This window comes from Lissotriton helveticus, chromosome 4_1 (genome assembly GCF_964261635.1).
Source record: "Lissotriton helveticus chromosome 4_1, aLisHel1.1, whole genome shotgun sequence".
Classification (NCBI taxonomy): domain Eukaryota; kingdom Metazoa; phylum Chordata; class Amphibia; order Caudata; family Salamandridae; genus Lissotriton; species Lissotriton helveticus.
Window position 1 is genome coordinate 25346391 of NC_136063.1, and position 72089 is coordinate 25418479.

Here is a 72089-nt window from a genome sequence, read left to right on the forward strand (position 1 = left end):
TGTACACAGCGCCCCCTGCTCAGGCACATTCATATGTAACCAGACATTTACAGACTCACACAGGTAGATGACCAGGTGTACACATCGTCCCCTACACAGGTACATTCAGATGTACCCAGATATGCACAATCTGACACAGGTAGATGACCAGGTGTACACAGCGTCTCCTACACAGGTACATTCAGATGTAACCAGGCTTGCACAGCCTCACAAAGGTAGATTTGGAAATGACTCGGTGTACACAGCGCTGCCTACACAGATACACCCATATGTAACCAGACATGCACAATCTCACGCAGGTAGATTTGGAAATGACCAGGTGTACACAGCGCCTCTACACAGGTACATTCAGATGTAACCAGACATGCACAGTCTCACACAGGTAGATTTGGAAATGTCCAGGTGTACACAGCGCCCCTACACAGGTACATTCAGATGTAACCAGACATGCATAGTCTCACACAGGTAGATTTGGAAATGACCAGGTGTACACAGCGCCCTCTACACAGGTACATTCAGATGAAATCAGACATGCACAGTCTCACGCAGATAGATTTGGAAATGACCAGGTGTACACAGCGCCCGTTACACAGGTACATTAAGATGTAACCAGACATAAACAGACTCACTCAGGTAGATGACCAGGGGTACACAGCGCCCCCTACACAGGTACATTCAGATGTAACCAGACATGCACAATCTCACACAGCTAGATGACCAGGTGTTCACAGTGCCCCATACACAGGTACATTCAGATGTAATCAGACATGCACAGACTAACACAGGTAGATGACCAGGTGTACACAGCGCCCTCTTCACTGGTACATTCAGATGTAACCAGACATGCACAGTCTCACAAAGGTAGATTTGGAAATGACCAGGTATACACAGCGCCCCCTGCACAGGTACATTCAGATGTAACCAGATATGTACAATCTCACACAGGTAGATGACCAGGTGTACACAGCGCCCCCTACACAGGTACATTCAGGTGTAACCAGGCATGCACAGACTCACACAGGTAGATGACCAGGTGTACACAGCGACCCCTACACAGGTACATTCAGATGTAACCAGACATGCACAGACTCACACAGGTAGTTGACCAGGTGTACACAGCGCCCCCTACACAGGTACATTCAGATGTAACCAGACATGCACAGACTCACACAGGTAGATGACCAGGTCTACAAAGCACCCCCTACACAGGTACATTCAAAGTAACCAGACATGCACAGACTCACACAGGTAGATGACCAGGTGTTCAGCGCGCCCCATACACAGGTACATTCAGATGTAACCAGACATGCACAATCTCACACAGGTAGATGACCAGGTGTACAAAGCGCCCCCTACACAGGTACATTCAGATGTAACCAGACATGCACAGACTCACATAGGTAGATGACCAGGTGTACACAGCGCCCCCTACACAGGTACATTCAGATGTAACCAGACATGCACAGACTCACACAGGTAGATGACCAGGTGTACACAGCGCCCCCTACACAGGTACATTCAGATGTAACCAGACATGCACAATCTCACAACAAGTAGATGACCAGGTGTACACAACGCCCCATACACAGGTACATTCAGATGTAACCAGACATGCACAATTTCACACAGGTAGATGACCAGGTGTACACAGCGCCCCCTACACAGGTACATTAAGATGCAACCAGACATAAACAGTCTCACACAGGTAGATGACCAGGTGTACACAGCGCCCCCTACACAGGTACATTCAGATGTAACCAGACATGCACAGACTCACACAGCTAGATGACCAGGTGTACACAGCGCCCCTGCACAGGTACATTCATATGTAACCAGACATTTACAGACTCACACAGGTAGATGACCAGGTGTACACAGCGTCCCCTACACAGGTACATTCAGATGTAACCAGACATGCACAGACTCACACAGGTAGATGACCAGGTGTACACAGCGCCCCCTACACAGGTACATTCAGATGTAACCAGACATGCACAGACTCACACAGGTAGATGACCAGGTGTACACAGCGCCCCCTACACAGGTACATTCAGATGTAACCAGACATGCACAATCTCACACAGGTAGATGACCAGGTGTACACAACGCCCCATACACAGGTACATTCAGATGTAACCAGACATGCACAATCTCACACAGGTAGATGACCAGGTGTACACAGCGCCCCCTACACAGGTACATTAAGATGTAACCAGACATAAACAGTCTCACACAGGTAGATGACCAGGTGTACACAGCGCCCCCTACACAGGTACATTCAGATGTAACCAGACATGCACAATCTCACACAGCTAGATGACCAGGTGTTCAAAGTGCCCCATACACAGGTACATTCAGATGTAATCAGACATAAACAGTCTCACACAGGTAGATGACCAGGTGTACACAGCGCCCCCTACACAGGTACATTCAGATGTAACCAGACATGCACAGATTCAAACAGCTAGATGACCAGGTGTACACAGCGCCCCTGCACAGGTACATTCATATGTAACCAGACATTTACAGACTCACACAGGTAGATGACCAGGTGTACACAGCGTCCCCTACACAGGTACATTCAGATGTACCCAGATATGCGCAATCTGACACAGGTAGATGACCAGGTGTACACAGCGCCCCCCACATAGGTACATTCAGATGTAACCAGACATGCACAATCTCACACAGGTAGATGACCAGGTGTACAAAGCGCCCCCTACACAGGTACATTCAGATGTAACCAGACATGCACAGACTCACACAGGTAGATGACCAGGTGTACACAGCGCCCCCTACACAGGTACATTCAGATGTAACCAGACATGCACAGACTCACACAGGTAGATGACCAGGTGTACACAGCGCCCCCTACACAGGTACATTCAGATGTAACCAGACATGCACAATCTCACAACAGGTAGATGACCAGGTGTACACAACGCCCCATACACAGGTACATTCAGATGTAACCAGAAATGCACAATTTCACACAGGTAGATGACCAGGTGTACACAGCGCCCCCTACACAGGTACATTAAGATGCAACCAGACATAAACAGTCTCACACAGGTAGATGACCAGGTGTACACAGCGCCCCCTACACAGGTACATTCAGATGTAACCAGACATGCACAGACTCACACAGCTAGATGACCAGGTGTACACAGCGCCCCTGCACAGGTACATTCATATGTAACCAGATATTTACAGACTCACACAGGTAGATGACCAGGTGTACACAGCGTCCCCTACACAGGTACATTCAGATGTAACCAGACATGCACAGACTCACACAGGTAGATGACCAGGTGTACACAGCGCCCCCTACACAGGTACATTCAGATGTAACCAGACATGCACAGACTCACACAGGTAGATGACCAGGTGTACACAGCGCCCCCTACACAGGTACATTCAGATGTAACCAGACATGCACAATCTCACACAGGTAGATGACCAGGTGTACACAACGCCCCATACACAGGTACATTCAGATGTAACCAGACATGCACAATCTCACACAGGTAGATGACCAGGTGTACACAGCGCCCCCTACACAGGTACATTAAGATGTAACCAGACATAAACAGTCTCACACAGGTAGATGACCAGGTGTACACAGCGCCCCCTACACAGGTACATTCAGATGTAACCAGACATGCACAATCTCACACAGCTAGATGACCAGGTGTTCACAGTGCCCCATACACAGGTACATTCAGATGTAATCAGACATAAACAGTCTCACACAGGTAGATGACCAGGTGTACACAGCGCCCCCTACACAGGTACATTCAGATGTAACCAGACAAGCACAGATTCACACAGCTAGATAACCAGGTGTACACAGCGCCCCTGCACAGGTACATTCATATGTAACCAGACATTTACAGACTCACACAGGTAGATGACCAGGTGTACACAGCGTCCCCTACACAGGTACATTCAGATGTACCCAGATATGTGCAATCTGACACAGGTAGATGACCAGGTGTACACAGCGCCCCCCACATAGGTACATTCAGATGTAACTAGACATAAACAGTCTGACACAGGTAGATGACCAGGTGTACACAGCGTCCCCTACACAGGTACATTCAGATGTAACCAGGCTTGCACAGCCTCACAAAGGTAGATTTGGAAATGACTAGGTGTGCACACCACTCCCTATACAGGTACATTCAGATGCAACCAGACATAAACAGTCTCACACAGGTAGATGACCAGGTGTACACAGCGCCCCTACACAGGTACATTCAGATGTAACCAGACATGTACAGTCTCCCACAGGTAGATTTGAAAATGACCAAGTGTACACAGCGTCTCCTACACAGGTACATTCAGATGTAACCAGACATGTACAGTCTCCCACAGGTAGATTTGAAAATGACCAGGTGTACACAGTGTCTCCTACACAGGTACATTCAGATGTAACCAGACATGCACAGCCTCACACAGGTAGATTTGGAAATGATTAGGTGTACACAGCGCCCCTACACAGGTACATTCAGATGTGACCAGACATGTACAGTCTCCCACAGGTAGATTTGGAAATGACTAGGTGTGCACACCACCCCCTATACAGGTACATTCAGATGTAACTGGACATGCACAGTCTCACGCAGGTATGACTAGGTGTACACAGCGCCCACTGCACAGGTACATTCAGATGTAACCAGACATGCATAGCCTCACACAGGTAGGTTTGGAAATGACCAGGTGTACACAGCTCCTCCTACACAGGTACATTCAGATGTAACCAGACATGTACAGTCTCCCACAGGTAGATTTGAAAATGACCAGGTGTACACAGTGTCTCCTACACAGGTACATTCAGATGTAACCAGACATGCACAGCCTCACACAGGTAGATTTGGAAATGATTAGGTGTACACAGCGCCCCTACACAGGTACATTCAGATGTGACCAGACATGTACAGTCTCCCACAGGTAGATTTGGAAATGACTAGGTGTGCACACCACCCCCTATACAGGTACATTCAGATGTAACCGGACATGCACAGTCTCACGCAGGTAGATTTGGAAATGACCAGGTGTACACAGCGCCCCCTACACAGGTACATTCAGATGTAACCAGACATGCACAGTCTCCCACAGGTAGATTTGGAAATGACCAGGTATACACAGTGCATCTATACAGGTACATTCAGATGTAACCAGACATGCACAGACTCACACAGGTAGATTTAGTAATGATGAGGTGTACACAGCTCCCCTACAGAGGTACATTCAGATGTAACCAGACATGCACAGTCTCCCACAGGTAGATTTGGAAATGACTAGGTGTGCACAGTGCCCTCTACACAGGTACATTCAGATGTAACCAGACATGCACAATCTCACGCAGGTAGATTTGGAAATGACCAGGTGTACACAGCGCCCCCTACACAGGTGCATTCAGATGTAACCAGACATGCACAGTCTCACGCAGGTAGATTTGGAAATGACTCGGTGTACACAGCGCTGCCTACACAGATACACTCATATGTAACCAGACATGCACAATCTCACCCTGGTAGATTTGGAAATGACCAGGTGTACACAGTGCATCTATACAGGTACATTCAGATGTAACCAGACAAGCACAGTCTCACACAGGTAGATTTGGAAATGACCGGGTGTACACAGCGCCCCCTACACAGGTACATTCAGATGTAACCAGACATGCACAGTCTCACACAGGTAGATTTGGAAATGACCAGGTGTACACAGCTCCCTTTACACAGGTACATTCAGATGTAACCAGGCATGCACAGACTCACACAGGTAGTTTTGGAAATGACTAGGTGTACACAGCTCCCTCTACACAGGTACATTTAGATGTAACCAGACATGCACAGTCTCACGCAGGTAGATTTGGAAATGACCAGGTGTACACAGCTCCCTCTACACAGTTACATTCAGATGTAACCAAACATGCACAGCCTCACACAGGCAGATTTGGAAATGACCAGGTGTACACAGCGCCCCCTACACAGGTACATTCAGATGTAACCAGACATGCACAGCCTCACACAGGCAGATTTGGAAATGACCGGGTGTACACAGCGACCCTACACAGCTACATTCAGATGTAACCAGACATGCACAGCCTCACACATGTAGGTTTAGAAATGACCAGGTATACACAGCGCCCCCTACACAGGTACATTCAGATGTAACCAGACATGCACAGTCTCACACAGGTAGGTTTAGAAATGACCAGGTGTACACAGCTCCCCTACACAGGTACATTCAGATGTGAGCAGACATGCACAGTCTCACACATTTAGATTTGGAAATGACTAGGTGTACACAGCTCCCTCTACACAGGTACATTCAGATGTAACCAGATATGCACAGTCTCACATAGGTAGGTTTAGAAATGACCAGGTATACACAGCGCCCCCTACACAGGTACATTCAGATGTAACCAGACATGCACAGTCTCACACAGGTAGGTTTAGAAATGACCAGGTGTACACAGCTCCCCTACACAGGTACATTCAGATGTGAGCAGACATGCACAGTCTCACACAGGTAGGTTTAGAAATGACCAGGTGTACACAGCGCCCTCTACACAGATACATTCAGATGTAACCAGACATGCACAGTCTCACACAGGTAGATTTGGAAATGACGAGGTGTACACAGACCCCCTACACAGGTACATTCAGATGTAACCAGACATGCACAGTCTCACACAGGCAGATTTGGAAATGACGAGGTGTACACAGCGCCCCTACACAGGTACATTCAGATGTAACCAGACATGCACAGTCTCACGCAGGTAGATTTGGAAATGACCGGGTGTACACAGCGCCCTCTACACAGGTACATTCAGATGTAACCAGACATGCACAGTCTCACGGAGGTAGATTTGGAAATGACCAGGTGTACACAGCGCCCCCTACACAGGTACATTCAGATGTAACCAGACATGCACAGCCTCACACAGGCAGATTTGGAAATGACCGGGTGTACACAGCGTCCCTACACAGGTACATTCAGATGTAACCAGACATGCACAGCCTCACACAGGTAGGTTTAGAAATGACCAGGTATACACAGCGCCCCCTACACAGGTACATTCAGATGTAACCAGACATGCACAGTCTCACACAGGTAGGTTTAGAAATGACCAGGTGTACACAGCTCCCCTACACAGGTACATTCAGATGTGAGCAGACATGCACAGTCTCACGCAGGTAGATTTGGAAACGACCGGGTGTACACAGCTCCCTCTACACAGGTACATTCAGATGTAACCAGATATGCACAGTCTCACACAGGTAGGTTTAGAAATGACCAGGTATACACAGCGCCCCCTACACAGGTACATTCAGATGTAACCAGACATGCACAGTCTCACACAGGTAGGTTTAGAAATGACCAGGTGTACACAGCTCCCCTACACAGGTACATTCAGATGTGAGCAGACATGCACAGTCTCACACATTTCGATTTGGAAATGACTAGGTGTACACAGCTCCCTCTACACAGGTACATTCAGATGTAACCAGATATGCACGCACAGTCTCACACAGGTAGGTTTAGAAATGACAAGGTATACACAGCGCCCCCTACACAGGTACATTCAGATGTAACCAGACATGCACAGTCTCACACAGGTAGGTTTAGAAATGACCAGGTGTACACAGCTCCCCTACACAGGTACATTCAGATGTGAGCAGACATGCACAGTCTCACACAGGTAGGTTTAGAAATGACCAGGTGTACACAGTGCCCTCTACACAGATACATTCAGATGTAACCAGACATGCACAGTCTCACACAGGTAGATTTGGAAATGACGAGGAGTACACAGCGCACCTACACAGGTACATTCAGATGTAACCAGACATGCACAGTCTCACACAGGCAGATTTGGAAATGACGAAGTGTACACAGCGCCCCTACACAGGTACATTCAGATGTAACCAGACATGCACAGTCTCACGCAGGTATATTTGGAAATGACCGGGTGTACACAGCGCCCTCTACACAGGTACATTCAGATGTAACCAGACATGCACAGTCTCACGGAGGTAGATTTGGAAATGACCAGGTGTACACAGCGCCCCTACACAGGTACATTCAGATGTAACCAGACATGCACAGTCTCACACAGGTAGATTTGGAAATGACGAGGTGTACACAGCGCCCCTACACAGGTACATTCAGATGTAACCAGACATGCACAGCCTCATACAGGTAGATTTGGAAATGACCAGGTGTACACAGCGCCACTACACAGGTACATTCAGATGTAACCAGACTTGCACAGTCTCACACAGGTAGATTTGGAAATGACAAGGTGTACACAGCGCCCCTACACAGGTACATTCAGATGTAATCAGACATGCACAGTCTCACGCAGGTAGATTTGGAAATGACCAGGTGTTCACAGCGCCCCTACACAGGTACATTCAGATGTAACCAGACATGCACAGTCCCTTGCAGGTAGATTTGGAAATGACCGGGTGTACACAGCGCCCTCTACACAGGTACATTCAGATGTAACCAGACATGCACAGTCTCACGCAGGTAGATTTGGAAATGACTCGGTGTACACAGCGCTGCCTACACAGATACACTCATATGTAACCAGACATGCACAGTCTCACGCAGGTAGATTTGGAAATGACTCGGTGTACACAGCGCTGCCTACACAGATACACTCATATGTAACCAGACATGCACAATCTCACACAGGTAGATTTGGAAATGACTAGGTGTACACAGCGCATCTATACAGGTACATTCAGATGTAACCAGATATGCAGAGTCTCACGCAGGTAGATTTGGAAATGACCAGGTGTACACAGCGCCCCTACACAGGTACATTCAGATGTAACCAGACATGCACAGACTCACACAGGTAGATTTGGAAATGACCAGGTGTACACAGCGCCCCTACACAGGTATATTCAGATGTAACCAGACATGCACAGCCTCACACATGTAGATTTGGAAATGACCAGGTGTACACAGCGCCCCTACACAGGTACATTCAGATGTAACCAGACATGCACAGCCTCACACAGGTAGATTTGGAAATGACCAGGTGTACACAGCGCCCCTACACAGGTACATTCAGATGTAACCAGACATGCAAAGTCTCACGCAGGTAGATTTGGAAATGACTAGGTGTACACAGCTCCCTCCACACAGGTACATTCAGATGTAACCAGACATGCACAGCCTCACACAGGTAGATTTGGAAATGACCAGGTGTACACAGCGCCCCTACACAGGTACATTCAGATGTAACCAGACATGCAAAGTCTCACGCAGGTAGATTTGGAAATGACTAGGTGTACACAGCTCCCTCCACACAGGTACATTCAGATGTAACCAGACATGCACAGTCTCACACAGGTAGATTTGGAAATGACGAAGTGTACACAGCGCCCCTACACAGGTACATTCAGATGTAACCAGACATGCACAGTCTCACGCAGGTATATTTGGAAATGACCGGGTGTACACAGCGCCCTCTACACAGGTACATTCAGATGTAACCAGACATGCACAGTCTCACGGAGGTAGATTTGGAAATGACCAGGTGTACACAGCGCCCCTACACAGGTACATTCAGATGTAACCAGACATGCACAGTCTCACACAGGTAGATTTGGAAATGACGAGGTGTACACAGCGCCCCTACACAGGTACATTCAGATGTAACCAGACATGCACAGCCTCATACAGGTAGATTTGGAAATGACCAGGTGTACACAGCGCCACTACACAGGTACATTCAGATGTAACCAGACTTGCACAGTCTCACACAGGTAGATTTGGAAATGACGAGGTGTACACAGCGCCCCTACACAGGTACATTCAGATGTAATCAGACATGCACAGTCTCACGCAGGTAGATTTGGAAATGACCAGGTGTTCACAGCGCCCCTACACAGGTACATTCAGATGTAACCAGACATGCACAGTCCCTTGCAGGTAGATTTGGAAATGACCGGGTGTACACAGCGCCCTCTACACAGGTACATTCAGATGTAACCAGACATGCACAGTCCCTTGCAGGTAGATTTAGAAATGACCGGGTGTACACAGCGCCCTCTACACAGGTATATTCAGATGTACCCAGACATGCACAGTCTCACGCAGGTAGATTTGGAAATGACTCGGTGTACACAGCGCTGCCTACACAGATACACTCATATGTAACCAGACATGCACAGTCTCATGCAGGTAGATTTGGAAATGACTCGGTGTACACAGCGCTGCCTACACAGATACACTCATATGTAACCAGACATGCACAATCTCACACAGGTAGATTTGGAAATGACTAGGTGTACACAGCGCATCTATACAGGTACATTCAGATGTAACCAGATATGCAGAGTCTCACGCAGGTAGATTTGGAAATGACCAGGTGTACACAGCGCCCCTACACAGGTACATTCAGATGTAACCAGACATGCACAGACTCACACAGGTAGATTTGGAAATGACCAGGTGTACACAGCGCCCCTACACAGGTATATTCAGATGTAACCAGACATGCACAGCCTCACACATGTAGATTTGGAAATGACCAGGTGTACACAGCGCCCCTACACAGGTACATTCAGATGTAACCAGACATGCACAGCTTCACACAGGTAGGTTTAGAAATGACCAGGTGTACACAGCTCCCCTACACAGGTACATTCAGATGTGAGCAGACATGCACAGTCTCACACAGGTAGGTTTAGAAATGACCAGGTGTACACAGCGCCCTCTACACAGATACATTCAGATGTAACCAGACATGCACAGTCTCACACAGGTAGATTTGGAAATGACGAGGTGTACACAGACCCCCTACACAGATACATTCAGATGTAACCAGACATGCACAGTCTCACACAGGCAGATTTGGAAATGACGAGGTGTACACAGCGCCCCTACACAGGTACATTCACATGTAACCAGACATGCACAGTCTCACGCAGGTAGATTTGGAAATGACCGGGTGTACACAGCGCCCTCTACACTTGTACATTCAGATGTAACCAGACATGCACAGTCTCACGGAGGTAGATTTGGAAATCACCAGGTGTACACAGCGCCCCCTACACAGGTACATTCAGATGTAACCAGACATGCACAGCCTCACACAGGCAGATTTGGAAATGACCGGGTGTACACAGCGTCCCTACACAGGTACATTCAGATGTAACCAGACATGCACAGCCTCACACAGGTAGGTTTAGAAATGACCAGGTATACACAGCGCCCCCTACACAGGTACATTCAGATGTAACCAGACATGCACAGTCTCACACAGGTAGGTTTAGAAATGACCAGGTGTACACAGCTCCCCTACACAGGTACATTCAGATGTGAGCAGACATGCACAGTCTCACGCAGGTAGATTTGGAAACGACCGGGTGTACACAGCTCCCTCTACACAGGTACATTCAGATGTAACCAGATATGCACAGTCTCACACAGGTAGGTTTAGAAATGACCAGGTATACACAGCGCCCCCTACACAGGTACATTCAGATGTAACCAGACATGCACAGTCTCACACAGGTAGGTTTAGAAATGACCAGGTGTACACAGCTCCCCTACACAGGTACATTCAGATGTGAGCAGACATGCACAGTCTCACACATTTCGATTTGGAAATGACTAGGTGTACACAGCTCCCTCTACACAGGTACATTCAGATGTAACCAGATATGCACGCACAGTCTCACACAGGTAGGTTTAGAAATGACAAGGTATACACAGCGCCCCCTACACAGGTACATTCAGATGTAACCAGACATGCACAGTCTCACACAGGTAGGTTTAGAAATGACCAGGTGTACACAGCTCCCCTACACAGGTACATTCAGATGTGAGCAGACATGCACAGTCTCACACAGGTAGGTTTAGAAATGACCAGGTGTACACAGTGCCCTCTACACAGATACATTCAGATGTAACCAGACATGCACAGTCTCACACAGGTAGATTTGGAAATGACGAGGAGTACACAGCGCACCTACACAGGTACATTCAGATGTAACCAGACATGCACAGTCTCACACAGGCAGATTTGGAAATGACGAAGTGTACACAGCGCCCCTACACAGGTACATTCAGATGTAACCAGACATGCACAGTCTCACGCAGGTATATTTGGAAATGACCGGGTGTACACAGCGCCCTCTACACAGGTACATTCAGATGTAACCAGACATGCACAGTCTCACGGAGGTAGATTTGGAAATGACCAGGTGTACACAGCGCCCCCTACACAGGTACATTCAGATGTAACCAGACATGCACAGCCTCACACAGGCAGATTTGGAAATGACCGGGTGTACACAGCGTCCCTACACAGGTACATTCAGATGTAACCAGACATGCACAGCCTCACACAGGTAGGTTTAGAAATGACCAGGTATACACAGCGCCCCCTACACAGGTACATTCAGATGTAACCAGACATGCACAGTCTCACACAGGTAGGTTTAGAAATGACCAGGTGTACACAGCTCCCCTACACAGGTACATTCAGATGTGAGCAGACATGCACAGTCTCACGCAGGTAGATTTGGAAACGACCGGGTGTACACAGCTCCCTCTACACAGGTACATTCAGATGTAACCAGATATGCACAGTCTCACACAGGTAGGTTTAGAAATGACCAGGTATACACAGCGCCCCCTACACAGGTACATTCAGATGTAACCAGACATGCACAGTCTCACACAGGTAGGTTTAGAAATGACCAGGTGTACACAGCTCCCCTACACAGGTACATTCAGATGTGAGCAGACATGCACAGTCTCACACATTTCGATTTGGAAATGACTAGGTGTACACAGCTCCCTCTACACAGGTACATTCAGATGTAACCAGATATGCACGCACAGTCTCACACAGGTAGGTTTAGAAATGACAAGGTATACACAGCGCCCCCTACACAGGTACATTCAGATGTAACCAGACATGCACAGTCTCACACAGGTAGGTTTAGAAATGACCAGGTGTACACAGCTCCCCTACACAGGTACATTCAGATGTGAGCAGACATGCACAGTCTCACACAGGTAGGTTTAGAAATGACCAGGTGTACACAGTGCCCTCTACACAGATACATTCAGATGTAACCAGACATGCACAGTCTCACACAGGTAGATTTGGAAATGACGAGGAGTACACAGCGCACCTACACAGGTACATTCAGATGTAACCAGACATGCACAGTCTCACACAGGCAGATTTGGAAATGACAAAGTGTACACAGCGCCCCTACACAGGTACATTCAGATGTAACCAGACATGCACAGTCTCACGCAGGTGTATTTGGAAATGACCGGGTGTACACAGCGCCCTCTACACAGGTACATTCAGATGTAACCAGACATGCACAGTCTCACGGAGGTAGATTTGGAAATGACCAGGTGTACACAGCGCCCCTACACAGGTACATTCAGATGTAACCAGACATGCACAGTCTCACACAGGTAGATTTGGAAATGACGAGGTGTACACAGTGCCCCTACACAGGTACATTCAGATGTAACCAGACATGCACAGCCTCATACAGGTAGATTTGGAAATGACCAGGTGTACACAGCGCCACTACACAGGTACATTCAGATGTAACCAGACTTGCACAGTCTCACACAGGTAGATTTGGAAATGACGAGGTGTACACAGCGCCCCTACACAGGTACATTCAGATGTAATCAGACATGCACAGTCTCACGCAGGTAGATTTGGAAATGACCAGGTGTTCACAGCGCCCCTACACAGGTACATTCAGATGTAACCAGACATGCACAGTCCCTTGCAGGTAGATTTGGAAATGACCGGGTGTACACAGCGCCCTCTACACAGGTACATTCAGATGTAACCAGACATGCACAGTCTCACGCAGGTAGATTTGGAAATGACTCGGTGTACACAGCGCTGCCTACACAGATACACTCATATGTAACCAGACATGCACAGTCTCACGCAGGTAGATTTGGAAATGACTCGGTGTACACAGCGCTGCCTACACAGATACACTCATATGTAACCAGACATGCACAATCTCACACAGGTAGATTTGGAAATGACTAGGTGTACACAGCGCATCTATACAGGTACATTCAGATGTAACCAGATATGCAGAGTCTCACGCAGGTAGATTTGGAAATGACCAGGTGTACACAGCGCCCCTACACAGGTACATTCAGATGTAACCAGACATGCACAGACTCACACAGGTAGATTTGGAAATGACCAGGTGTACACAGCGCCCCTACACAGGTATATTCAGATGTAACCAGACATGCACAGCCTCACACATGTAGATTTGGAAATGACCAGGTGTACACAGCGCCCCTACACAGGTACATTCAGATGTAACCAGACATGCACAGCCTCACACAGGTAGATTTGGAAATGACCAGGTGTACACAGCGCCCCTACACAGGTACATTCAGATGTAACCAGACATGCAAAGTCTCACGCAGGTAGATTTGGAAATGACTAGGTGTACACAGCTCCCTCCACACAGGTACATTCAGATGTAACCAGACATGCACATCCTCACACAGGTAGATTTGGAAATGACCAGGTGTACACAGCGCCCCTACACAGGTACATTCAGATGTAACCAGACATGCACAGTCTGACACAGGTAGATGACCAGGTGTACACAGTGCCCCCCACATAGGTACATTCAGATGTAACTAGTCATAAACAGTCTGACACAGGTAGATGACCAGGTGTACACAGTGCCCCCTACACAGGTACATTCAGATGTAACCAGACATGCACAGTCACACGCAGGTAGATTTGGAAACGAAGAGGTGTGCACAGCGCCCCTACACAGGTGCATTCAGATGTAACCAGACATGCACAGACTCACACAGGTAGATTTGGAAATGACCAGGTGTACACAGCACCTCTACACAGGTACATTCAGATGTAACCAGACATGTACAGTCTCCCACAGGTAGATTTGAAAATGACCAGGTGTACACAGCGTCTCCTACACAGGTACATTCAGATGTAACCAGACATGCACAGTCTCACACAGGTAGATTTGAAAATGACCAGGTGTACACAGTGTCTCCTACACAGGTACATTCAGATGTAACCAGACATGCACAGCCTCACACAGGTAGATTTGGAAATGATTAGGTGTACACAGCGCCCCTACACAGGTACATTCAGATGTGACCAGACATGTACAGTCTCCCACAGGTAGATTTGGAAATGACTAGGTGTGCACACCACCCCCTATACAGGTACATTCAGATGTAACCAGACATGCACAGTCTCACGCAGGTATGACTAGGTGTACACAGCGTCCACTACACAGGTACATTCAGATGTAACCAGACATGCATAGCCTCACACAGGTAGATTTGGAAATAACCAGGTGTACACAGCGCATCTATACAGGTACATTCAGATGTAACCAGACATGCACAGTCTCCCACAGGTAGATTTGGAAATGACCAGGTGTACACAGTGCATCTATACAGGTACATTCAGATGTAACCAGACATGCACAGTCTCCCACAGGTAGATTTGGAAATGACCAGGTGTACACAGTGCATCTATACAGGTACATTCAGATGTAACCAGACATGCACAGTCTCACGCAGGTAGATTTGGAAATGGCCAGGTGTACACAGCACCCTTACACAGGTACATTCAGATGTGACCAGACATGCACAGTCTCACACAGGTAGATTTGAAAATGACGAGGTGTACACAGCGCCCCCTACACAGGTACATTCAGATGTAACCAGACAAGCACAGTCTCACGCAGGTAGATTTGGAAATGACCGGGTGTACACAGCGCCCCCTACACAGGTACATTCAGATGTAACCAGACATGCACAGTCTCACGCAGGTAGATTTGGAAATGACCAGGTGTACACAGCGCCCCTACACAGGTGCATTCAGATGTAACCAGACATGCACAGTCTCACGCAGGTAGATTTGGAAATGACCAGGTGTACACAGCGCCCTCTACACAGGTACATTCAGATGTAACCAGACATGCACAGTCTCACGCAGGTAGATTTGGAACGGTCCAGGTGTACACAGCGTCCCTACACAGGTACATTCAGATGTAACCAGACATGCACAGCCTCACACAGGTAGGTTTAGAAATGACCAGGTATACACAGCGCCCCCTACACAGGTACATTCAGATGTAACCAGACATGCACAGTCTCACACAGGTAGATTGGCAAATGACGAGGTGTACACAGCGTCCCTACACAGGTACATTCAGATGTAACCAGACATGCACAGTCTCACACAGGTAGATTTGGAAATGACCAGGTGTACACAGCGTCCCTACACAGGTACATTCAGATGTAACCAGACATGCACAGTCTCACACAGGTAGATTTGGAAATGACCAGGTGTACACAGCGCCCCTACACAGGTATATTCAGATGTAACCAGACATGCACAGCCTCACACATGTAGATTTGGAAATGACCAGGTGTACACAGCGCCCCTACACAGGTACATTCAGATGTAACCAGACATGCACAGCCTCACACAGGTAGATTTGGAAATGACCAGGTGTACACAGCGCCCCTACACAGGTACATTCAGATGTAACCAGACATGCAAAGTCTCACGCAGGTAGATTTGGAAATGACTAGGTGTACACAGCTCCCTCCACACAGGTACATTCAGATGTAACCAGACATGCACAGCCTCACACAGGTAGATTTGGAAATGACCAGGTGTACACAGCGCCCCTACACAGGTACATTCAGATGTAACCAGACATGCACAGTCTGACACAGGTAGATGACCAGGTGTACATAGTGCCCCCCACATAGGTACATTCAGATGTAACTAGTCATAAACAGTCTGACACAGGTAGATGACCAGGTGTACACAGTGCCCCCTACACAGGTACATTCAGATGTAACCAGACATGCACAGTCACACGCAGGTAGATTTGGAAACGAAGAGGTGTGCACAGCGCCCCTACACAGGTGCATTCAGATGTAACCAGACATGCACAGACTCACACAGGTAGATTTGGAAATGACCAGGTGTACACAGCACCCCTACACAGGTACATTCAGATGTAACCAGACATGTACAGTCTCCCACAGGTAGATTTGAAAATGACCAGGTGTACACAGCGTCTCCTACACAGGTACATTCAGATGTAACCAGACATGCACAGTCTCACACAGGTAGATTTGAAAATGACCAGGTGTACACAGTGTCTCCTACACAGGTACATTCAGATGTAACCAGACATGCACAGCCTCACACAGGTAGATTTGGAAATGATTAGGTGTACACAGCGCCCCTACACAGGTACATTCAGATGTGACCAGACATGTACAGTCTCCCACAGGTAGATTTGGAAATGACTAGGTGTGCACACCACCCCCTATACAGGTACATTCAGATGTAACCAGACATGCACAGTCTCACGCAGGTATGACTAGGTGTACACAGCGTCCACTACACAGGTACATTCAGATGTAACCAGACATGCATAGCCTCACACAGGTAGATTTGGAAATGACCAGGTGTACACAGCGCATCTATACAGGTACATTCAGATGTAACCAGACATGCACAGTCTCCCACAGGTAGATTTGGAAATGACCAGGTGTACACAGTGCATCTATACAGGTACATTCAGATGTAACCAGACATGCACAGTCTCACGCAGGTAGATTTGGAAATGGCCAGGTGTACACAGCACCCTTACACAGGTACATTCAGATGTGACCAGACATGCACAGTCTCACACAGGTAGATTTGGAAATGACGAGGTGTACACAGCGCCCCCTACACAGGTACATTCAGATGTAACCAGACAAGCACAGTCTCACGCAGGTAGATTTGGTAATGACCGGGTGTACACAGCGCCCCCTACACAGGTACATTCAGATGTAACCAGACATGCACAGTCTCACGCAGGTAGATTTGGAAATGACCAGGTGTACACAGCGCCCCTACACAGGTGCATTCAGATGTAACCAGACATGCACAGTCTCACGCAGGTAGATTTGGAAATGACCAGGTGTACACAGCGCCCTCTACACAGGTACATTCAGATGTAACCAGACATGCACAGTCTCACGCAGGTAGATTTGGAACGGTCCAGGTGTACACAGCGTCCCTACACAGGTACATTCAGATGTAACCAGACATGCACAGCCTCACACAGGTAGGTTTAGAAATGACCAGGTATACACAGCGCCCCCTACACAGGTACATTCAGATGTAACCAGACATGCACAGTCTCACACAGGTAGATTGGCAAATGACGAGGTGTACACAGCGTCCCTACACAGGTACATTCAGATGTAACCAGACATGCACAGTCTCACACAGGTAGATTTGGAAATGACCAGGTGTACACAGCGCCCCTACACAGGTACATTCAGATGTAACCAGACATGCACAGTCTCACACAGGTAGATTTGGAAATGACCAGGTGTACACAGCGCCCCTACACAGGTACATTCAGATGTAACCAGACATGCACAGTCTCACGCAGGTAGATTTGGAAATGACCGGGTGTACACAGCGCCCCTACACAGGTACATTCAGATGTAACCAGACATGCACATCCTCAAGCAGGTAGATTTGGAAATGACTAGGTGTACAGAGCGCCCCCTACACAGGTACATTCAGATGTAACCAGACATGCACAGACTCACACAGGTAGATTGGCAAATGACTAGGTGTACACAGCGCCCCTACACAGGTACATTCAGATGTAACCAGACATGCACAGTCTCACACAGGTAGATTTGGAAATGACCAGGTGTACACAGCTCCCCTACACAGGTACATTCAGATGTAACCAGACATGCACAGACTCACACAGGTAGATTGGCAAATGACTAGGTGTACACAGCGCCCCTACACAGGTACATTCAGATGTAACCAGACATGCACAGTCTCACACAGGTAGATTTGGAAATGACCGGGTGTACACAGCGCCCCTACACAGGTACATTCAGATGTAACCAGACATGCACAGCCTCATACAGGTAGATTTGGAAATGACCAGGTGTACACAGGTACATTCAGATGTAACCAGACATGCACAGTCTCACACAGGTAGATTTGGAAATGACCAGGTGTACACAGCGCCCCCTACACAGGTACATTCAGATGTAACCAGACATGCACAATCTCACAACAGGTAGATGACCAGGTGTACACAACGCCCCATACACAGGTACATTCAGATGTAACCAGACATGCACAATTTCACACAGGTAGATGACCAGGTGTACACAGCGCCCCCTACACAGGTACATTAAGATGCAACCAGACATAAACAGTCTCACACAGGTAGATGACCAGGTGTACACAGCGCCCCCTACACAGGTACATTCAGATGTAACCAGACATGCACAGACTCACACAGCTAGATGACCAGGTGTACACAGCGCCCCTGCACAGGTACATTCATATGTAACCAGACATTTACAGACTCACACAGGTAGATGACCAGGTGTACACAGCGTCCCCTACACAGGTACATTCAGATGTAACCAGACATGCACAGACTCACACAGGTAGATGACCAGGTGTACACAGCGCCCCCTACACAGGTACATTCAGATGTAACCAGACATGCACAGACTCACACAGGTAGATGACCAGGTGTACACAGCGCCCCCTACACAGGTACATTCAGATGTAACCAGACATGCACAATCTCACACAGGTAGATGACCAGGTGTACACAACGCCCCATACACAGGTACATTCAGATGTAACCAGACATGCACAATCTCACACAGGTAGATGACCAGGTGTACACAGCGCCCCCTACACAGGTACATTAAGATGTAACCAGACATAAACAGTCTCACACAGGTAGATGACCAGGTGTACACAGCGCCCCCTACACAGGTACATTCAGATGTAACCAGACATGCACAATCTCACACAGCTAGATGACCAGGTGTTCAAAGTGCCCCATACACAGGTACATTCAGATGTAATCAGACATAAACAGTCTCACACAGGTAGATGACCAGGTGTACACAGCGCCCCCTACACAGGTACATTCAGATGTAACCAGACATGCACAGATTCAAACAGCTAGATGACCAGGTGTACACAGCGCCCCTGCACAGGTACATTCATATGTAACCAGACATTTACAGACTCACACAGGTAGATGACCAGGTGTACACAGCGTCCCCTACACAGGTACATTCAGATGTACCCAGATATGCGCAATCTGACACAGGTAGATGACCAGGTGTACACAGCGCCCCCCACATAGGTACATTCAGATGTAACCAGACATGCACAATCTCACACAGGTAGATGACCAGGTGTACAAAGCGCCCCCTACACAGGTACATTCAGATGTAACCAGACATGCACAGACTCACACAGGTAGATGACCAGGTGTACACAGCGCCCCCTACACAGGTACATTCAGATGTAACCAGACATGCACAGACTCACACAGGTAGATGACCAGGTGTACACAGCGCCCCCTACACAGGTACATTCAGATGTAACCAGACATGCACAATCTCACAACAGGTAGATGACCAGGTGTACACAACGCCCCATACACAGGTACATTCAGATGTAACCAGACATGCACAATTTCACACAGGTAGATGACCAGGTGTACACAGCGCCCCCTACACAGGTACATTAAGATGCAACCAGACATAAACAGTCTCACACAGGTAGATGACCAGGTGTACACAGCGCCCCCTACACAGGTACATTCAGATGTAACCAGACATGCACAGACTCACACAGCTAGATGACCAGGTGTACACAGCGCCCCTGCACAGGTACATTCATATGTAACCAGATATTTACAGACTCACACAGGTAGATGACCAGGTGTACACAGCGTCCCCTACACAGGTACATTCAGATGTAACCAGACATGCACAGACTCACACAGGTAGATGACCAGGTGTACACAGCGCCCCCTACACAGGTACATTCAGATGTAACCAGACATGCACAGACTCACACAGGTAGATGACCAGGTGTACACAGCGCCCCCTACACAGGTACATTCAGATGTAACCAGACATGCACAATCTCACACAGGTAGATGACCAGGTGTACACAACGCCCCATACACAGGTACATTCAGATGTAACCAGACATGCACAATCTCACACAGGTAGATGACCAGGTGTACACAGCGCCCCCTACACAGGTACATTAAGATGTAACCAGACATAAACAGTCTCACACAGGTAGATGACCAGGTGTACACAGCGCCCACTACACAGGTACATTCAGATGTAACCAGACATGCACAATCTCACACAGCTAGATGACCAGGTGTTCACAGTGCCCCATACACAGGTACATTCAGATGTAATCAGACATAAACAGTCTCACACAGGTAGATGACCAGGTGTACACAGCGCCCCCTACACAGGTACATTCAGATGTAACCAGACAAGCACAGATTCACACAGCTAGATGACCAGGTGTACACAGCGCCCCTGCACAGGTACATTCATATGTAACCAGACATTTACAGACTCACACAGGTAGATGACCAGGTGTACACAGCGTCCCCTACACAGGTACATTCAGATGTACCCAGATATGTGCAATCTGACACAGGTAGATGACCAGGTGTACACAGCGCCCCCCACATAGGTACATTCAGATGTAACTAGACATAAACAGTCTGACACAGGTAGATGACCAGGTGTACACAGCGTCCCCTACACAGGTACATTCAGATGTAACCAGGCTTGCACAGCCTCACAAAGGTAGATTTGGAAATGACTAGGTGTGCACACCACTCCCTATACAGGTACATTCAGATGCAACCAGACATAAACAGTCTCACACAGGTAGATGACCAGGTGTACACAGCGCCCCTACACAGGTACATTCAGATGTAACCAGACATGTACAGTCTCCCACAGGTAGATTTGAAAATGACCAAGTGTACACAGCGTCTCCTACACAGGTACATTCAGATGTAACCAGACATGTACAGTCTCCCACAGGTAGATTTGAAAATGACCAGGTGTACACAGTGTCTCCTACACAGGTACATTCAGATGTAACCAGACATGCACAGCCTCACACAGGTAGATTTGGAAATGATTAGGTGTACACAGCGCCCCTACACAGGTACATTCAGATGTGACCAGACATGTACAGTCTCCCACAGGTAGATTTGGAAATGACTAGGTGTGCACACCACCCCCTATACAGGTACATTCAGATGTAACTGGACATGCACAGTCTCACGCAGGTATGACTAGGTGTACACAGCGCCCACTGCACAGGTACATTCAGATGTAACCAGACATGCATAGCCTCACACAGGTAGGTTTGGAAATGACCAGGTGTACACAGCTCCTCCTACACAGGTACATTCAGATGTAACCAGACATGTACAGTCTCCCACAGGTAGATTTGAAAATGACCAGGTGTACACAGTGTCTCCTACACAGGTACATTCAGATGTAACCAGACATGCACAGCCTCACACAGGTAGATTTGGAAATGATTAGGTGTACACAGCGCCCCTACACAGGTACATTCAGATGTGACCAGACATGTACAGTCTCCCACAGGTAGATTTGGAAATGACTAGGTGTGCACACCACCCCCTATACAGGTACATTCAGATGTAACCGGACATGCACAGTCTCACGCAGGTAGATTTGGAAATGACCAGGTGTACACAGCGCCCCCTACACAGGTACATTCAGATGTAACCAGACATGCACAGTCTCCCACAGGTAGATTTGGAAATGACCAGGTATACACAGTGCATCTATACAGGTACATTCAGATGTAACCAGACATGCACAGACTCACACAGGTAGATTTAGTAATGATGAGGTGTACACAGCTCCCCTACAGAGGTACATTCAGATGTAACCAGACATGCACAGTCTCCCACAGGTAGATTTGGAAATGACTAGGTGTGCACAGTGCCCTCTACACAGGTACATTCAGATGTAACCAGACATGCACAATCTCACGCAGGTAGATTTGGAAATGACCAGGTGTACACAGCGCCCCCTACACAGGTGCATTCAGATGTAACCAGACATGCACAGTCTCACGCAGGTAGATTTGGAAATGACTCGGTGTACACAGCGCTGCCTACACAGATACACTCATATGTAACCAGACATGCACAATCTCACCCTGGTAGATTTGGAAATGACCAGGTGTACACAGTGCATCTATACAGGTACATTCAGATGTAACCAGACAAGCACAGTCTCACACAGGTAGATTTGGAAATGACCGGGTGTACACAGCGCCCCCTACACAGGTACATTCAGATGTAACCAGACATGCACAGTCTCACACAGGTAGATTTGGAAATGACCAGGTGTACACAGCTCCCTTTACACAGGTACATTCAGATGTAACCAGGCATGCACAGACTCACACAGGTAGTTTTGGAAATGACTAGGTGTACACAGCTCCCTCTACACAGGTACATTTAGATGTAACCAGACATGCACAGTCTCACGCAGGTAGATTTGGAAATGACCAGGTGTACACAGCTCCCTCTACACAGTTACATTCAGATGTAACCAAACATGCACAGCCTCACACAGGCAGATTTGGAAATGACCAGGTGTACACAGCGCCCCCTACACAGGTACATTCAGATGTAACCAGACATGCACAGCCTCACACAGGCAGATTTGGAAATGACCGGGTGTACACAGCGACCCTACACAGCTACATTCAGATGTAACCAGACATGCACAGCCTCACACAGGTAGGTTTAGAAATGACCAGGTATACACAGCGCCCCCTACACAGGTACATTCAGATGTAACCAGACATGCACAGTCTCACACAGGTAGGTTTAGAAATGACCAGGTGTACACAGCTCCCCTATACAGGTACATTCAGATGTGAGCAGACATGCACAGTCTCACACATTTAGATTTGGAAATGACTAGGTGTACACAGCTCCCTCTACACAGGTACATTCAGATGTAACCAGATATGCACAGTCTCACATAGGTAGGTTTAGAAATGACCAGGTATACACAGCGCCCCCTACACAGGTACATTCAGATGTAACCAGACATGCACAGTCTCACACAGGTAGGTTTAGAAATGACCAGGTGTACACAGCTCCCCTACACAGGTACATTCAGATGTGAGCAGACATGCACAGTCTCACACAGGTAGGTTTAGAAATGACCAGGTGTACACAGCGCCCTCTACACAGATACATTCAGATGTAACCAGACATGCACAGTCTCACACAGGTAGATTTGGAAATGACGAGGTGTACACAGACCCCCTACACAGGTACATTCAGATGTAACCAGACATGCAAAGTCTCACACAGGCAGATTTGGAAATGACGAGGTGTACACAGCGCCCCTACACAGGTACATTCAGATGTAACCAGACATGCACAGTCTCACGCAGGTAGATTTGGAAATGACCGGGTGTACACAGCGCCCTCTACACAGGTACATTCAGATGTAACCAGACATGCACAGTCTCACGGAGGTAGATTTGGAAATGACCAGGTGTACACAGCGCCCCCTACACAGGTACATTCAGATGTAACCAGACATGCACAGCCTCACACAGGCAGATTTGGAAATGACCGGGTGTACACAGCGTCCCTACACAGGTACATTCAGATGTAACCAGACATGCACAGCCTCACACAGGTAGGTTTAGAAATGACCAGGTATACACAGCGCCCCCTACACAGGTACATTCAGATGTAACCAGACATGCACAGTCTCACACAGGTAGGTTTAGAAATGACCAGGTGTACACAGCTCCCCTACACAGGTACATTCAGATGTGAGCAGACATGCACAGTCTCACGCAGGTAGATTTGGAAACGACCGGGTGTACACAGCTCCCTCTACACAGGTACATTCAGATGTAACCAGATATGCACAGTCTCACACAGGTAGGTTTAGAAATGACCAGGTATACACAGCGCCCCCTACACAGGTACATTCAGATGTAACCAGACATGCACAGTCTCACACAGGTAGGTTTAGAAATGACCAGGTGTACACAGCTCCCCTACACAGGTACATTCAGATGTGAGCAGACATGCACAGTCTCACACATTTCGATTTGGAAATGACTAGGTGTACACAGCTCCCTCTACACAGGTACATTCAGATGTAACCAGATATGCACGCACAGTCTCACACAGGTAGGTTTAGAAATGACAAGGTATACACAGCGCCCCCTACACAGGTACATTCAGATGTAACCAGACATGCACAGTCTCACACAGGTAGGTTTAGAAATGACCAGGTGTACACAGCTCCCCTACACAGGTACATTCAGATGTGAGCAGACATGCACAGTCTCACACAGGTAGGTTTAGAAATGACCAGGTGTACACAGTGCCCTCTACACAGATACATTCAGATGTAACCAGACATGCACAGTCTCACACAGGTAGATTTGGAAATGACGAGGAGTACACAGCGCACATACACAGGTACATTCAGATGTAACCAGACATGCACAGTCTCACACAGGCAGATTTGGAAATGACGAAGTGTACACAGCGCCCCTACACAGGTACATTCAGATGTAACCAGACATGCACAGTCTCACGCAGGTATATTTGGAAATGACCGGGTGTACACAGCGCCCTCTACACAGGTAGATTCAGATGTAACCAGACATGCACAGTCTCACGGAGGTAGATTTGGAAATGACCAGGTGTACACAGCGCCCCTACACAGGTACATTCAGATGTAACCAGACATGCACAGTCTCACACAGGTAGATTTTGAAATGACGAGGTGTACACAGCGCCCCTACACAGGTACATTCAGATGTAACCAGACATGCACAGCCTCATACAGGTAGATTTGGAAATGACCAGGTGTACACAGCGCCACTACACAGGTACATTCAGATGTAACCAGACTTGCACAGTCTCACACAGGTAGATTTGGAAATGACGAGGTGTACACAGCGCCCCTACACAGGTACATTCAGATGTAACCAGACATGCACAGTCCCTTGCAGGTAGATTTGGAAATGACCGGGTGTACACAGCGCCCTCTACACAGGTACATTCAGATGTAACCAGACATGCACAGTCTCACGCAGGTAGATTTGGAAATGACTCGGTGTACACAGCGCTGCCTACACAGATACACTCATATGTAACCAGACATGCACAGTCTCACGCAGGTAGATTTGGAAATGACTCGGTGTACACAGCGCTGCCTACACAGATACACTCATATGTAACCAGACATGCACAATCTCACACAGGTAGATTTGGAAATGACTAGGTGTACACAGCGCATCTATACAGGTACATTCAGATGTAACCAGATATGCAGAGTCTCACGCAGGTAGATTTGGAAATGACCAGGTGTACACAGCGCCCCTACACAGGTACATTCAGATGTAACCAGACATGCACAGACTCACACAGGTAGATTTGGAAATGACCAGGTGTACACAGCGCCCCTACACAGGTATATTCAGATGTAACCAGACATGCACAGCCTCACACATGTAGATTTGGAAATGACCAGGTGTACACAGCGCCCCTACACAGGTACATTCAGATGTAACCAGACATGCACAGTCTGACACAGGTAGATGACCAGGTGTACACAGTGCCCCCCACATAGGTACATTCAGATGTAACTAGTCATAAACAGTCTGACACAGGTAGATGACCAGGTGTACACAGTGCCCCCTACACAGGTACATTCAGATGTAACCAGACATGCACAGTCACACGCAGGTAGATTTGGAAACGAAGAGGTGTGCACAGCGCCCCTACACAGGTGCATTCAGATGTAACCAGACATGCACAGACTCACACAGGTAGATTTGGAAATGACCAGGTGTACACAGCACCCCTACACAGGTACATTCAGATGTAACCAGACATGTACAGTCTCCCACAGGTAGATTTGAAAATGACCAGGTGTACACAGCGTCTCCTACACAGGTACATTCAGATGTAACCAGACATGCACAGTCTCACACAGGTAGATTTGAAAATGACCAGGTGTACACAGTGTCTCCTACACAGGTACATTCAGATGTAACCAGACATGCACAGCCTCACACAGGTAGATTTGGAAATGATTAGGTGTACACAGCGCCCCTACACAGGTACATTCAGATGTGACCAGACATGTACAGTCTCCCACAGGTAGATTTGGAAATGACTAGGTGTGCACACCACCCCCTATACAGGTACATTCAGATGTAACCAGACATGCACAGTCTCACGCAGGTATGACTAGGTGTACACAGCGTCCACTACACAGGTACATTCAGATGTAACCAGACATGCATAGCCTCACACAGGTAGATTTGGAAATGACCAGGTGTACACAGCGCATCTATATAGGTACATTCAGATGTAACCAGACATGCACAGTCTCCCACAGGTAGATTTGGAAATGACCAGGTGTACACAGTGCATCTATACAGGTACATTCAGATGTAACCAGACATGCACAGTCTCCCACAGGTAGATTTGGAAATGACCAGGTGTACACAGTGCATCTATACAGGTACATTCAGATGTAACCAGACATGCACAGTCTCACGCAGGTAGATTTGGAAATGGCCAGGTGTACACAGCACCCTTACACAGGTACATTCAGATGTGACCAGACATGCACAGTCTCACACAGGTAGATTTGAAAATGACGAGGTGTACACAGCGCCCCCTACACAGGTACATTCAGATGTAACCAGACAAGCACAGTCTCACGCAGGTAGATTTGGAAATGACCGGGTGTACACAGCGCCCCCTACACAGGTACATTCAGATGTAACCAGACATGCACAGTCTCACGCAGGTAGATTTGGAAATGACCAGGTGTACACAGCGCCCCTACACAGGTGCATTCAGATGTAACCAGACATGCACAGTCTCACGCAGGTAGATTTGGAAATGACCAGGTGTACACAGCGCCCTCTACACAGGTACATTCAGATGTAACCAGACATGCACAGTCTCACGCAGGTAGATTTGGAACGGTCCAGGTGTACACAGCGTCCCTACACAGGTACATTCAGATGTAACCAGACATGCACAGCCTCACACAGGTAGGTTTAGAAATGACCAGGTATACACAGCGCCCCCTACACAGGTACATTCAGATGTAACCAGACATGCACAGTCTCACACAGGTAGATTGGCAAATGACGAGGTGTACACAGCGTCCCTACACAGGTACATTCAGATGTAACCAGACATGCACAGTCTCACACAGGTAGATTTGGAAATGACCAGGTGTACACAGCGTCCCTACACAGGTACATTCAGATGTAACCAGACATGCACAGTCTCACACAGGTAGATTTGGAAATGACCAGGTGTACACAGCGCCCCTACACAGGTATATTCAGATGTAACCAGACATGCACAGCCTCACACATGTAGATTTGGAAATGACCAGGTGTACACAGCGCCCCAACACAGGTACATTCAGATGTAACCAGACATGCACAGCCTCACACAGGTAGATTTGGAAATGACCAGGTGTACACAGCGCCCCTACACAGGTACATTCAGATGTAACCAGACATGCAAAGTCTCACGCAGGTAGATTTGGAAATGACTAGGTGTACACAGCTCCCTCCACACAGGTACATTCAGATGTAACCAGACATGCACAGCCTCACACAGGTAGATTTGGAAATGACCAGGTGTACACAGCGCCCCTACACAGGTACATTCAGATGTAACCAGACATGCACAGTCTGACACAGGTAGATGACCAGGTGTACATAGTGCCCCCCACATAGGTACATTCAGATGTAACTAGTCATAAACAGTCTGACACAGGTAGATGACCAGGTGTACACAGTGCCCCCTACACAGGTACATTCAGATGTAACCAGACATGCACAGTCACACGCAGGTAGATTTGGAAACGAAGAGGTGTGCACAGCGCCCCTACACAGGTGCATTCAGATGTAACCAGACATGCACAGACTCACACAGGTAGATTTGGAAATGACCAGGTGTACACAGCACCCCTACACAGGTACATTCAGATGTAACCAGACATGTACAGTCTCCCACAGGTAGATTTGAAAATGACCAGGTGTACACAGCGTCTCCTACACAGGTACATTCAGATGTAACCAGACATGCACAGTCTCACACAGGTAGATTTGAAAATGACCAGGTGTACACAGTGTCTCCTACACAGGTACATTCAGATGTAACCAGACATGCACAGCCTCACACAGGTAGATTTGGAAATGATTAGGTGTACACAGCGCCCCTACACAGGTACATTCAGATGTGACCAGACATGTACAGTCTCCCACAGGTAGATTTGGAAATGACTAGGTGTGCACACCACCCCCTATACAGGTACATTCAGATGTAACCAGACATGCACAGTCTCACGCAGGTATGACTAGGTGTACACAGCGTCCACTACACAGGTACATTCAGATGTAACCAGACATGCATAGCCTCACACAGGTAGGTTTAGAAATGACCAGGTGTACACAGCTCCCCCTACACAGGTACATTCAGATGCGAGCAGACATGCACAGTCTCCCACAGGTAGATTTGGAAATGACCAGGTGTACACAGTGCATCTATACAGGTACATTCAGATGTAACCAGACATGCACAGTCTCCCACAGGTAGATTTGGAAATGACCAGGTGTACACAGTGCATCTATACAGGTACATTCAGATGTAACCAGACATGCACAGTCTCACGCAGGTAGATTTGGAAATGGCCAGGTGTACACAGCACCCTTACACAGGTACATTCAGATGTGACCAGACATGCACAGTCTCACACAGGTAGATTTGAAAATGACGAGGTGTACACAGCGCCCCCTACACAGGTACATTCAGATGTAACCAGACAAGCACAGTCTCACGCAGGTAGATTTGGAAATGACCGGGTGTACACAGCGCCCCCTACACAGGTACATTCAGATGTAACCAGACATGCACAGTCTCACGCAGGTAGATTTGGAAATGACCAGGTGTACACAGCGCCCCTACACAGGTGCATTCAGATGTAACCAGACATGCACAGTCTCACGCAGGTAGATTTGGAAATGACCAGGTGTACACAGCGCCCTCTACACAGGTACATTCAGATGTAACCAGACATGCACAGTCTCACGCAGGTAGATTTGGAACGGTCCAGGTGTACACAGCGTCCCTACACAGGTACATTCAGATGTAACCAGACATGCACAGCCTCACACAGGTAGGTTTAGAAATGACCAGGTATACACAGCGCCCCCTACACAGGTACATTCAGATGTAACCAGACATGCACAGTCTCACACAGGTAGATTGGCAAATGACGAGGTGTACACAGCGTCCCTACACAGGTACATTCAGATGTAACCAGACATGCACAGTCTCACACAGGTAGATTTGGAAATGACCAGGTGTACACAGCGTCCCTACACAGGTACATTCAGATGTAACCAGACATGCACAGTCTCACACAGGTAGATTTGGAAATGACCAGGTGTACACAGCGCCCCTACACAGGTATATTCAGATGTAACCAGACATGCACAGCCTCACACATGTAGATTTGGAAATGACCAGGTGTACACAGCGCCCCAACACAGGTACATTCAGATGTAACCAGACATGCACAGCCTCACACAGGTAGATTTGGAAATGACCAGGTGTACACAGCGCCCCTACACAGGTACATTCAGATGTAACCAGACATGCAAAGTCTCACGCAGGTAGATTTGGAAATGACCAGGTGTACACAGCGCCCCTACACAGGTACATTCAGATGTAACCAGACATGCACAGTCTGACACAGGTAGATGACCAGGTGTACATAGTGCCCCCCACATAGGTACATTCAGATGTAACTAGTCATAAACAGTCTGACACAGGTAGATGACCAGGTGTACACAGTGCCCCCTACACAGGTACATTCAGATGTAACCAGACATGCACAGTCTGACACAGGTAGATGACCAGGTGTACATAGTGCCCCCCACATAGGTACATTCAGATGTAACTAGTCATAAACAGTCTGACACAGGTAGATGACCAGGTGTACACAGTGCCCCCTACACAGGTACATTCAGATGTAACCAGACATGCACAGTCACACGCAGGTAGATTTGGAAACGAAGAGGTGTGCACAGCGCCCCTACACAGGTGCATTCAGATGTAACCAGACATGCACAGACTCACACAGGTAGATTTGGAAATGACCAGGTGTACACAGCACCCCTACACAGGTACATTCAGATGTAACCAGACATGTACAGTCTCCCACAGGTAGATTTGAAAATGACCAGGTGTACACAGCGTCTCCTACACAGGTACATTCAGATGTAACCAGACATGCACAGTCTCACACAGGTAGATTTGAAAATGACCAGGTGTACACAGTGTCTCCTACACAGGTACATTCAGATGTGACCAGACATGTACAGTCTCCCACAGGTAGATTTGGAAATGACTAGGTGTGCACACCACCCCCTATACAGGTACATTCAGATGTAACCAGACATGCACAGTCTCACGCAGGTATGACTAGGTGTACACAGCGTCCACTACACAGGTACATTCAGATGTAACCAGACATGCATAGCCTCACACAGGTAGGTTTAGAAATGACCAGGTGTACACAGCTCCCCCTACACAGGTACATTCAGATGCGAGCAGACATGCACAGTCTCACCCAGGTAGCTCTACTGGTGACCAGGCCTGTCCAGCCTCACACAGGTTTAATTCCGTGGTGTGTCATTTATTGTGAGTCTTACCTGTGCCCACAAGGAGGGCTGCAGCCAGGAGAGGGCCGAAGACAGCCTTCATCCTTCAGAGGGATGGAGCAGTGATGGAAGAAGGGATGCTGGTGATGTCTGTGGGAGTTACCTGTGCGTGATGTCAGTGCGTGGGACCTGGGTGTGATATCTGGGTGTAAGGTACGTGTGAGCTGTGTGCGTGGTGTCAGTGCGTGGGATCTGAGTGTCTGGTCTGTCTGTGTCTCATATGGGGTCTCTGTGCTGCCTTTATATATCGTCACACTGTTGTGTAAATGCAGCTCTTGGCAACACTCGTTCACAAAACACACCCGTTCCTTGTTTTCATTCTATTGTTCACATGTTCTATTAATTTCTGCCCCTCGGCGAGGTCGCATCTCAAAATGCTCCAAAGATACTAATTACAAAGTTACATTTCTTCGTCACTGTCACTACCACTAAATACAAACACATTCCGGCACGAGAAGCAGGTGAGGAACACAATCAACAATAGGAACACGAGGAGGGAACGCCGTTCCACTCATACTTTCACTTTTCTTTAACAATGAAGGAGCGGTCCAGACCTGTCATTAATGAGGCTTCTTCTCCCCGGTCCCTCGGTTGCTATGGTTACCGGAGCATCCCTCGGTGTACATGTCCCCGGGCTCCAGCCTCGGGGGGTGACGAGTGTCCGTCATTGTCCTCGCTGGGGGGACGGACCCAGGGGTGAGAGAGCGCAAAGGACTGTGGGTGAGGGCCCCCAGGAGCCTGACCTGGCAGGGCCCTTGTAGTGACGCACCTGTGGGATGTGGGGGGCTCACAGCATCATGAACATTAATGCACTGTGGGTGGTGTCACCACCTGAGCAGTGTGAGCCGCCCCCAGGGGTGGAGGGAGGGGGGGGTGAGTAGAGGGGGCCACGTCTGGCCTCCCCAGACCCTGCCCCAGTGCGCATGCGCCTCAGCCATGGGGACTCTGTGCCAAATGTGGCTCCACAGCACTTCCTGCTCGTCATGTCCGGTGCCAGGCCCCTGCCTCTCGCCCATCAGACCTTTCCCAGCAGGAACTGGGCACATGGGCCCCGGGCACAAGGGTCCAACTTGGATCCAACCCGGCTTCAGAGGATTCTCCTGAGTTTTCTTTGCTTCCACTGGCTGCTTCTTGCCAATCTCACCCACTCCTTGTTGCCTTGAGATTTCTCCATCGGATAATTACACTCACTCCAAACACTTTATAATTAGGTAGCGTAAAAAATCTCTAGAAATTCATATAATTAAAACTAAGGTGTCAAAACATTATACAATTAATGTTTGAAAATCCAACAAGCACTGGAATTTACCAGTTTTACTTTATATGACGGAACTATAACTTCCACCTCGCCGTGCACTGCCTATGACCTCACATATTCCATCACTCGTGACGTGAAATGACAGCATTGATGACATCACCCAAGCTGCTGCTCTTCAAATCACTCTATATCATTTAAAAATAAAATAAGGTAATAAAGGGCCCAGAAACATTCACAGCATTTAATGTACATGTATGCCATAGAAACAGTGTAGGACCAGAAACATGTCTGATCCACTGTGGTACAAGATAAACCCCTTCGCTGCTAGTTTCGGCGTAAGTACAAGGCGGGCTTCATTTAAACCCAGGAGGGACGGAGCGCAACCGGTGTGAGTTGTCGACACGTTTCAAACAGTTGAGGCTTCATCCAAAGCCCTGTTGTGAAAAAGAATGCTTCTCCCTACAATAAATTATGCACCTGTGGATTTCTATCTCATCCTAACATTAAGAAGTTGAAATGTAGTGCTTGCAATAATTTATATATAAACTGGAGATTTATAAAGTACAGTGTATGAAGTGGTTCTTTATATGTTCTGCCACTAAATGGGTATATCGTGCAGAGTACAGAGATCCCCCCAGAGGTGCACAGCGCTCAATGTAAACACAAAGTGCTCTATTAGTGCTAGTGTGGTCGAGCAGCCTTAGTACTAACACAGAGGAGTGCAAGACATTTGTTACACACCGTGATTACTCAATGACACACAACTCAAAAAAGAGTCCACACCAACTTTAGAAAAAGAAGCTTCTTTTCAGGTTTATTTAAAGTTTTTCGTAAGAAATACTTTTTTACTTTAAATAGTGAACACAACTGCAGTTTTCATTTCAGCAATGTTAACCTAAGGGAGAAAACCAAGAATGAGGTGTTACATGTAAGTACTCAGCGTACAGATGCAGTCTTAAGGGTTTCAGGTCTATACCAGGCAAGGTTCAGGTAGGCTTCAAAACTGCACCACCTGTGGCACCGGGGCGGCCTGGTTGAGTTTGTAGTCAGTGCCCAATGTTAACCAAATTAGACAGGGGGCGTTCGAAGATGCGCTGCTCACAGGTAAGTAAAGAAGTGTCGGTGGTCAATCTCCAGGGATTTCGGCAAGCACTGAAGGGGCCACGGGACATACTACCTCAGCGGCCAGGTACAGCGCGTCAACACATAATCCTGTGCCCAATGCAAGTCAATGGGGGAGCTCTGTTTCAGAAATAGGCTGCAGGCTCTGGCCAGGAGAAGGGACAAAGAAAACCCACAGCTGTCCAGATAAGTAGAGAATCTTGGGGACATAGGGACAATGTTGGTTGAGCTCCCCAAGGACCAGGGGCTTCGGGTGCAGGGGTGTCTTTTGGTGTTGGGAAAGTTCCGAAGCAGTTCGAGGTCAGAGGGCGTCTTCGGATTGAGGCTGCACGTGTCGCTGCAGACGGCTGCAAGGGTCATCCCACAGGAGACTCTTGCTCAGAAGCACTGAGGAGCCTTCACAGGACTGATTGGCCACTTGGACTTGGGCTGTGGACGTGGGGTGCCGAGGTGGGTCAGGCGATGGTTTGGCAATTGCTCAGTGCAGCGTCCTTATGCATTAAAGATGGCTTCATCTTGGATAGGTCCATTGTCCACTGGAGTCTTTGATCTTTATAGAAGGCAGGCAGTCTTTCCAGGGTTTTTGGAGTTCGCTGGGCCTGCTGGATGAGTCCGTTTTTGTAGCAGAGGCGAAAGGCAGCAGGTAGGCCATCAGGGTTGGCACCGAGTGAGTCGCTGGTCTTTCTTCTAACCTCCGACTGCAACTAATATCTCCCCCGCTGATTGGGAGAAGTACGTCAAAGAGCTGTATACAACATCGGGCGTACCAACTGGCAGTAGGGGTGCTCAACTAACACTAGACCAGCAAGTCGAGGAGGAAGACACGTCCTATCAAGATAGCAACAGAAGAAATAGCTGCGGTAATAAGGAAAATGCGCTCTGGTGGTGCTCCAGGCCCCAATGGAATCCCAACATAGGTCTTTAAAGCCGCTGCACAAAAATGGGCTTTGCTGTTGACTCCGCTATTTGAAGATGCGATACTGGGACGTACCATCCCGCATACGTGGCAAGGATCACTCCTAGTACCTTTCCATAAAAAAGGTTCGCGCTCTGATCCCGATAACTATCGGATGATAGCTCTACTCGATGTGGACGGGAAAGCCTATGCAAGCATATTGTTGAAAGAACTTACAAAATGGGTGGAATCGAATAATCTAATCCCCTTCAGCCAAACTGGCTTCCGAAAAGGCTGCCACATCGAAGACAATCTGATTTCGATAGTCCACCTGATGGAGACTACCATAGCTGCAAAAGGCAAATCCCTGTACATGGGATTCATTGATTTCCGCAAAGCATTCGACAGTGTTAGCCGTCCCAAATTATGGGAAAAACTGTCAAAATGGGGAATTCCGCGGGCACTACTAAATGCGCTAATACCCCTTCATACGGACACATGGGTCAAGGTCAGGGTAACATCAAAATGGACCACCTCTAATAAAATTTACACAAATAAAGGCCTTAAACAAGGGTGCACTCTCGCACCACTACTTTTCAATCTCTACCTCGCTGACCTTCCCGAATGGTTAACTGGATCAAGAGCTTTCCCCCCAGGAATCGGCAAAAGCAAAGTCCAAATTTTGCAGTATGCGGATGACACGATTCTCAGGTGGGCCTCCAAAGGCTGTTCAATTCTTTTGCCCAGTATTGTAAAAACAATATGCTCGAGATAAACGTAGGTAAAACCAAGGCGATGGCAGTCTCACCTACGAACACAAAAAAGCTCCTGTGGTACATAGAGGGGAAGCAATTAGAGACTGTCCCTACATATAAATATTTAGGCATCTGGATTGACCACAAAGGTAGATGCTGGGTGCATACAACTGAGATGCTGACAGTGGCTCGCCGTCTAGAGGGGGTCTTTATTAGAACAAAGAATGCCCTACATTCTCAGGATTTTGTCCCATTAATAAAATTGATTAATGCAAAATTTCTGCCCACAATTGCCTTTGGAGCAATCATCTTCAAGGACAAACTGAATAACTGGCTTGATAGAGCGCAATCATCATGTTACCGCCGGGTCTTTCGACTGCCAAATTCGACTTCCCATGCCCAAATACGGAAAGAATTCTCTCTATCCTCTATGCGTTGGATTATGGCTGCAAGATTCGTTACATATTGCTTAAAAGCGAAACAAGCAAATTCTCATACGCTAAAGAGCTGTATATGGCCGGTCCTCAACAACCCCGATACATCATGGAATAAATACCTAACGTTCTGCCTCAAATCGCTCGAAGCGGGGGACATATGGTCTTCTTCTCTGCCCAACGAAACGAAAGGAAATCTCTTAATCAAGCAAGCAAAAATCCTTTCAAACCAATCGGACACACAACTGGTACTTAAGCTCTCCCATGGCACCTGGGCCGCCAAATTATACGCTCTGAAAACCCTTCCATCCTATCTTGCATCAGCAATGAAACCGTATATTAAACACCAGCTAATGAGATTTCGATTTGGCCTAATTCCGCTGAAGGCATACAAGTTTGGGCAAGGATATAAGATAGGAGCCTCCTCCCAATGTCGGTTTTGCAAACGGGGAGAGGAAAACTTAATTCACATCTTGTGCATCTGTCATCAATTGCGGCCACAAAGAATATTCTGGCTGAGACCAATTTGGCTCCTTCTAGGTATCAGGACATGCCAAGAAGCACTTGAGGAATGCATGAGGGGGGATTCGCCTCAAATGGCGACCCGCTTTGTCAAATTCATTACCGAAATTAATTCCATGACTTTTCCCTCTGTGCAATGCCTGAATTTAATTTCCTGCAAGTAATCGATTTTTGACTTTCCTTGTCTTTTTACTTTCCCTTCCCACCCATTCACTGTTTTAGTTTTTTCACAATCTCGAATGTTTTTACTACTGTTCTTTTTTGTATTCTTGCATATTGCAATGATTTTAAATAAGTGTGCAATAAAAACCTTACTTACTTACTTACTTACTTTCTTCTAACTTGCTGTTGGGGCTCTTGGTGTCCAGGCTTCAAAGGTCATCTGGAAGCTAACTTCAGGGTCTGGGGGTGCCACCTAAATCCTATATTTAGAGGCACTACAGGGAAGTGACAGGTAGGGAATAATGCGTTCTTACTTGCAGCGTCGACACCCTTTATTATGCCACCCTCATGTGGGAGGTGGGCATAATCTTAGCCCTGATTGGATAAGTCCCACCATCTTCAAGATGATGGGCACTGGAAAATGTGCTCTACTTTGCCTTGAGCACCTGGGGGGTGGCGCTGTCAAATGGGGACATACCTCCTATTCCAACTTAGTTTTGGGGGTTTGAACCGGGAATAGGCTGGGGTCACATTACCAAGGCGGCAAGGACTTTTAAACTTTCCTTTTTTGCACTGTGCCTTCCGGGGGTGGAGTTGTGACACCTCCACCCAGAGAGGGCTTTGTTTCTGCCCTCAGAGAGCAAGGGCTCTCACCCCAGGGGTCCAGAAACTTGTCTGGCCATGGCAGGCTGGGTAAATCTAGTCAGGGCCCACATTAGGGTTGGTAGCTTTTCAGGGGGGCACCTCTGAGGTGCCCTCAAGGTATATATTGTAATAAATACAGCACTGGCATTACTGTGGGTTTATTAGGAGCCATTGTTTGGTTTCAAACACTCCTGGGTTCAGTGAAGCCATCATGGTGCTGGAGATCTTGATGTGTCGAATTTCCAGCCCATGTACTCTCGATAGCTTCCCTGTCACTTACAACATTAAGAATACACTTAAATATTGTAGGGGCATATCTGCTCATGCAGATATGCCCACACCTGAGATATAGTGCACCCTGCCTTAGGGCGTGCAAGGCCTGAGAGAGGTGTGACTTAACTATATTTTTGGCTCTGCTGGTTGGCAAGGCACACCGGCAGTGTGCCACGTTGACTTTGCCGTTTTCACTGCACCAAAGCATTCAAACTGAAGTGGCATGGCCTAGGTCAGGGGTGCTCAGGGGACCATCTCCAGGCCTTATGCCCTAGATACCAGGGCTACCATTTACTAAGGACTTGACAGGGGGGTTTGGAGTTGTGCCCATCGTGGCACAGTTTGAGGGAAGGAGCTCTTGCACAGGGGACGTGGTTAGCAAGGACTCTGTGCTGATATTTATTTGCATAAGTTCCGTAAACATTCTGATACCTTATAAATTGTCCCAGAGTGTATAATCGATGGATGTCCTTTAGACTATTCACAGTATAATTATAATCCTTGTTAACCCCTTCGCTGCTAGGCCTTTTCCCCCAAGTGCTAAGCCTTTTTTTGGGCTATTTGGGGTAGTTCGAATTTAGGCCCATGTAACTTTTTGACCACATAAGGTATCCCCACCAAATTTGTGTCCTTTTTCCCAACATCATGGGGATTCTAAAGTTACCCAGGGTTTGGGGATTCCCTTGGAGGGAACCCAGATATTAGCCAAAATACAGCTAAATTTTGTTTTTTATTGGGAAAAATGAGAAAAAAGGTCTACAGATGAAAGTGTCTGTTTTTTTAATCTGCAAACGGTATTAAACAAGCATTTACAATACAATAGGTCTCGCAGCATTAAAGTTTGAGTTACTGGCATTGTAAATGACAATGCTTTGCATGAATTTTTTTACTCAGTGCCACCACAGCATCACTCTGCGCCATCACCGCATCACTCAGCAGCACCACAGCATCACTCAGCACACAACAATATCTCTGAGGGCCACCACAGCATCGCTCAGCGCCACCACAGCATCGCTCAGCGCCACCACAGCATCACTCAGCACCACCACAGCATCACTCAGCACCACCACAGCATCACTCAACACCATATCATCACTTAGGGCCAAGAATGCATCACTCAGCACCACCACAGCATCACTCAGCACCACCACAGCATCACTCAGCAGCACAACAGGATCACTCAGCAGCACCACAGCATCAATCTGTGCAACCATTCAACAACAACTGGTTCAAATATGTTCTCTCAATGTTTCAAGCTTTATTACAAATGTCACAAAAACATGTTAATATTTCACTTCTGTTCTTGTATTTTCGTCACAATAAAATACACTGAACATAACCTTCACAAAAGATATTTACGAAAGTTTAAGCTATTGCCATTATAAATTACAATAACTTTTATTTAAGTATTACTTATTTTTTTTCAAGAACATGGGCATTTTAGGGAAGCATGGGGCAAACCAGGAGAACATATGGGCACACCAGGGAAGCACTGGGCAAACTAGCAGAACACCAGGGAATGGAGGGAACCTATCAGAACACAGGGACACACTAATTAAGCATCGGGTCCAATCAGATGAAGTCAGCGCAGCACTAGACAAGCACAGGGGCAAACCAAGAGGCAGACTAAGGAAGCACGGGAGCAAACGTGGGACAGACTGGAGGAACACAAGATGCAGCCGAGAAGCCCACGGGTAGATGACTAAAGAAATACAAGGGAGTGACTAGAGGAATACAGAAGACAGCCTAGTTAAATACGGAGAAGGCTATGGGAAACAGGGCACTGACTAGAGATCACAAGGGTTCACGAGAGAAACACGGGTGGCAGACTAGGGGCACGTAGAAGCTCTTTACCTTCGTCCCTCATCTTCCTCTCGGGTAGCGGAAAACCCCGTGCCCCGGTCCCCTCGCTCCTGTCCGGACAGACCGTGTTTCTCGTGCCTCGGTCTGTGGTGCCTGTCACGGTTCCTCCTCTGTCTGCAGAGGGTGTGCGCTGCTCCCGCCCTTTCGGCAGAGCCCGATGTCTGCTTTAAATCTGCCACGATCCTGTGTCCAGAGCGATTGCGTGGGGTGAGGGGCCAGGAGAGAGCGGGAGTATGGGAGGTAGAGGGACGTACCCTTCCCCGCTGTGTGCCGGGCACGCCTCAAAACCTCATTTATTTCCCCAGATACTATCAGAGCAGCACTCGCCCGTTGTTTTCATTTTTGGTGCACTTCGTACGGCACACATGTTCTCTAAGCACTAGTTCTGCCCCTTGATTAGCCTGGGGGAGATATTTCGACAATCTATTCTGTGTGCTACAGAAATAGTCAAAATGCCAGGTATCACTCACGCTGACCAAGTAAGAAGCATATCTTCTTTGAGCATAGACGTCTAAATATACGGGAGGAGTCAAAGCCAGCTTCTTTATCGGTGCTGCGTGCCTGCTGCAGGTGGCCCGTGCGCTAGGGAGAGGAGGCGCCGCAGGTGGCAAGCGCGCTGGGGAGAGGAGGTGCCACAGGTGGTGAACTCGCTGGGGAGAGGAGGCGCCGCAGCTGGTGCGCACGTTGGGGAGAGGAGGCTCGCGTGCCTCGGTCAGCACTCAGAGCACCCTGGCTGGCCCTGGGATCCAAGGGTCAGCAGACGAGGAGGTGAAAGGATGCAAACACGGTAATGAAAGTCATGCTACAGCTACGAAGCAGCCGGGGAGGCGGTCTCAGTGGCGCAAGGAAAATGCCATTGTGCTGGAGGGTGCGCTTGGTGTGTGCGGCGGCGGTGGCGCGGTGGGGGTGTGTGTGTGTGTGTCTCTGTATGTGTGCGCGACAAGGAGCCATGGGAGACAGGAAGCGAGCGCGACCTGATCCGACCTGATCCGAGTTCGCAAGGTTGCGCATGCACATCACTTGTCTCCTGTCTCCCTTGACTCCTTGAAAGCAGAAATGATTGCAATATAGTCTCACAGTTTTGGCATTTCTCTGGGACATAGCCTATTTTTGCTATATTTTTTTGCTTTGAACCTCTTCCTAGTTAATAGTAGAAATGGTTATGAAAGCAATAATAGATCCTGGAAAGCTGTACATTTTAGAAAAGTAGACAACATTTTGAATTCAGCAAGGGGTCGTTTGTGAAGACCCTTCGAGGTTTCTTTATAAAAACTAACCTTTGAATATCGGAAAAATTAGTTGAAAAAAACAGCCATTTGTGTCAACGTTTTCACCTGTAACTTCTTCCAATTATGACAGCTGTTTAAAAGTAATATACCGTTACATTCGCTGGACCTTTCTGGTTGTGGGGATATACAGGACTTGTAGGTTCACCAAGAACCCAATGAACCTAGAGCCAATAACTGAGCAGCGTCTTGCAATGTTTTTTTTATTATGTACTGGGTATATAGCAATTCATTTGGGAAAATGTATGCATGGAAAAATCGGTATGAAAGACACCTATCTATTTCTGAAATTGGAATAAAATATAGAGTATAGAAACCGTAGCTATTTGCACATTTCTGAAATTGTGAGTACCCATACTAGCATGAGAATTATAGGCCAATTTTCAAAATGACTTCTTTTTTTACACATTGTCTTTCATTGGGAAGGCAGAAATGCATGAAAAGTCAATAGGTAATAACAGTTGCTCTACAATTCTGTGTTACCCTAAGTCTCCCGGTAAAAATGGTACCTCACTTGTGTGGTTAGGACTAGTGCCTGCGACAGGAAACGGTTCAAAATGCAACTTGGATACACTTTATTTTTACAGTGCAAACTGAACCTTTTTTGTAAAGTGCCTAGTTGTAGATTTTGAACCCTAACTCTGCCGAAACCTATGGAAACCTAGCAAACCTATAAACACCCATGGAAATTCAGGATGGCGTGACTTGACTAGCTCCCACCATGTTCTATTACCCAGAATGCGTTGCAAACCTAAGCATTTATAAAAAATAAAAAAAACTTTTCCTCATATTTCTGTGGTGGAAAGATCTGGAATCTATGTGGATCCACAACATCCACCCATCCTACATTCCGCAAAGTCTTCTGAGAAAAATGGTACCTCACTCGTGTGGGAGGCCCAAGTACCCACGACAGGCAATGGTCCAAAACCTATTGAGGCGACATCAAAATTACCTATCACAAAACAACATAGTTTTTAAAGGGGGGTTCCATGAGTTTTTGGCCCCGGGTTTGGCGGCCTTCTAGGGAAACCTACCAAACCCACACAATTCTGAAAACCAGACAACTGGGGGGGTCCAGCAAGGTATAGATTGCATTGGTCCCCCAACATTTACCTACCAAGAATCCCCCCTAAACCTCAAATTTAGCTTAGGAAAATAACTTTTTTTCTCAAATTTCTGTGTGGGAAAGTTCTGGAATATGCGTGGATCCACAAATTTACTACCACCCAGCATTCCCCCACATCTCCCGATAAAAATGGTATCTCACTCGCGTGGGTGGGTCAGGTACCTGCAACAGGCAATGGCCCAAAACCTATTGAGGCGACATCAAAATGACCTATCACAAAACAACCAATTTTTTTCTCACATTTCTGTGTGGGAAAGTTGTAGGATCAACCGGCTGACACACATTTCCTATCACCCGGTGTTCCTCCAGGTCTCCCAATAAAATTGGTACCTCACTTGTGTGGGTAGGCATAGTGGCTGCAACAGGAAAAGGCCCAAATCGTACTGTGCAGACTTTAAAATTACCTATCACAAAATTACCTGGTTAAGGAGGGGCACTTGATTTTTTGGCCCTGGGCTTGCCGCCATCTTGGGAAACCTACCAAACTTACACATTTCTGAAAACTAGACACCCTGAGGAGTCTAATTAGCTATGGCTTGCATGGATCCCCCAAGGTTTACCTACCCAGAATGCCCTGCATACCTCAAATTTAGCAAAAAAAAAAATGTTTTCATGTATTTTTGTATGGAATCACTGTGCCGGCACAAATGTCCTACCCACAGCGTTCTCCTTAGTGTCCCGCGTAAAATGATACATCACCAGTGTGGGTGTCCAATGCAGAATTGGCTAAAAACGTATGTAAAAAAAATGAAGCACTTAGAATTCTCGGTGCTATACCCTTAATCCCAATGTTTTTGTCTCTTCCCAGTCACAGGCCCTTGCCCCACCCATACAAGTGAGGTATCATTTTACTAGGGAGACTGAGGGGAGCACTGTGGGGTAGGACATTTGTGCCGACACAGTGATTCCACACAAAAATATGTGGAAAATTTGTTTTTTCCAGGTACATTTGAGGTTTGCAGGGCATACTGGGTAGGAAAACATTGAAGGATCCATGCAAGCCATACCTCGCTGAACTCCCCAGGGTGTCTAGTTTTCAGAAATGTGTGGGTTTGATAGTTTCCCAAGATGGACCCTGAGCCCGGGGCCAAAAACCAAGGTGACCGCCCTAACAAAACCAGGTTTTTTGTGGTAGTTAATTTTGATGTCTCCTCAATACGTTTTGGGCCATTGCCTGTCACAGGTACTTGACCCACCTACGCGAGTGAGGTATCATTTTTATCGGGAGGTCTGGGGGAAGGATGTGTGGTAGGAAATGTGTGGATCCACATAGATTCCAGAACTTTCCTACACCGAAATGTGAGAAAAAAGTGATTTTTCCAACTAAATTTGAGGTTTGCAGGGCATTCTGGGTAGGAAAACATTGCGGATCCACACAAACCATATCTCGCTGGATTCCCACTTTTTTTTTTTTTTTTTTTTTCGGCTCAGGCCTTTAACATGGGAGCTGGCCTTTAATAGCAGGTATAAAGTTATATTAGAACATTGGACTGTTGGGAGCTCCATTAAGAACAATGGAGTAGCTTGAGGCTTATAATGGCTGATATAATCCCGGAGCTCCAACATTCCAATGTTTCTTTGTTCACAGCTGTGGCTGTGATTATTTAACAGATAACAGCCATTCACCACAGGGCCACGGCTGTTATCTGTTGAACATTCAGAGCAATAGGTGTGAAAGGGGACTGAAGTCAGCCCTTGGTTCTCCCTGGTCTCGGCTAAACTGCTTTTTCTTGTACTGCCAGCCAGAGAGACCCAGGAGCTGAGCACCATTCCCTCCCTCCTTCCGAGGCTCAAGTGATTCTGTGAGCTACGGGAGGAGGAAGGCTGAAGTGTGCCCTGCAGCACAGCCTCTGCCTTTCGTTTTCCCCTGCCCGCTTTGAATATTTAGGCGATGCAGGGGAAAGAGAAAGGCAAAGGCTGTGTATCATAACATTGTAATGTTAAGAGCAGGTGGCCTATAGCAGTTCCCATAGGCTGCTGCTGCTCCATTGTCTTCAATAAAGCTCCCAACATTAAAATGTTCTGATTAAAAGTGTCAGATGAGGTATATGAGAGGCATATTTCTAATGGTCAATAACAGCAAAATACTTGTTTTGGACTCTTTTCAAGTTTTAATACGTTGCTGATCGCATTAATGTACACAGAGCTATTATGTTTCTTATGCACCTCAATACCACAAAACAAGAGCATAATATAAACATAACATGAGTCATTTCAAAGAGCCAGTGGTCCCCCTGAAGCCAAGAAGGATTGGCAAGCAGAAGAGAACCAAAATGAACAAGGCGGGAGGGGAGAAGGAGAGTAGACGTCGTAACAGTAGGAGGAGGATTTCCTTTCAAATGTGACCAAATTATTCTCAAGATTACAACTGCAGTAAATAATCAAAATGAATCCGCTAGTGATACCTTTGAGCGATTATTAGCAGGCCTTGCATTTGGACACTAGAGGGCCCATTTTGTCTTTCTTTCCAGTCAGTAAATTGTGCGCTGTTGAAGTGTTAACAGTAACATCCGCTAATTACAGCAGTCATAACAAGCATTTGCAATGCAATCGATCTCGTCTTTGGACCTTCTATGTATTTACCTATGCAGGACATTAGCCTGGTTGCTGAAACATCTACTGTTCTTTAACATGGAGGGAAAGTAAGCACCAAATGGACTGACACGCCAGGTATGGGAACACATAGAGAGAAATACTGCCTTTCAGCTGGAAATGGTATAGTCCAAATCTCTGTTTTTAATATAAAAGCAGGGCTTTCGTGGTCTCACAGAAAATACACAATTTGAAAAAATATTATTGTCTACGGGAGCTCATGGAAGACAATGACTATGGACTGGAATCTAGAGAATGCTAAAGTGATTCTGGTATTTTACTGACCTCTGCTGGTCGTTTTCCATCAAGACAGGTAAATAGAGGCAGTTGAACAGAAAAAAAAGTCCCAAAGCGGAAGCAAAAAAGTCCTAGAGCTGATATCCAGAGCCTGCAAAGTACATACACAAATAAGTATATACTAAAGTATATATACTAAGGTATATACAAGAAGTCTCTAATGATCCACCTACAAATAGGACAGTCACATTTTTGATATGGGGAGCCAATACTAACAGAAAAAAGTTCTAATGTTTATTATAAGTAGTCTGTTTCACTGTTCACACCTGTTTAGCAGACCACCGTAGCTGCTCCTCTCAGGGGTGGTCTGGGGTAGCTGGGAAAGACCTGAAACCCTCTGATGTCACCTCAGATAACAATACAGTTGCTTCATTCTTAAGGGCAGGGAATGTTAAACACCAGCTGTCACCTGATAGCGACGTCCATCAGCCGCTCACTATCTTAGCTCCAGCCTGTGACATTCCGATCACTTCATAAATCTTGCAAGCATTTACCATTTTTCGTCTCTGGGCAGATGACTGCCATGGCAGGGGTCAATTGAGAAGCGGTTTAATTCTATTTTATATAAATATGTTAATAATACGCTGCTGCCATTCTCTGCATGGACATCTCATTTTCATCATTGGAACAATTTGACGGCTTGCACCAGATTCACACGCACTTCAGTGTTCTACAGGTATACTTGTTGTTTTTGTTTTATTTTATAGTAGTACGCGAAGAAATCTGAAGAAAATAGAAATGAATTCTACAGCAGGGATTAGTCTTTGCGGCTTGAACTTTCGTAATGTGTAGGGCAGACTAGGGTCTGTGCAGGCAGAGACTGGGGTCTGTGCAGGCGGTGCATGTGCTCAACCAGCCCGGTGAGGGCGTCTGTGCATGATAAAAGGAGGTATTGTGCTCTTTAAATGCCTTTTATTAATGTGTTTTGACAACCTGGAAGAGCTGCCTAAACATGCGCTTTGTACTTATAACAGTAACATATTGATTTATTGATTTATTTTATAGTCCTTGCTTACAAGAAGGCTGTCAGTAAAAGAGGCACAGTTACTACCTCCCATGCTTCTAGTAAGCAACGACTATAAGTGCAACCCTCAAGGCAGGTTGGCGACAGGAGCCTGCACCAAGCGTCAATAAGAGAGTGTTGGACTTGGTCTTTTTTGCGGGGTCATCCATGAACTTTTTTCCTTCCTCTCGTATTTTGTCTGACCTGTTTTTGTTGGTTTTATGACTCTGGGTTGCTAAAGTGCGTATGCTCTCCCTATTGTAAATTGATGTACGGATTAGTGATTCCATGATTAGCTTGTTTGGTTTCCTTGTCAGACCCTAGTACAGTGCACTGAGTGTGCCCAGGGCTTGTAAACCAAATGCTGCTAGTGGGCTTGCAGCACTGTTGTGCCACCCACAGAAGCAGCCTGGTAAAATGTGTCTAAAGTCTGCCATTGCAGAGCCTGTGTGCAGTCTGGTACTGCATGCTGTCTGGGCAAGTGCACCCACTTGCCAGTCCCTAAACCTTCCCTTTTCTTCATATCAGACACCCCTATGGTAGGCCCGGGGTCAGGGTGCATTGTAAGTATAAGGTAGGACATGCCCTGGTCTGTGTGCATTTCCTAAAAGTGATTTACAGCCATTTTCGTTTTTCACTATTGCAAGGCTACCTCCTCTCCATGGGCCAGAATGGGCAGTTAGATTATTACATTTTATAATCCTAACTGACCCAGGGAACATGGTAGAAATTCTAGTTTAGTATGCCTGAACTCAGAATGATAAAATACATATTTTAATGAAGTTGGTTTTAAAAATCTGTGTTTGAAAATACCACTTTTAGAAAGTAGGTATTTTCTTGCCTAACTAACCAAGCATGCCTCTGCTAGGTTGTGTATTCCTTGTCTGGAGTTTGAGTGACAGGGCTGGGGGATTCCATGAGACAGGTGAGTCCCCACATTGGTGAATAGAGAGATCTTCATCTAGATGGGAGAGAGGAGTTGCACCTGGGATCTGAATAGGACTGTGCCTGCCCCCCACAGTGCTGGCTCCACTCCCTGTGGTGTGTCTGATGTCTCTGCCCTGCACTGTGAAAGGTGAGAAGGAATCCAGTCAGCAAGGTGCTCCAGGCCTGTGCTTTCCCTCTACATTTCTGGCTCCACCTCCAGTGGGGCGTCTGATGTTTTTGCCCTGCACTGTGAAAGGAAAGAAGGAGTCATGTCAACAGAGTGCTCCAGAACTGGTTTGGACTAAGCAAAGGCCCCTCTGCCCTCAGAGGACAAAGGATTTTGGTGTAAATATATTGGGACCCTGATCCCAAGAAATGAGATCACTTTTGAACAACATGAAGAAACCTTTGCTGAGGAGAGTAACCTTAAGAAACTGAGGAGAGAGTATCCCTAAGCTCAAGTGCTGCTTGGGGGATTGGCCTGCAGGGGTTGCCTGACTGCCAAAGAAAGGGGAAATAACTTTGTGTGCACTCTATTTGACTTGTGAAGGATCTCCAAAGGTTTGGAAAAGAGCTTGCCCCCAGACCAAAGTCTCAGGACCAGTAGAGTTCACCAGCCTTTGTGGACTGCTGCTGGAAACCTGTTTTCAGTGGCTACAGAGGCAGGGAGCTGTGACTGACTTTCACCACCGGCCCGGTGTCCTGTAGGCACCGCATCGAACAACGTCTGCATCGAACAACTCAAGCTCTGAGCTCACCGACTCAGTCCTTACGTCATCACTGAGACGTTGCCTGCACCACGACTTGTGGGCACAGCCATGTGCAACCCCTCGGTACACCAACTCATACTGGTGTGACCGATACGGTCACTGTTGCTAACTTCGATTCCTGTGAACGCATTGGCGTTGGGCACCTCTGGCACATTTCGCGATGCACCGCCCGACTCGTACTGCTATCCGGACTGATCGATGCCAGCTCCTGAACTCCGGCTCTGTCACCTCACTGCAAGCTGCAAGCACCGCAGAGAAGCACAGTCTCCTCCTGCACCGTACTCCTTGGACCCACCGACTCCGTCAACGGGCCTCTGCGTCCATCGAATCGAGGGACAACACGTCCTGCAACGCTTTCCTTTCTGCAACACGATGAACGCAGAACCTGGTTCGCACGCCCGTGCCAGCCGCATCAAGTAAAGGTACTGTGACCAAGTCTGTCTACCCTTGAGTGGGCCCGTATGGACGCTGTCCACTGGAAATGTTAGACTCTGTGTTATTTTCATCAACGCTGTAGCCGGAAAGGGCTACCGACTAGCATAGAATTTTGATTTAAGCATTTTCAACAAGAAGTCTTGATTTTTAATAGTACTGTGGATTATTCTTATCGTTTTTGATCTTGTGGTAAATCTATATAAAAGTTATTTATTTTTATAAATATACAACCAGTGTGGTGTCCATTTGTAGTGTTGTCACTTGATTACTGTATGTGTTCACAAATACTTTACACACTGCCCCTGAGATAAGCCTGTCTGCTCGTGCCAAGCTACCAAGGGAGTGAGCAGGGGTTATTCTAGGAGTGTACCCCCTTACCCTGACTAGAGGAGAGGGTCCCTATTTGTCACAAGTACCTACCTGTGCCAACTAGAGACCCCCAATTCTAACACAGAGCTACACTGCACCTTCAATGCCATGTGCAGTTCTCAGGGCAGCAAGAGCCACACCTGCCTCGGAGGGCATCAGCGGGGGTCACACCCTGGGGGCCTGCACTGGAGTCTGAAGGTTGAAGGTCATAACAGTGGGTCACCGAGAAGAGCAGAGTGGCAGCTCTAGGGGGAGCATGTGAGTTCTCAAGCACTGCCATTCTGTCTTGCAGTGAACAACTGTCTTCCATGCCCTCCTCATTCTAAGGAAACATTACCACCATGTACTCTGCATTCAGAGAGGACTAGCCAACAGCAACCCTCAACTGCAGCAATCACCTCTCCAGTGGTTAATTTGAGCTGGTGCTTTTTGGTGCTCAGCACCGGCACTTAATTGGTTTCCAGTGATCGACACCGGCACCTAATTGTCAACACCGTACTTAAAACATTCTACCACATGGTGGCACCGCCCATCTAATTCAGAGATGAGCAGAAATACAGTTATTTAGAACTACATTAAAATAGTGCTACCCCTTGCCTCCCCCTTGCCTTCCTATAGCTTTGGGGATCTGCTAATAATCTGAAGTGTTGCATTTGCATGCGAGAGAGATGATTAGTTGTTGTTTTGGCAGCAATATCAAAGGCAATGGGTGGCGCAAGCTGCTGTGGCTTCCTGGTAGGAGCCCTGGCTCTTAATATTTTACAAATTAAGCACTGCACCTCTCTATTAAGCTCCCCACTCCTTGTCTGCCCAAAGCCCGCTCTTGAAAATGTACCAACCCCCTCATATTCAAGCCACAGGGAGCACTACGACTCAATCTTCATCATCACAGAGCACCGCTTTGCTGTGTCCTCCTTTATCAGGGGACACGCTTCCACCATTTTCTTTTCCTTTTAGTGGCATGTCTCCACCATGCCCGCAATCTTCACAAGGCACCCCAGTACCATGTACTTCATCTTTAGGGGTCACGGTTCCACCATGCCATCCATCTTGCTCAGTAGGCGCAGGGCTTCAATGGCCTGTGGATGTCAGATTCAAGTCATCAGTGCTCCCGTCTAAAACTTGCACAAACCAGACATTCCTGTAGTAGCCTGGAAAAGAACAGTGAATACACAGGTCAAGAAAATATCCTACAAAGGAGACCAGGAAAGCTTACATCATCAATCCAACCTCTCATCACGGGATACTTCCTACATTGTGGGAAAACCATCACCTTATTTTGAGCAAGCATTGACAGTCCTGGCCTGGAAAAGATTTACCTACATGAGACTTCTTGCATTGCCCATTGTGGATTTTAATCAACCCTGGACCCAGCAGGACAATTCAGCCGCATGTCGACTTTGTAGTGACCATTGTGAATCCTGGCTCCATCTGCTGTGCTGCTGCCCAAAGTCAGCTAGCGAGCGGCACTGACTGGTACTCCTCGCCTGTATGTCTCATGGCCTTGTACCATGCAGAGAAGTTTCAGACTTGTGTTTCTCTGCCAACACAGCTCAAACAGTTGCATGGCTAGGGAATTCTATAAATGCAATTCGGACAGCACTGATACAAAAAACTGAGACATAAAAATAACCAGCCGACTGTCTAGCAAGAGAGACTTTGACAAAACTATTCTCAAAGTTTTACACACCTGCATTTATATGTCCAGTCTTGGACACCAGTTTTAATGTTTTACTTCCCTTCTAGTTTTTGCCATCTGTTTGAGATTTTAATTCTTCTCTTCCTCTTATAGTATATTCAAATGATATTAAAGTGTAACAATTTTAAGTAATTGAACAATAAAGCTTAATACCAGTGTTTCTGAGCATCACAGCAGCACCTGTCATTGGAGCACACTGGCACTTTGTAATGTAGGGGCAAGTAAAGTGAGTGGCAACGCTTTGTTGTTGTTGTTGTTGTATTGATGCTGCTCAAGGAAAAAGGCAAGAGAGGAGACAAGAGAGGCTGCTCTGGATAAACAACCCTTGCCATAGCTGTCCCCCATTCAAACACTTATGTCTTCCTATTCTATTTTAGCAAGGGATAATCAAACGTGAGCTTTTTCTGCTGGCACCACACAGTGAAGAGATTCCACCCGTTTGTTTAAACATGTCTTAAACCTCTGGTGTGCCCTCTACACAACAAGTGACTCCCTGTTGTGCTTGCACCCGCAGCTTAACGCTTGTGCCCATTTTAAGAGAACCGTTCGCAGGAGAGCTTCGTTTTCAAAGGGTTGCTCCATTGCTTGCAAGAGTCCTGTTTAAAGGGTTGGCTGATGGTGCACCGTCCAGTAGCATTGCACGCTGAAGGCCTTTTCATGCTTGCCTGGCCCATGAGAGCTTGACACCGTGGCGGCTTTTGTGCATGCTCCTAGCCTGCCTGGTTGATGTGATCCGTGCAAGCACCCACGGCTGGTGTGGTTTGTCCATTACAGCTTGTTTCACCCCCACCCACACGTCACCTCCTCTTTCTTTACACTGTGGGAGGCTTGACTTGTAGGTCTCACACCTCATGGGTGGCAAACAAAACTTGTGCGCTCATTTTAAATGTGCACTAACCTTGCCAGTTAAGCTAGACCTATCCAGTGCGTCCATTGTTCATTTTCTAAGGAATCTATTTAGAATTGTGTTGCAAGTTCACGAATATGACAAATGGCGCGACTGCACTCTCAAATGCAGGACACATGTATTTACATGCATGCACAATTTGATGTTCATTTGTACAACAGCTACGTTCATCTGTAGTAAGCAAATGTGAATTCTGTTCAGTAGCATAACGTCATCCGCGAGAAAGCTGGGATTCAAGGGATGGAGATAAGGGTGCACAACCTTTCAACTTCAACGAGGCAAAGGTGGTAGAAGACTTCTGAGTTTGTGTTGTGTCCTATGATGGTAGACACCAGGAGCCAGGATGCATATTTAAGTCTTCTTTATTAATCTTCAGTCCAAGTTGCATCAGTCTTTAGTCCAGCCAGCACTGGTGTGGTACCAGCCCCACCAGGAGCAGCCTGCCTAGCTGCTCAGCCCATCTCTAACTGCCAACACTCATCCACTCAGTCACCAAGGCATTCCACGCATCACAGGCACACCAACATTCCATGACCAACTCACACTCTGGCTGAGCAGCTAGAGGCAGCAGGGCTACAATACATGTCATACAACTAAGTAGGGTATAACAGTTTGCCTGACACTTCCCCCGAGCCACGGAAAATCTTTTCTGACAGTGCTACAGGTCAGATTTTGCTTGCATTTTTTGTTTCTTGACAAAAGGTGCCCAGTTGGGCGAGCTTCTTGTGTGCCTTTGACTAGGTGTGGGACAGAAGAAGGGAAGGGGCTCATGGAAGCAGGGCAGCCCTCGGGTCTTGTGTTGGCTTGATGACAACAGCAGAGTTGACGGGTTTTAGACCCAAGGTACCATAAGCGTGCGGGGGGTGGGTGTTAGGGGGAGAAAGATCTGTTAGGTGCACTAGGACCAGCCAACCAGGCAAGTGCGCTCTTGTGCTGAAGCCTAACGGGCAGTAGGCAGCCCAGGTGTGGGGCAGGAGGGAACCTTGTAACAAGGAATGAAGGACGAGGCCAAATGCTTATGAGGTCCAAAAGGCGAGACCAATTGCATTGCAGATGCTTGTTAGAATTACTTGCCACAACAAAGTAAATGATTCCAAAGAGATCATGAGAGACTGACTGGTTACCCCTTTCCAATGTAGCTGTTTTCATATGTCTGTGGAAATCTACAGAGTTGAACATAAATATTGAAAAGTGATGCTCATCCTGGGAGAAGGGACCCCCATCTCAAGGCACTGGCAGGTCAACACATCAGGATTGAGCTATAAATTCTGGTGTGAATGTCCCGGAGCCCAAAGTGGCATCTGAGAAATGACTCAGACCCCTCACTCAAGATGGCCGCCCTCCTGCCATCTTCTGCCAGGCAGTTGCCCACTCCTGGGGCATTCAGCCACAAAGTGTAGACTTACCTATAATTGTTCTCCTGTCTGCGCTGCTGAGCGGTCTGTGCCAACAGTGTGCAGTGGGTGCACCAGGGGGTGGTAGTTGTGGGAGTCTTCCATACATCACACTCACCCCCTATTTGCATCACTGGTCCCATGAGTGTTGACCTGGTCATGAGAAGGCGGCGTGAACTGATCAGATTTATAATCCATGGACCAGAGCCAGGGGTCTGTGGTGTGTGTATGTAGTGGCTCAAGGGAGATTAATATGTAAAGAGGGATGATATTTACTGGGTGTTGATAAGAGGGGCTCATAGTATAAAGCATTCCAGCACACTAGCAACACCCAGCAGCTTAAGGATCCATCACTTGCGACAGCCCAGCAGACAGACGGTCACTGCGGACAGACCCCAACTCCCAAAAAACACAGACGAGGCTCAAACACTAACTGGGAAGAAAAAAAACCCATAAAGATCCCAGAAGAATCAACACTCACTCAGCTCCCCGTGGTCATTGAGTGGAAAAAGAGCCTCTGTGCAAAATAACTATTGAAAAAGTAGAGTAAGGCCCACTACTGACTGCTAAAAGGGCGGCTTGGTACAGCCATGGACAGAACAATAACCGGCGTATACCTCTAATGAGCAGACCAGAGCAACAAAAGAGAGTTTTTTCAAAAATGTCAAGCAAGGGCATATGATCAGTCCTAACTTCAAAATCTATCCCCCACAAAAAAATGTACGTTTTTTTATAGGCCAATAAACTGCTCGGGATTCCCTTTCAACTATGGAATATCGAATCTCAGGCTCAACTGTTGAAGGACTGCACCCAAACCCTTTTCGCTGGCATCAGAACTTACAATGCATTCAAATTTAGGATCAAAACTCTAAAGAAAAGTTGCTTTGTTTAAGCTATTCTTGATCATAGAAAATTCCTTTTCACACGGATCAGTCCATTCAAAATTCACACCTTTGCGCAAAAGCGATCTCACGTTTGTGGTAAGATTTGCAACATTTTTCACAAATTGGGCAATATATTCTACCATGCCTAAAAATGTCATCAATTCCTCTTTGTTAGATGGATACCTCATGTTATATATGGTAGTAACTAACTCATCTTTCAGTTTTATACCATTTCCACTTGTCTGGTGACCCAAACAGTGTAAAGCATTCCATCTAAAATTTCTCAACTTTTATGGGCAAATTGTGTTCACAGAGTTTTGTCAGGACAGACCTCAATATATCATCATGTTCTTCATCACTTTTAGCAAAAACTAATATGTTGTCTTGATAAATACACACACCTTTTATTTTTTTAAGATCCCTTCTATCGCACGTTGAAATGCAGAAGATGCTGAAACAAGCCAAAAAGGCTTTCGAACAAATCTAAATGTTCCAAACAGCATAATGAACACCGTAAGATCTCTTGAAGATTGTTCTAATTCAATTTGATGGTATGCCGATGTTAAGTCTATAGTGCTAAATACTTTGGCACTTCCTAATCACGTTACCAATTCATTTATATTAGGAAGAGGATACCTACCCACAATAACATTTTCATTTAATTGGCGTAAATCAATGCATAATCGCAAGTCACCATTGGCTTTACGAGCAGCAACCACTGGAGCCCACCATACCGTTATCTCAACCTCTTCAATAATTCCACTACTCTTAAGTTTATCAATCTCCTTCTGCATATAATCTCTAACAGACAATGGGACATTCCTAACTTTACAACTAACAGGTACTGAATTAGCGTTTAATTTAATCTCATGCTGGTAACCTCTTAGGCAACCTTAACCTTTTTTAAATACCTCTGGAAAATCTTTGACAAGTTCTTGGACAAATGTATCATCATTGAGATTCCCCACAACAGACAAATTTTCTTTCAAAAGTATCAATGGATTGAAATTGTGATCTAAATAAACACCGAAATCACCTTGATGCAACCAGCTGATTATGCTGTCACCTTTTTTTGACACATACATTTTTCCTGAAATAAGCCTGCCTTTATACTCTATTAGTCCTAGAAACTAGCCATGCAATTTTATTGGTTCTCCACCATAAGCTAATGGAATAATATCCGGTTTTATGAGTTTGACTTTATCCTTGAGCTTATTCATATAAAATGCATCAGAGATTATTGTTATATTTGCCCTAGAAATCAAATAAAACATTGGTAGATTGCCCTTCAACCATAATGTTGTCAGTGGGAGAAGACCTTTTGCAAGTTGAATTTTGAACCTGGACAGCCACTTGTCCACACTTAAAATCTTCACAACTCTTATCAGAATTAGATTCTTCATAAATTTCCACCTTTTTTACTCTGGGTTTCTTTTTAGTCTTACAAGAAGAAGAAAATGACCTTTTTTCTTGCATTTTGAACAAATATGACCTATTGCAGGACATTTAATGTCATTAGCAAGATGACCTGGACTGTCACATCTAAAACATTTCAAGCGTGTAACATTTTCATTTGTTTTGTTGTTATCCGATTTGTATCTCTAAATTCCAGGAACCTTACTTTTGATTCTTCCATCATTGATATTTTGAATTTTAACATCCTTTGAACTTTCTTTCTTAATTACCTCTATGCATTTTAGAGAATGCTCTCTTCTTTTAGCAATGAAAATAACTTCTTCCAAGCTTAGTTCATCTCTCAACCATAAATCCTCCCTCACTTTCTCCATATTAAAACCCAGCATAAACTGATCTCGAATATGCTCATCAGTAAAATTTTCAAAGTTACAAGAAGAGGCAAGCTTTCTTAAATCCGTAAAATAAGCTTCTTCACCTTCCTCACCCCTTTATGTTCTTTTTCTAAAATTATATCTTTCTAAGATGGTGCTTACCCTGGGAAGATAATGCTTATCTAATTTGAGTATACTTATTTCATAATCGTTCAATCCATTAGATTCTTCATTTGACAAATCTGGAAGATGATCAAACACATCTGGCCTTCAGCTCCTAGGCAATAAAGGTGAAGAGATGTCTTCCTTTCTGCGCTTGGAAAAGCACAGCAGACTCTAGCGTATCCCTCAAATACTTTTTTCCACTTCTTACATTTAATGGGGGGTTCACCAGGACTAGCTAAAGAGAAAGGAGCTGCCACATTCTGCATTGCACCAAATATATGCTAAACACTTAAATATAATATTCAACTGTGAAGAAAAAAAAAAAAATTTATGGTGTGCGCATCACCGATGAACACATTCATAATATGATTCTTGTATGAATGTAATAGTAAATAATACTAATGTGGTGTGCGCATCACCGATGAACACAGAAAATAGACATACATTTAAAATTGATGTAAAATAGGAAGAGTTAGCAAAAGCAAACAATATACAAATACTTTAGACAAAGCTCAGATATTATTTAATCCGCGTTGAATGGTGATGCAAAACATTTTGTTGAAGTAAAGGTGAAAGGCGTGCGGATCGCCGAAATTAAATTGAAACTCCACGTTAATCCAATGTGTGAAGGGCGTGCGGATGGCCGAAGCAAAGACTCACCACTAAAATTGAAGACGTGTGGGTGGCCAAACAATGTTCTACCTGCTTTAATGACAATGTATAAGGCGTGAAGATCGTCGAAAATAACAGACAAAATTTCGTTAAAGTGAGCACCACAAGTGGAGATTTGACATGAAGATGAAGAAATCACGTAGACTGATGCGATGGAAACGGATAACTTGTTCCTTTAACATAGCATGGAAAGTTGCGTTCTGGTATATCTCCAATATGGCCGATGCACGTTTTTAAAATTTATTTGAGGGTTTGTATAGCGCCAGAATCGACTCCAAGGAGTATCTCTGCACTTTTATGGAAACGTTCATGGCGGTGACGGTCTTCCTCTTGGCATGCTCGGTGTAGGTGACGGCGTCCCGGATCACGTTCTCCAGGAAAACCTTGAGCACCCCGCGGGTCTCCTCGTAAATGAGGCCAGAGATGCGCTTGATTCCGCCACGGCGCGCCAGGCAGCAAATGGCCGGCTTGGTGATTTATTTATTTATTTATTGATGGCATTTATAGAGCACGCTGCTACCCATGGGTCTCCTGGCGCTAAGTGAAATCTCTCCGAAGTGACCGAGCCAGGCAGATACCTTTTCAACTATACTGAAAACAACCTGGTTTTTAGGTTCGATCGAAAAATAAACAATTTTGAGATAGCTCTAAGCTGAAAGGGGAGCTTGTTCCAAGCTTTGGCTGCATTTGCCACAAAGCTTTTACCACCCAGGTGGCATTTCTGACAAATGGGACATGCACCAATTTGGCAACGGATGATCGTAGTAATCTGCTTGGCTTATACCAATAAAGGCGTTCTTTTAGATAAGCCGACCCTGCTCCATATAGGGCCTTGTGTACTAAACACATCGCCTTAAACATGGTGCGCTTCCTGAGTGGCAGCCAATGTAATTTTCGTATCTCTTCCGCTATTCGGCAGTCTGGCAGCTGCATTCTGTAAGAGTTGTAACTTCTGCATTGAGCCTTCCTGAATGGCAAAATACAGACTGTTACAGTAATCCAGCCTCGACATGGTGGGAGCTGTAATCACCATTTTACGACAGTCTGACGGGAGCAGAGGCAAGATTTTCTTACAAGACCTCAGGGCATAGGACGTGGCAGAAGCCACCAAATTAACCTGGTCTTTAAAATTGAGCTTTTGATCTATCCAGACCCCAAGATCTTTTGCCTTCTTGATTGGTACGGGAAGAGGACCCAGAGTATCAGGCCACCATTCTGGTGTCCAGAAGTTGGCATCATTCCCAAAGCATACCACCTCCGTCTTGTTAGAATTTAACTTGAGGCAGTTCTGGGCCATCCAAGTCCCCACTGCGTTCATGCAATCGTTGAATCGGATTGCTGTGCTTTTACACTTCGCTGGAAAGAGAGACACCACTATTTGGGTATCATCAGCGTAGCTAGAAAGGCTAAACCCAAAGGACTGAATAAGGGGTACGAGGGAGGACACATAAATATTAAAAAGTGTCGGACTCAGTGAGGACCCTTGAGGGACCCCACATGGTAGTGAAAATGGATGAGATACAAATTCTCCCATCACCACCTGCTGGGTCCTATTAGACAAAAATGATTTTAATAATCTCCAGGCCGTGCCCTGAACCCCGATCTCCTGCAGCCGATCCATCAACAATACGTGATGGACCGTGTCGAATGCTGCATGGTTGAATGGTGATGCCCTGTATGTTGTCCCGGAGCACCTTGCGGTGCCTCTTGGCGCCGCCTTTGCTGAGCCCCTTCCCTCTTTTGCCGCGTCCAGACATGTTCTCTTCTCGGTGCTGTGAGCAGAAAAAAAAATGTGTGACATAGAAAGAGGAAAAGTCTCTTGTGATTATATTTGTACAGGAAGGGAAACCTCTCTGCACAAAAATAATCATCCTCGCAATGCAGGCACCCTCCACCATTGTGCAAAAGTGCCTGTGTTGGCGCAGGCTACCCATTGTGCACCGGCGCAGGGAAAAAGGACAGGAATGTTCCGTATCTTATAGATACGGCACATTCATGCCCTTTTCTTTTGCAGTAGGGAAGCGCAGCAGGAAGGCCTGCTGCCCTTTCCTACGGCAAAACCTCATAAATGAGGCTGAATATGTGTCTTGCAAGTGGAACAAAGTGAGGTACATATTTCTTTTGGGCCCTGATAAGGTTGTTTTCTTTTCCAAAGTTTGGACGCCCTCAACTCAGCATCATGTGGAAGCATGCTGCCCTGCCTCTCCCCATCATACCCAGACTGCTGACTCTGCCCTCCGTCTGTCTGTCCTTGCACAACAAGTGTAGCGACAGATGACACTCAACAGGAGCAACCGGTGATGGGGGTTGTGGTGTCGGTCCATTGACACAACTGCAGCGTCACAGGTTAGCGCAGGGCTACAAGTGGGATGAAAGAACTGAGGGTCTCTCAAAGGGGCGTGGCCAACATAATTAAGGGTGTTGCTTAAAAATATATAAGCAAAAAATCTGTGCTTAGCATAGTGTGCCGCCCGACTTGTGATTTGCTGTTTCTGTCATTGCATCCATGCCGTAGCTTCTCCAGTAGTGAGAAGGTAGCAGCGTGAGCAGCGCACATGATGTGCCTGCTGTCACTGCTGTCTGGAAAAATCAGACCTCCTGTGTTAGGGCACAAAACAGAGCCCGATAGGGACCCGTTTCAAGGCCCCTTTTAAAAATTTGCTGTTGCTCAGCACCAGTGAGACCCAGCCCACTTAAAGCTCTGGGTTAGGGCATTGTGCCTTGACGTTAGGGGTCTTATTTTTGAGCCCCTTTAGGTTCAAGGTTGTTTGGCTTGCCCTGTATCACGTGATGCAGAGAAAATAAATACCACCTCAGTGTGGGCCAGAGGCAGCATCAGATTGGTAACGCGGGTACTCAGGAAATGCCCGAGGGGCCGGTGTCAAAATTCCAGCCGTGGGCTGCTTTTTTAGCAGCCTGGGGCCTGATTTGGCAGTTTCTGCATTGCTTGATTCCGGCAGCAGCCCAGTGGGTGCCTGAGTGGCCTTTCTGCAGGCAGATGGGCATCCATTACCTCCCTTTTATCAACAGGCAGAGGTGTCACTACCTTTCTCGCGCAGGGCTGGCCCATTAATCTATGCATATTGAGGGTGGGCAGGGGACCTGAGCAATAGTGGCCTCACTTGTTTTCAGGTGTGTTTCACTAGTGTGGACTAACAAATGTGTTTTTTTAAAACCCATCCCCTCCTTTTTTTTTCTAAAATTTCACCGAAGCAGTATTTTGTGGAAAGGCAATATGCAAATGTGGGCCACTTTTTTTAGCATGCCTGTGCTAATTTTAATCCTAATCCAACCCTGGTCAGAGGTGACCCGGGCCGGGGCAGCGCATTATCCCCCATAATTGTCTGTGTGTTCGCTCCCTAGCCGAGCAGCCTAGATGTACTGGCCCCATATTCTTGGTGATCAAGACCCCTGGCAAGCATATCCAGATCCCGACACAACAGGAGCAGGTACTCTACTCCACAGGGCATTCTCAGCATTCATTATTAGAATCGAGCCATGCTTAGTTTCTGTTGGAGCAGTCTGTGCTGAGTAGTGACCGGTTTATGTTAACAAGAGTACGGTCAGACGGTGCATACCCATTTCCCAACAGTGTCCATCATTCACAAGCATTGAGCATAAAAATTAAGCACCAGATTTTGGTAAAAGCCAACAAGCTTTGTCCCGTACTGCTGATTGCATCCAGCTAAAATCCATGTTACAAGGTATATGCATCTATCCATCCACCCTGACAGACCTTGACCCTCTGTTTTCCACATCTGGGGCTCGACGGTGCTAAGGGCAAGTGGCTTAAAGCTTGAAACCAAAGGACAGCTCGAAGCCTGTTCCCAAAAGTCATCAAAGGGTCTCAAAGAGGAAGAGATTGACACTTTGCTTCAGACAGCTCTGGGGGATATTCTCAAAAACCTGTGATATTTTTTGCAAAATTAGCTTAACACAACGCTTCACATCGCAGTCTATCATGGAAAAATAACGCTGTGTTAACGTTGTTTTCCCAACACAGTGGTACCATGCAATAGTCTCACGATAACACATCAAATGACCGCATTAAAGTCACCGGGACGGCGCTTAAAAAGTAAACCCCAATGCGAAAAAAGTTCCATTGGGCCCAACCTCGATAAAAAAATCAGCAATAATATTACCCAGCCCTGCAATTCACACATGTCAGGTGGGAAAACTCACTATAAAAGTAGAAAAAAAACATACAAATAAAAGCCAAACAACAGTGAAGCACAATGGAGGTAGCCGAAGCAAGTACAGAGGACAACCAGAACCCCACAAGCCCCCCAAAGGACCAGCCTGGGACCTTGGAGTCAGGGAAGGGCAAGGGCAAGAAGAGTCGGAAGAAGTGGTTCAGTACGCAGGAAAACAGGATCCTGATAACACAGGTGATAGAACACCATCAGCTACTGTTTGGCAACTCCACTGTGTCATTGTCAACATAAAATGGAATATGGCAGTCCATCGTGGACAAGGTGAATGCAGTCGGAGTGCTGAAGAGGACAATGGAAGAGGTCAAGAGGCGCTGGAATGATGTGAAGCGCAAAACCAAGCAGAAACTAGCCAACAACCGGAAGGCAGCAATACAGACTGGAGGTGGGAGTCCAACGCCACAGGAGGACCTGGATGAGATGGAGGAAATGGTCTCCACAGTCATCAGTGGGGAGACGGTGGCTGGAGTTGGGGACCGGACACTGCTCAACATGGCCGGACACAACAGCACCAGGGTCACTTTCGACCAGGGACTGGTGGGACGGGAGAGAAGGGCACAATTGAACACATGCACAATTAAGTAGAGCACATCTGCAGACAAGCCATACACCAGACCCCCAACTCCCACCAAGTGTTGGGGTTGCCAGGAGCATCTGGCTGAACAGTTGTGGGTGGGGTTCGACGGGATAGCAGCCAAACTAGAGGCCATATGTGAGTGTCTAAGTCCCAACAGGGACCACTCACAGTCCCTAACGGACACCCACAGTCTGCTCCATGCACTCCAACGAACCATGGCGACATCCCTGGACTCAGAGACTTGAACAACTGTCTAGTCAGAGTGGCTCTAGAGATGTCACACAGAAGTTGAGACACATGCAGAGGTTAATGGAGACCATGGAGCGGATGCAGGCAGAAAGAGCGGCTGCCACGGCTGCACACCAGTGAAAGGTTGCTGGGTTCCTTAATGACCTCAGGACCATCCACATGGAATTGCTGTCACAAGTCTCTTCAACTGTCAGGAGCTATAGAGGGAAAATACCTGTCACAAATTATCCATAAAATAAAGACCTGGTTACAAGAGAGTATCTTCAATATAACTCTTGTCTCGTTTCACCAGCAGAGCCCGACGGTAGCCATGAAACTATCTACCCGGGACTGATCTCTGCACCCATTGCGGGCGGATCACGTGACCGCCTGCTGATGCGGGACCGGCCAATTATCCACACTAAAACAGCGGCCATCTTAGAACGTACAAGGATTTTCACGACCTCGTGGCTCGCATATGATGGGCACACTATATTTCTCCTCAAGACTTGTCCATTGAAGCTTATAATCAGTGGTCAAACTAACTTCATCACTCATCCTATTAGTACAGAAATTGCATGGATTATATTATATTGTATTTAAGGTATCCTGCGTTTAGTGCCATACATATATAAATATTTACTTATTAACCAGGCACAATTTCACTAAAATCATGTATCACTACATGCAGTGTGTATTATGTCCAACCATGCCAATGCTATGATATTCCTCGGCTCTTAATCATTCAGTGCAGTTACCATGAAGTTACACAGTCCCCGGTGTTATACAAATCTCTTAACTCAAATCCATGACTATTCTTAGGTGTTCTGTAATGCATTTATACACCTCCGCCCCCTGCTGTCTAAACATACGGTGAATTATTCAGGTACACCCAGGATGTTAAACTCTTAAAAATAGGAGTGGTGTTGTTGCGGCTTTTTGCACGGGAACGCCTATTCTGCATCTCATTAGCGATAGTTGCTGGGGTCTTCTGTGGCGATGTTTTCTGCGGGTGCTATCGCAGCTAAACTGGTGATATGGGCTGTCAACACCAGCTTGCGAATGGGGTGGTAAATTTATTGTGAACTTGGCTGCGATAAAGTGCAGTTAACTCGGCGAAACATCCTTGAGAATATGCCCTCTGTAATGAGAAGCGTTTTTGAGGTCTTCCTCTGGTCCAACTACTTGTAGTGTGTATACTGGTTTCAATTTTGTCTGCTACCCTATGGACGGACCAGTTCCAACAGAGATGGAAAAAGCACTTCTCGTGCGATGTTGCCGCAAATGCAGGTACTCCATCTAGGCCCACCTCCACTTCGGGAGCTAAGCGAGCATTAGCGCCCATCGTTCAGATCAGTCTGAGTCGACTGCATCTTACTTGTGCTCCGCTGCCTATTCTGCAGATACGAATGCGTGTTGGACATATGCCCCAACATTTCCATTGGCTGTGTCGATGTACTACTGGACCCGCTAAAGGCCCACGTATCAGAAACATATTATTCCCTATGGAGAATTACTCAGAGCAAGATGGATATATAATAATGAAATAAGTACACATATTTTAGAACATGTTTCATTCACAAGTCTACAGCCGTCAATTGATCCGAAAAATTTGAATAAAATGAAACACGTAAAGAGAACTTCAGTATCAAAACATTAACAAACCTCAGAAAGCTTGTGATAAGACTTCGCGCACTAGTGACCCTATCAAGTTTATCACTGGGTATAATCAAGAGAGCACTGTGATACACAACACGTTTGATACTCACTGGCATCTTTTTAGCTTAGGCAATGGCCTTTGTAAGTAATCTCTCTCTCCCTCTCAAACTCTCTTCTCTCTCTCTCCCTCTCTTTCCGTCTATCGCTCTCTCCCTCTCTTTATACACTATTTTTATATAAGCCTAATAGAAAGTAACACTGAATTTCTCGGGAAATGGTGTTGTTTTGTGGCACCATACAGACAACTACAAATGAAAAATACATCTCCATCTGCAATAGTCCATTTGAGTTCACCATGACTCAAGCCAGTATTTTTATCTGAATTGAGCATTCGTTCATTTTGTTTTGATGAAAATCAATTCCTTTCTCTCAGCACCCATACACTCTGGTATAATATTGAAAACTTCACCTTTTCTGATCCCAGGGGAAATGTTCATAGAATACGTCATTTGTAATATTAATAACAAACACCACACTAAACGTGGGTTTGTTTGTTGTACTTAACATTGATACTATGATGATATTTGATGTGATATGCTTCAGTGTCTTAAATGTGTTCCTCTTTTCTAGAGATGAATTAGAGACAGACAGGCACATGCATCAAAAGAAAAAACGGTCGCAAACATACAGATTCTCAGAATCTGCCCCTTGGCGACTGGTATTTTCGCATTTGGGATGCATCTTCCCAAATGCAAAAATCGCAATTTAAGTAATATCTAAATTGCTATTACTTAAATTGCTATTGCATTTAAGGAATCGCACATTGAGATTCCTTAAATGCAGTGCATTAAAGTAAAAAAAATCTGCAATTTCGCTAATAGGGGGCACAAATTCCCATGAAGTCGATTTCATGGTAATTTGCAAAAACTTTGAAAAATGTACTTTTGTGCATTGTTCAAAGTTTCATGTTGCGCACACACATGCCATTAGGGGATGCGTGTGTGCACAACATATTTGCACAGATCAATTTCAGGGGTGCAAAATGGTTTCCTTTTGACACCCTTGCACCCTGGAATTGCATGCGTAATTTGCGAGTAACTCCTAAAAGCTTTACTAGCAGATTAAGAGAGGCAACCTTCAAACTCCAAAAATGGCCCATCCTGCAGAAACATTTTCACATCAAACAAATAAGATGAAGTAGGGTCACTTACTGAAGGAACGCCAGCGGAGTGAGAAAGATTTATTGCAGCCTGTACAGAACATCCTGCTGCAACACTGGGAACTACTGGGGGGAAGGAGTCAGCGGCAACAACCACTCCTCCTCCTGCCTCATTTCCACAAGAAGAGGACACCCAGAGGCGTGGGTCAAAGGAACCAACGCTCTCTCCTGCCAGACCCTGTGAAGGAATCTCAGAATCAGCTAAAAGGGAGAGAAAGTGTACCGAAGCCCCTGAAGCCACCTACAGGAGATCGCGTTCACAGCCCTTGCCAGCCCATCCTTGGTCCTCAAGCAAAACAGCAGCACTTTGCCATTGGGAGTACTCGCCAAAAGATCTAGCAATCATCAGCAAGCTCCACAAACTGCCGGAGACAAAAATCCACTATCAACCGAGTAGGTCTGCTGAGTGTCCGCCAGTGTATTGGAGAACCCCTGAATGTGGATCGCAGACACTGCCAAAAGACGAGACTCCTCCCAGTGAAAGAACTTGTCACCCATGCCATAAAAGGAGACCTGGGGCCAGATGTACGCCCTTACATTTTGCGTTGCTTTGCTACTTGCAATTTGTGACTTGCAAAATGCAATGTACAACAGTTTCACAGACACTGTTAGCGATTCCTAATGGTGTTGCAATTGCCTGCTTCATTAATATTTATGAGGCAGGTGGTAATTGCGACTCCATTAGAAATGGCTAGCACTCCCTGGGATGGTGGCCTGCTGGGGTCAGCAGACATCCATGTCTGTGACTGCTTTATTAATAAAGCAGATACATTTTTTTAAACAGGGGCGGCCGGTATTAATGGGCAAAATGGGCATCGCCCTGCCCCTACCACTCTGAGGGGACAGGCAAAAAGAAGAATTTTAAAAAAACCTCATGCAGCTGTAAATAAAATACTGCTTGCTGCGCTCTTATTTTTTACGGGCAGCTGTGATGAACTTTGCAGATGTCCTGCTCCTGCTGTGCATGTGCCTGCTGGGCGAGGTATTCTTCGACCTGCAGGCACAAGCTACAGCTGTGACATCAGGGCAGAGGGCGTGCTGATTTTCAATGCCCTGAATTAGGTTGGATTTCGGGCGCTTTCACAAGGCCCCTGGGAGGAGCTCACGGAGCTCCATTCATTTCAGTGGCAGGGGGCGGGGCAGGCTGAGAAGGAGAGCGAGGTGAAGGGTGGTAACAATTTAAACTCATCACGAAAGGGGGCGGGCTGTAGGAGGGGTGCAGCTGGATTCTCTCCTTATTCCTCATGCATTGTGTGCTTTCACTTTTGGAAACATTACTTATCAAGCTGAAGCTGAGCCTAAGGCTTTTCTCTGTTGACACCTCTCTCATCTTGTTCGACACACATGCCCAAAAAAGATACAGGTTGGCACCTATGGCTACATTAAAGAGCGCAGCTATTTTTAGCTACATAGATATGGCGCCAAGACTCGAACGGTGCTTTTTCTTTCATCTCTCGAAAAAGTATTCCATCGCCTGCCTTCCTTGTGAGCTAGGGATCCGGAATCAGGTTGATGGGTTTGTGCTCAGCTGTTGTTTGTCTGGATTTGTCACTGCCGAGTGGAGCTTCAATATGGAGGGTGCGCATGTGTCTGTGAGCCAGGGCTGTATCGTAGATGTAAGACTCAAGAGAAGGGGCGACACATGTGGAGTGATAGAAAAAAAGTAAGCATGTGCTGAAAATGTGTTCCGCTCGCGAAATTTGCAGATTTTTGGCCATTTCGCGCTCCGCGAATCGCTCGAAATTGCCAAACAATCCGCAATTTGCACATTTTTTTTGCTTGTTCGCGCTTCAAAAATACAATCTCGCGCGCGCTGCGTTGACTTACCTTGAATCTGAGTTTGCCGAGTTGTTTTCCTCCCGCGAACAAGATGGTCGCGCCCAAAAACGACCGCATGGGTAAGTTCGCGGTAGCCACGCTGAAAAAAACTCCAGCGAACACGGCAAAATAAAAGAATTCGCAAGTTAGCACAAATTCGCGGATCTCGCAGACCGTGAATGGGTTTTCACGCGAAGTGGAACGCGAATTCGCAAATTGCGCCCATACTTAGAAAAAAGCAGCACAGCTTTATGCTAATTGTGGAGTAATTAATAATATATTGTAGTTTACAACCCTGATTCATGAATTTCAATGTATGGGATGGGGTAAGTGCATTATGGGATTTGTGCTTTCCACAGCATCCTTCCTCCCAAAACCCTCTTACTATTCTTTCATTTACATGCACTGAACTGTAAAGTAACAAGTACAGATTTGTAAGTGGGTTCCCTAATGTCCAGTTTTGCAGTTCCTCTTTCTGTGCATATAATTCCACTTGCAACTCAATTGTGTTGAATGCCATCATTGGGGCAATGGGGTGTTGGGAATTTGACTATTCGATGGATGAAATGCCATCCACAAGTTCTTGCTCTGTCTTACTGCCCAAATAAAATTATAATAATATTTGTGTATCAATTCAGACAAAATCGCTGCCTTCTATTTTGTATCAAAACATAAAAATTACATAGATTCGGTAAAAAAAAAAAAGAATACCATGTTTCTTTTGCCATATAGGTACAATTTCAGTTTCATTTAGGAAAGTTCCATTCAGGTTACGTTATCTGTTTCACTCGAGCCTCTGTTTCACCTCGTGCACAGCCTGTGTTTTTTTCTTTCGGCAGTGCACATCCTATGCCTGTGTCTTGTTGTAGTGTTCACCCCATTTCTGTCTCTGCAGAGCCCTTTGCTCGCCTTTCTGTAGCATGGCAGCCGAAACCTTTCTCTTGTGACTTGTATTATAAGAAGGGGCTTAAAAATCCTAGGATGCAAAGTGTAGACATAAAATAAGAGCGAGAGGAGGGTTCAAAAGTAGGGCCTCTTGTTGTAATTTGTCAGCGATTAGGTTAGCATTAGCAGAAGCCAACGTGTATTTAGATACTATCTTGTTCGTTTTATGGAATCCATTTTGTATTTCTGTCAGCCATTTTGTTTGCCATGTGCTCTGTCCTACCTTTCTGTCGTCTACTCTTGAAATCTGCCTAGAAACGGACTATATTTAGCATCTTCCACCTTCGCACATGCTCAGTTGAAGTTGAGCATACAGCTGTCCATGCAGCTGCTGCTAGTTTGTAAATGTCAGGATGTGTTCACCAGAATTAGCTCCTCCCACTTGTTCCTAAAACCAGCATTTTGTACTTGTACCGCCTTTATTTGAGCCCCTGTGTGGGTATAAAAGGACCATGCTCCTTCCATTCAGTGTGCTATTTCATACACTACCGAAGGGTGTTGTGTGAATGTAGTTCCACCTCTTGAGGTTTAATAAATCTTCTATTTTCTATTCCAGTTTCTGTGCCAACTTCTATTCTATGGTTTGAGGACTCTGTGCAGAGAAGGACGAATCCCTTGCACTGGTAGGCCTTGCTGAGGCTCACCACCACACTCTGTGGACCCCAGGGGCGCACAAACACTGAACATAGCAAAGATTCACCCCAGGGCAACACAATCTGCAGATCAGCACGGAGGCAGATGAAATACCTTTCAAATATCAGTGTGGGCACTGAAATATGGCATTTGAAAGTAAAAGCAAGTTCTAATTTAAAACAACTGAAACAGATGCATTAGGTACATATTTTACTGTGAGCTAACAGCAGATATGGTGTCCCCTCTCCCACAGGCGTGTTTTTAAACCAAGTCACATTTTAGCTAGATTTCAGTAAAACCTTAAAAAAATACTTACAAACAAAAGTGGAGACTGCACCCATCTTCAAGGGGGTGTCTGGGGGGTCAATCGGACCCCCACTCCCTCAAATGGAGAAGGTTGCTCTCAGGTGGTGCAGTGACATTACGCCACCTGACAGCTTCTTTGCCTTAGCGCCTGTCTCCGTAAAACAGCGCGGGTGCAGAGGCAAATGGATTCCCTCATTTGGAAATGAGGGAACGCCCCCTGAAGATAGCGTTGGTGCTTTACATGCACCAGCACGATTAGCAGCACGGAAGGGGGAGCATAAGCATCTGCGGCCCTCTTCTGTAATACCAAGGAGCCCGGGGGCGTGCAGGGTGAGCGCAAATGCCTATAGCACCCGCGGGGCACCTGTGTAATATGGACCCTGGTCTTCCTTGTCCGTTCACATAAGCCATAGACGTAACCTTGTCTGTCCTGACTTGAACAGCAGCCCCCTTCAGAAACCAAGAGAATGCCATCAGAGACAAGCGGAGCGCTTCCATTTCCCTCTAATTCAAAGATCTCCCACCCTGAGATGGGAACCAAAAGCCCCTGATCTGACGTAACCCATCCAAGCCCCCCAACCCGACAGACTGACATCCATTGTGAAAATAATTGGAACAGGAAGGGAGAGAGGGATACACTTCGGGACATGATCCTTGACAGCCACCAACCCAGGTCCATCCTGATTTGAGGGGAGAGTAGAAGCAGAGAGGACAGGGAAAGGGAATTGGAAGACCAATGCGTCAGGATGTGGGCCATCAGCCTGTGCAAATGAAAGTAAGCCCAGGGAACCAGAAGCACTGTTGTCCGGGCCAAAAGAAGCCCATATCTTTGTCACACTTACATCTGGCAATGTGATCACACCCAAAATATTATGAAACCTTTCCTTATTAAATTGATGGTCTGGTCTGGGACAAAACGGGACTTTTCTGAATTGACAAGAAAAATGTGTGCCTACAAAATGGCAAGCACCAATGTGTGTTTGAGAGCTAACAGTTTTCTGGTAGTGTAAACCAACCATTCATCCAGGTAAGGATGAAGGAAGATCCCATGATTTTGAGCCAACGCCCCCAAAGGGGCCAGAAGATTTGTAAAGGCCCTTAGCACAGACTTTGGACTAAATGGCAATAAATCGAACTGTAAGTGGTCGTCCCCTATAGCAAATCGCAGAAACCGCTGAGTATCTTGTACCACGGAACATGCAGTTATGCATCTTGGAGATCTATGGAAGTCATAAAGTCCTAGACACTGATGAAGGGGATTATGGACTGTAAGATCACCATCTTAAAATGAACATTCCTAATCCACTCATACAACCTCTTTAGATCGAGAACTGGCCTGAAACCCCCGGATGCCTACTCCACTGGAAAAATAATTGAATAACATGCACTCCCTTGCATCACCATGGGAACTGGACCATTGCCCTCTTTACAAAAAGAGTCTGAACCCCCTCCAAAACAGCCAGTTTCTTCTCTGGATCCCTGAGAACTGGAGTATGGATGGTGCCCCATCCGGGTGGCTGATCGACAGCGTCTTTAAGATGCACGTTCCTGACAATACTCAAGGCCCATCGATCTTTCACATCCTGTCTTCAGGCCTGGAAAAACAAAAGCCTACCTTCCACAGGAATTAATGACATTGTGCAATAGTTGTCAGGAGCTCTGTTTGAAAGATTTTTGTTGCCCTTTGGCCCGCGCCAGGGCAGATGCTTTTTAGGCTGGAACTTCTATTGATGATCTGCAAATAGTCTTGAAGGTTTCCTAGAGGAATGAACGGAAGAAGAGGAAGAAGGCTGATCCCATAAGAGCTAAGAGAAATAAGGTTTCCCTTTGCCTGGTAGAACATCTTTAAGATCCCTCAATGCCTTGGTAATCATGCCGTCCAATTGATCTCTGGCACACCACTTAATTTACATTGGTTCTTATGTGTGGCATTTAAAAATGCTGTCTTATTATTGGTGCATTTGTGGAAATGTCCCTCCTTTGTGTGTTGAGCTCCCTCCCTAGCACAGCAATTTTCCTTCAAACGTGATTTTCAGCAGAGTAGACTACTCCGAATAGTCTGCCTTCCAATGACTCATCCACAAATTTCTCTGAGCCAACACCACGTAACTTGACGCCATGTCTGAAAATGTCAGGATATCTAAAGGCACGTCAGCTAGAAACTTGGCCTGTTGCTTCATAAGCACCAGCAAGTCAGAAGAATCTGTCTCCTCCTGAATTGCTGTGGCCAAATTCTCATAGTCCAATACAAGACACATGAGTCACAAAAGCTGAACAAATCCCAGCTTTCAGAGTCAGAATCTCAGTGGAGAATGCTTTCTTAAGTTCCCCTTCTACCTACGGTAGGATCGGAAGGAGAAAAATCTTCAGAATTTATGGCAGTGCAACCAATTAACATGGCTAGAATGGTGTCCACCTTAGCGGTGAGTAGAACAGAGTCCTTGCCTTTTTCCAGCGGATACAATTTCTGCAGAAATCTGGGGACCGAGGCGCATGGCAGGTCCCGTAATTCACCAGTAATCAAATCCTTAATTCTTCCATGAAACGGCACAGCAAAGACAGGAGTTTTCCCATATGCAGGAACATGTCATCTGCTGCCTCAGAAGGCAGAATGACGAAAACCCCAAATTCTCCTGGATGTGCTCCAGAATGTCCAGGACCTCTTCTCTACGCACAAACCTCCCCATAGAGGTGGATGGAAGGTCAGCCGCCGAAGCTGATGAATCCTCAGAGGGGCAAATCACAACACCCTCATCACGACGTGAGCATTTGTGCCTAGGCTTAGCTCTGTCATTTAATGGCCTAGCTGCAGCCGCCTCAATCATAGCCTAGACCTCAATGGCAGAGAGCAAAGCCAAAGGCTCAGCTAAGCCCCGGGATCTGCTCCTAGGAGCTGCAATAGGCTCATCCACCTAAGAAGAAGACAAAACATGGCTTGGTCTGGATGACCGGGATCAATAGGGGATCCTAGGTCAACCAGTACCATGATGGATGCACAAAATGTATTTGTTTAAAGCAACCTAATGATCAAATTCATGTCCTAAGTTTAAGTTTAAGTACAGGATGTATTTGAGTTTAAGATTTTCATCACAACCCTTGTTGCCTTATATCTGTATGCAGCTCAATACTAACTGGATGTTGATACGCTTGATCATCCATGTGTGTGTTTGTGTGTATGTACATGTGTATACATATATTTATGTTTTCTCACAAATGCCCTAAAGCTTTAGGAGGGCACACAACGGCATTCTCTATGGTGTTGGCCTCGTGCAACTCGCCTGTTACTCCCCACAATTTCAAATGAAGCCGACGCGTTTCGAGGCATTCCGCCTCTTCTTCTTGGGCTGACAGTGATACGCTGCAAAACTTCACCATTTCAATTAATTTATTCAGTGTAATGCCATTAGTAGGCGTGGCCAATCTCGGCCTCAAAGAATCTTGGGACAGGTAGTCCATAATGGTGAATTAGTAATTTCCTTTAGTAGGCGCAGTGTTCAAAGTCACATTCAAACCAGTGAATTCCTTAGTAGGATGAGGTCATATTTACAGGTGAGTTTTCTTTGTGCAGGAAAACGCCGTGCTTCGTGATCAGGAAGGGTTCCGAATCACAGCCTTTGCAACCGCCGTCGAAAGTGGTGCTCAATCCCCGCGGCAAGGGCTGCCGCGCCAACAGTTTTCTCACAAATGCCCTAAAGCTTCAGGAGGGCACACAACGGCATTCTCTATGGTGTTGGCCTTGTGCAACTCGCCTGTTACTCCCCACAATTTCAAATGAAGCCGACGCGTTTCGAGGCATTCCGCCTCTTCTTCTTGGGCTGACAGTGATACGCTGCAAAACTTCACCATTTCAATTAATTTATTCAGTGTAATGCCATTAGTAGGCGTGGCCAATCTCGGCCTCAAAGAATCTTGGGACAGGTAGTCCATAATGGTGAATTAGTAATTTCCTTTAGTAGGCGCAGTGTTCAAAGTCACATTCAAACCAGTGAATTCCTTAGTAGGATGAGGTCATATTTACAGGTGAGTTTTCTTTGTGCAGGAAAACGCCGTGCTTCGTGATCAGGAAGGGTTCCGAATCACAGCCTTTGCAACCGCCGTCGAAAGTGGTGCTCAATCCCCGCGGCAAGGGCTGCCGCGCCAACAGTTTTCTCACAAATGCCCTAAAGCTTCAGGAGGGCACACAACGGCATTCTCTATGGTGTTGGCCTCGTGCAACTCGCCTGTTACTCCCCACAATTTCAAATGAAGCCGACGCGTTTCGAGGCATTCCGCCTCTTCTTCTTGGGCTGACAGTGATACGCTGCAAAACTTCACCATTTCAATTAATTTATTCAGTGTAATGACATTAGTAGGCGTGGCCAATCTCGGCCTCAAAGAATCTTGGGACAGGTAGTCCATAATGGTGAATTAGTAATTTCCTTTAGTAGGCGCAGTGTTCAAAGTTCACCATCAAGGCATCAAGTTTAGCGCAACTGTGTTTGAAAAATAATTTCTT